At 32.5% G+C, this 72,089-nt stretch overlaps 2 protein-coding genes across 4 annotated transcripts in view; one reads left to right on the top strand and one right to left on the bottom strand.

Moving 5' to 3' along the window:
- Positions 1–12,510, top strand: part of LOC127704947 (neuronal acetylcholine receptor subunit alpha-10-like) — an 18,678-nt gene extending 6,168 nt beyond the window's left edge. The window contains exons 1-4 of one of the 3 annotated variants that reach the window (XM_052209186.1): positions 4,697–4,789; positions 9,042–9,178; positions 10,134–10,279; positions 11,753–12,510. In XM_052209186.1, the coding sequence (XP_052065146.1) occupies positions 4,741–4,789; positions 9,042–9,178; positions 10,134–10,279; positions 11,753–12,284 (864 nt within the window). In that variant the 5' untranslated portion in view covers positions 4,697–4,740 and the 3' untranslated portion in view covers positions 12,285–12,510. Of the gene's footprint in view, positions 1–4,696; positions 4,790–6,240; positions 6,443–9,041; positions 9,179–10,133; positions 10,280–11,752 lie in introns of those variants that run through there. The other 2 variants (XM_052209184.1, XM_052209185.1) reach the window with 2 other exon arrangements.
- An 11,262-nt stretch (positions 12,511–23,772) lies between these two features.
- On the bottom strand, positions 23,773–53,097 carry LOC127706014 (receptor-type tyrosine-protein phosphatase alpha-like). The gene is made up of 20 exons (XM_052210408.1): positions 52,808–53,097; positions 51,761–51,863; positions 50,182–50,264; positions 47,429–47,643; positions 46,512–46,599; positions 45,931–45,998; positions 44,803–44,839; positions 43,708–43,805; positions 42,676–42,804; positions 39,883–40,031; positions 39,167–39,302; positions 37,096–37,245; positions 35,980–36,024; positions 34,672–34,771; positions 30,779–30,852; positions 29,192–29,320; positions 28,478–28,600; positions 28,005–28,141; positions 27,382–27,517; positions 23,773–25,911 (listed from the first exon to the last, which is right to left on the bottom strand). The coding sequence occupies exons 1-20, from the start codon at positions 53,040–53,042 to the stop codon at positions 25,840–25,842; spliced, it is 2,307 nt and encodes a 768-aa protein (XP_052066368.1). The 5' UTR covers positions 53,043–53,097; the 3' UTR covers positions 23,773–25,839.
- Between the last annotated feature and the right edge of the window lie 18,992 nt (positions 53,098–72,089).

Genomic DNA, 72,089 nt, shown 5'->3' with positions numbered 1-72,089 from the left:
TACCACGGGTTTAGTATGCAGTATTTTTGTAGCAGAATTACTTCTATTTTAAAAGTATTGACTTTTTATGACGGTATAAAAATATAAATTAACAAAAAGTGTTCGTTGCATGATATATTTCAAAATTTAAACTTTAATTGTATTGTTTTAAATGTTTCGTTGAACAACGAGAAATGATAAGCAATTGTCATATTTAATGGAGATTTAGTTAAGGAAAATGAGTTTTAACTCGTACATTGATTAAAACGATGACAAAAAACAACAGCAACAGCTAAATAAACATCAGCAAAACTAAAGAAAGCCCCCCCCACCTAAAGTATCAGTAAACTATTTCAATAATTAAAGCTCCAATAATGACTAGTTTCTACATACCCAAAAGAAAAAAAAAAAAAATCCGAGGCGGAAGGTACACAAGGGAGAATCAAAACTCATAATTTATTCCTCATCTTCTTACACGAACTTCATCTGTAATTAAAGTTACTCGTCATTAATTAATCATAATTTCGAATTTTGCTAATGTAATTAGACAAAAAAACCTCAAACTGGTGTCAATGGACAAGTTATGCTCAAGATCCAGATAGTACATGATTTAGTATCAACGACTGAATTACTTCTTACTTCTATTAATGTCAAACGGAGAAGAAAAAAAAAATAACGTCATGAGGAGATATTCTTGTTAGAAGTAAACTTTTAGGTCTGATATTTAAAGTTTTGTTAGTTAAAAAAATCAGGAAAGAAGTTTTATTAGAAGAGAATAAAAGTACCAAAATATTGCTACAGATGGCGTTTGTTCGTTTTTCATATTATCTCACCCGCATTTTAACTGAGGATGTAAGATCTTATGTGTTAATCTTCAAAGGTCAATTATTTCTTGAGTATTGTAATTTCGTTTAATTAGGAATTGTATGACAGGTCGATACTAGATACAACTAGAAATGACTGATACTGTATTCGAAAATCTACTTGAACTTAAAAAACATTAGGTTAATAACATTTGGATTTTTATCAATGCTTTTATATCGCTTCTGATGAATAGTAACTCCCCGTCACTGGTTTGATATCTATTATGGTAAAAAGTAACTCCCTATCCCTAGTTTGGTGCCCCTTCCGGTGTAAAGTAACTCCCTATCCCTAGTTTGGTGTCCCTTCTGGTGTAAAGTAACTCCCTATCCCTAGTTTGGTGTCCCTTCCGGTGAAAAGTAACTCCCTATCCCTAGTTTGGTGTCCCTTCCGGTGAAAAGTATCTCCCTATCCCTAGTTTGGTGTCCCTTCCGGTGTAAAGTAACTCCCTATCCCTAGTTTGGTGTCCCTTCCGGTGAAAAGTAACTCCATATCTCTAGTTTGGTGTCCCTTCTGGTGTAAAGTAACTCCCTATCCCTAGTTTGGTGTCCCTTCTGGTGTAAAGTAACTCCCTATCCCTAGTTTGGTGTCCCTTCTGGTGAAAAGTAACTTTCTATCACTGGTTAGATATCCCGTCTGTTGAAAAGTAACTTCCCGTCAGTGGTTTGATATCTGTTTTGGTAAGTGATATCTTTTTATCACTGGTGTAATGTCTCTTCTGGTGAAAATCAATTCCCCGTCAGTGGTTTGATATCTCATTTGGCGAAAGATATATTTTTATCACTGGGTTGATATCCCATTTGGTGAAAAGTAATTCCCCGTCAGTGGTTTTATATTCTTTCTGTTGAAAAGTAACTCCACATCGCTGGTTTGATATCCATTATGTTAAAGAGTAACTTTCTCTCACCAGTCAGATATCTCTTCTGGTGAAAATTAATTCCCCGTCAGTGATTTTATATCCCTTCTGTTGAAAAGTAACTCGCCATTACTAGTTTCATATCCCTTCTGCTGAAAGTAACTCCCTATCACCGGTTTCGATCCCTTCTGATGAAAAGTAATCCCCATCACTGATTTCATATCCATTCTGGTAAAAAGTAACTCCACGTCACTGGTTTCATACCCCTCTGGTGAAAAGTTACTCACTATCACTTGTTTGAAATCATTTGCGTTGAAAAGTAACTCATCGTCAGTCGTTTGATATCCTTACTGGTGAAAGTAACTCCACATGATTGGTTTAATATAACTTCTGGTGAAAAGAAACTCCTTATTACTGGTTTGATATCACATTTGGTGAACATTTACTCCCTATCACTAATTTGAGATTCCTTTACTTGAAAAGTTACTCCTACTATCTGGTTTGATATCACTTCTTGTGAAAAGTAACTTCACTGACTGCTTTGAAATCACTTCTTGTGAAAAGTAACTTCGTTAAATGGTTTGATATCCATTACATTGAAAAGAAAAGACAAATGACTGATTTGATATACCGGCTGTTAAAAAGAAACTAACAGTCAGTGGTTTGATATTCATGCTGGTATAAAGTAATTCCCCTTTAGTAGTTTGATATCCTTTCTGGTGAAAAATAATTCCTCATCACTGGTTTGATATTCCTTCTGATGAAAAATAACTACCTTTCACTGATTTGATATCCTTTTTGGTGAAGGATAACTCATCATCACTGGTTTGATATTCTTTCTGATGAGAAGTAACTCCCCAACACTGATTTGGTATCCCTTCCGGTGAAAAGTAACTCCCTATCACGTGTTTTTTATACCTCTTGTAAAAAGTTACTCCTTTATACTAGTTTAATATCACTCCTGAATGAAAATTATTCCCCCAGGTGAGATCCACACAATTAATTACTGGTTTGATATCTCGCCTTAGGAAAAATTAATCCCCAAAGGTGTCCTTCACACACTTCATTATCGGTTTCATATCACTTCTGATGAAAAGAACTCCTAAAAGATGTAGTCTATATGTTCATAACTGGTTTGGTATCACTTCTTGTGAAATGATACTCCCCAAAGGTGTCATCGACACTGTTCATTACTGGTTTGATATATCTTCGGAAGAAACGGTACTATAGATTTCATTCACACAGTTCAGTACTAGTTTGATATCATTTCTCATGAAAAGGTGCCCTTCAAAATCTGTCATCCTCAAAGTTCATCACTAATTTGATATTACTTATATTACTTCTCGTGAAAATTTAATCACAAAAGGTGGCATCCACACAGTGTATTTCTGGTTTGAAATAACTTTTGATGAAAAGTTGTTCTTCAAAGATTTTAATCACATAGTACATTACTGGTTTGATATCGTTTCAGAAGAGCTACCCCAAAAGTGTCATCCACACAGTTCGTATCTGGTTTCATAACATTTCAGTTGGAAAGTGTTCCCCAAAGGTGTCATTACATTACTATTCACTACTGGTTTGATATCACCTCTGGTGAAAAGTTACCCAAAAAGTTGTCATTCTCACAATTCACTACCAGCTTAATACCACCTCTGATGAAAGTTACTTCCGAAATCTGTCAACCCCACAGTTTAGTACTGGTTACAAGATATTCCAAAAGGGGTCATTCCACACTGATTACTTGTTTGATATCACTTCTGATGGAGATTTACTCCCCTAAGGTGTCAATCATACAGTAATTATTGTTTCTCCAATGGCAATTGGATCTGTACCATGTGTTTGCGTTTTGGTTGTCGTTGATGCTATATCTATTTTCGGAGGATTTTGTAGATGGTGTTTGGTGTGGTCTATTATCTGTGCAACATATTTAGTAATTCCTGTTATCCTTTTTATCTATAACGTTCTAATGGCTAATTTGAAATTTACAGAGCCTAATATTAAAAAAAGTTCGTAAGGCAATGCGGCCCTCAGTATAAGCTATTCCTGTTTAATAGGTTCCAGTGATTTAAACTTGAAAAGTGTTAATACACCTTTGGGTTACAAGATCTGTTATTTCAAACGTTCCAGATGTAGTGATTCCGATATTCAAGATGTAGTGATTCCGATATTCAAGATGTAGTGATTCCGAACGTCCCAGATGTAGGGTAATACACCTTCGAGTGACAAGGTATTTGGTTCCGAAAGTTTCAGATGTAGGAAAATACCTCACAGAATATGAAGAAGTAAGAAAAACTTCAGATTGGAAGAAAAAAAATAGTACATACGTCAATAAGATAGCAAGTTCACAACAAAAAGAATATTTACAAAACATAAAAAAAACATAAATAATATCACTGAAAAAGCTTTGTACTAAGCTTTACCTGAATTGAATAAAATCTCAGCAGTGGAAGTGGCGAATAATCTGAATATATGAAGGTTATAGGTTAAAGGTTAAAATGACCATATAGAATGAATACAGGAAAACAAAATACATAAATTAAAGATACTCGTCCTGAACATTCATGAAATGTTTGTCACTGGACGTTAAGCAACCAATAATCAATCAATTATTGCAGGATAAAGCAAATCAGTGTAAGGCGCCAAACCGAACAAGCCAAACTAATTTTTCGACGCTATTAAATCCAGAGATGTGAAATGCAAATTAAACTTTAGACCTTTATCACACATTGAAATGCAAGCTACAATTTACCATGTTCCTTACAAAAAAAGAGACAAAACACGAAGGAGCTAAAACGATTTGATTAAAGGAATCATATACACATATACATTTTCATTGTATATATGCAAGTCAGTCATTTACTTCAATAACATGTACTTGAGGCTCAATTTCCTTTGATATTGTTTTTATTTGAAACCAGACTTAACTAGTTAAACCTTATAAGTTCTTCTAATTTGGGCCGGTATCACCTGATACATGCATGGTAAGATACTTCATTCCGTATAAAACATTGTTTTTGTGTGGGTTCTCAGAATATTGATAATCAATGATGATAGGTAACCACCTCTGGACCGCCGTTCTCTTCATCGGTTTTGGTATGTTGATTACTTAGAATTCTTAATAATTAAGCTTTTTCTAAATTCAAAATCAAAGTTGTATTTTCGTTTTCCCTATAAATTGATTTTGCTGAAGTAAACTGGAGATAACTATGGGCACTGTCATGCTGGATATGTTTACCTTTCAAAAACAAATGAAATCCGCGATATTTATTTGAATTCCAATCAATATTTTTATGTTTTTTGTTGTGTGGTTGTGTGTCGATGCAGAAGCATATCTCTTTTTAGCTCCATGTATTGCCTCGCTTTATTTCAATTATATATATATTTTTATGTCGATTTCTTAATTTCTGTTTTGAGTCCGTATCGTCTATTTGTTATTATGTAACGGTAATTTAGGTCAGTGTTTTTAACAACTAACACGTTGATGAATTTTTTTCTTATTTTTTACTTCGAACTATTTTGAAGATAAATAAAGTGTAATTGGTTATAAAATAAAGGTTACACACGGATGGACGTCACGGAAAGGCAAACGGATGAAATTGATTACTGCAAATATATTACACATTTTTTAACCAATCTTAAGTGTACAAATACGCATTTTCACAAGTTTGGAATGAGATTTTGATAGATTTGGTTTAAACAAACGCTACTGTAGTGTTAAGTTTTCAGTTTCTTAATTACAATCCAATAAATATCTGTGCAAAAATCATAGACCGTTTGACTAGAATCATTAATCATTTGGTTTATTTGCGTTCTATTGGCTAATTCTAATTTTATTGTCTTTTGTAAAAAAAAGTTTGGCATTGACGGCAATGAAATCTGCACGTTGTACTTACTACAAGTGGGTCGATACTAACACTAGTGAACTATTACTTTACTCATCCATCATCCGAACAATAGTTCTTTTTAGAAATGAAAGTTAAACGGAAAAAGACTTATTTTGATAAAAAAAAATATACTAGAACTGAGTCGATATCAATGTTTATTCATAAAACACTCCTCCCCAGTGGTAAATTTTTCGTCATCAACCAATTTTTATCGCTGATATTTTAATAAAGCCGTTACTTATAACTCTATAAAGGTTTACAACCATATGTTTTGTTGTTAACCCCACAGGTAAGTGAACTTTAAATGGACTTGCTAATTTTAAAGATTTTGTTTTACCAATTTTATATCTTTGGCAAATCTATATTTTTAAAGCAACCCAAATATTCTTGACAAATATAAATCAATAAAAATGCATCGAAAGCAATGTTTTGTTGATCAGTTTCGATCTATCAGTTCTACGTTGGTACGAACTCTCCTATCAGAGAACAGATGTGAACAGCTGCATGCCCTTGTGTATCTAGATACGTGCATTTGTGTTTGTATATAGTAATAAGTTCTATAAACGATTACATGTGTTTCAGTATTTGGTGTTTCACATTATAATTTCGGTCAGTTTGTTCGTAAATTAAATTAAAACAAACCAGAAATAACAAGTTATACGATGTACTTTAATTAAGTAGATTCTACATCACCTGATACATTTCAAGTGGCCTGATGATCCCGGGGTTATAAAATACGCTACTGATTACTATTCTCTGTAGTTCAATTTGTTCTTTTGCTCTGAAGTTTTAATGGCAGCTAAAAGTATGGATTTCCTTACAAAATTTATGTTTGGGATTTATTTATTTCTTGTTGTTCATGGTAAGTTTTGAGATTAATTTTAAATATTAGTAATTGTTGTGCATAAAATTATTAATCAAAATTTGATATCATACCATCTACTTTCCGACTTTGCGGATGTTAATAGTGGAGCAGGATCCGTTATGACTTCCAGGGCACATGAGTTTGACTTCGAATTTTGGTAGGGCTCGTTTCGCTCAATTTTAATTTTCTGTGCAATGTTTTTGGACAGTTTTTTTTTCTTGTAGGTTTTCATTTTGATCATGGTGGTTCCAGTGTTTATTCGACTTGTGGTTTTTGGTTACACATTTCTTCTTTTTTCTATTTTACTGAGTTATCCATGGTATGTGTTAAGATGCCTTCGTAAGATATTTTTTCAAAAGAAAGTGCACACTTTTTATTCCGCTGGCTTTGTATAAAGAGTACGCTTTTTCATCAATAAATGATATCTTGACAATATACCGTTCTCTTTAGAAAATTTTAAGAACTTAAATGCCTAAACCAAATCTTGCTTCATCAAATTAAGGTCAATCACCAGTTTCAAAGTTTCTCGTTTGAAGTAAAAAGAGTATTTACATTATGTTAAACTACAAATACTTTGTCGGGCTTGGTTTGTTTTGATTTAAACATTTTAGTTTTTCTGTTCAAAAACGACTAAATTGATCTTAAGCTATACTGAATCATGATAACGTACATACGGTTTTAATCATGCAAATTTTATATTTTTGATAAAAATGGCAATCCTCATAATATATTTATTTGTAGTCCATGTTTCTGTAAACTGGTTCGCTCCAAATATCCATGAAATATTTCCACGTGACTTTAAGTAAACATCAACCAAGCTATCAATCTTAAATGGTTCCTGTTAACTTTATAACTTTTTATGCATACATCGATGCATTAACTAACCAGTGTATAATCTCATGCTACTTTCTCTATATCTGACGATTTAAGCGTTTAGCTTTAGAACGAAGTTACAATGGATCGTTTTTTTTTTTATAAATTTGAAGATCACAAGTTTTATCGTCAGCTTTTAAGTTTATATATTGGCTATAAGGAATATGTTTTCTTTTAAATTGCATAACAGCATACATATCATATTAAGAGTTGAAGAGTTCATTTGTTCTCCTTAAGTGGATTTACGCCATTAAAGGGACACCTATGTATCAGATAGCACATTAACTTCTACTGACAAACTGTTATCTGACGTTGTGGGAAATGTAACAAACCTTATCAATATGGGCACTTTGAGAATTCCATGAAACAAGGTGAAACTCAATGTAAATGGTTATAGGTATTAATGAGAAACATTTCATGCTTTACGTCATTCCATTCAAATTAAAAAGTTATTCGATGTCAAGAGAGTATACTGTAACATATGGTAATCAGGATTCAACAGCCAATTTTGTACATGAAAAGAGCATAGGTTAATAGAACGAGTATTACGACATCACACCAACTAAGATGTTGTTGCTTTCAATAAGTAATTATGTGATAAACGAGTTTAGATAATACTTGTGTTCTTAATGCTTTAAAGTACTATATGTTCGAAATCTACTTAATGATTAACGCTCTCAAGTACTAATTTTGTGATAACTACAAACAATAAATATGAAAGTGATTATTGATTTTAATTGCTAGTTCTATGATGAATGAGTTCAACAATAAATTACATCGTCAATTATTATACTTCAAATAACTAATTATTATTGTGTTCAAGATTAGCGCTTTCAACCACTAGAGACTTATTTGAAGAACTAGTTATATGGACACTTATTTGAAGAACTAGTTACATGAACATTGCTTTCAAGAACTAGTTAAATGAACACTGCTTTCAAGAACTAGTTATATGAACATTGCTTACAAGAACTAGTTACATGAACATTGCTTTCAAGAAATAGTTAAATGCATCAGAAATATATTTTATGAAATAGAGAACCATTTTTACAGATTGTGTCCCATTCCCGACATTTTGACTAAGTTGAAGTTCGTATGGCGGGTGATGCATACAAAGCAGGAGACGCTTACCCTGTACACTCATTCTGTTGGACTTCATTGGCAGAGGTGTGCTCATTACACAAAAACTTCTCCAACAGAGTTACGAGATACAAAGACCAAAATCGACACGAATTGGTTGACCGATACGATGTGTTCGTGTCTCAACACACGAGCGACATGTTTTTGCGGTCTTAGATCTTTAGATACCAGTATAGTCATCTGATCTGTAAATTTACCGATTGTTTCCCATTCCCGATTGTGCCATTTTGTTTAAGTGGGAAATCGTATGGCCAGTAATGTATGCATGAGGAGATGCTTACCCTGTTGACTCATCCAGTTGGATTTCACGCAATTCCCCTAGTTTGTGTTTGTTGCCTTAATTTGTCTCTTCCATATTGATTTACGAGAAAAAAAATATATGTTTTATCTCGAAAACTAGTCCGCTCCAGAGAGTACTGTAAACACATAATTTGAAGAACTCACGACACAGCGACCCCACATAGTAGAGTTGATAATACATTACACAACTAAACATATTTAGTAATTCCTTTTATCCCTTTGTAGATAAACAACGTTGAAATCAAAAACAAATATTCATCTGGATTATTTTGTCTTTATACAGGTAGACCAGACATAATTGAAGAAGAAATATTAGATGAAATTTTATACAATTATAACAAGCTAGCCAGACCAGCAACGATTGAACATCCAACGGTTGAAGTAACACATGGAGTGAACTTGATTAAAATAGAGGAATGTGTAAGTGTGAATTTGTAGATAGGAATAAGGGCAACGACCCAACAGTGAAAGTACACATTGATAATTTTGATTATAATTGAAGAATATGGAAAAGTGTATCATGTCGACGCATTCGGTCTCGCTCCTTTTGTTTGTTACCTTTTAAAATTTTCTTATAGCATTATGAGATTTTAACATTGTTGAACTACTGTTGCCTACATCTATTCAGACGAATTAAGGATATTTTGTAAAATAAGACGCGCTAGTTAAAATATACTCTGAAGTTCGTTGCATAATTGCATGAGTTTATGATCTTAAAAGAAAGTCACTAAGATAGTTCCCCTTTTGTCGTTCTCATGTTTTCGTTAATATACGAAAAGTGTCAACTTATCCAACAAAATTCCTATTTCAAACAGAGTGTGAGAGTGTTAGATATTTTTCTGTTTGTATCGATCTGATAAGTTAAGCCCTTTTTAACTGATTTTGATAGTTTGTTCTTATGTTTTACTGTAACACCACTGTCCCAGGTTAAGGGGAGTGTTGGGGCCTTCAAACATGTTATACCCAGCCACATTCTATATGTGCCTATCACTGGTCTGGAGCTTTTAGTTCAGTGGTTTCGTTGATTCATGTCTGTCATATTTGTTTTTCGTAAATTGTTTTGTTATAAATGAGGCCGTTAGTTTTCTATAATTAAATTGTTTCATATTTTTAATGTTGGGGCCTTTTATAGCCGACTATACGGTATGTGTTGTTCTTATTGTTGAAGGTTGTTTGCTTACATCCACTTCATTTTCACTTTGGTGGATAGTTGTCCCATTGGCAATCATACCCCATCTCCTTATTTTTATATCTATAGAGACAAATTATCTATATTTTGGATTTTCAGTAACTTCAACATTCAACCACAGACAGATGTCTGAAAACTATAATATTTATAGAAATTATTAAGAATTTTATCATGTTTTTGGTGTAGGATGGTAAAACATTAAAAGCAATGACATGGCTTCCTATAGCCTGGACAGATCTTCGTCTGGCTTGGTCATTAGACTTCTATGACCTTGATGCACTTACTCTCCCGTCAGACTTATTGTGGACGCCAGATATCGTTCTTTACAACAGGTATGTTACCAATTAATTTCTACAGTTTTTATGTTTTTACTATCATATCATATTAAGCTCAACTTTTCAAAGGAAATGTGAGCTTTTACCATCACTTGGCGTCCGTCGTCGTCCGTCCGGTGTAAACTATTTCAAACATCTTCTCCTCTAAAACTACTAAACCAATTCCAACCAAACTTAAGCTGAATGATACTTATGGTATTTAGAATAAAGTTTGAGTTTTATTTTCTGTTTCGTCATAAAACATTGCTGCCATGGCTAAAAATAGAACATACGGGGTAAAATTCAGTTTTTGGCTTATATCTCAAAAACTAAAGCATTTAGAGCAAATCTTACATGGGTTAAAATGTTCATTAGGTCAAGTTCTATCAGCCCTGAAATTTTCAGATGAATCTAACAACCCATTGTTGGGTTGCTGCCACTAAATTTGCAATTTTAAGGAAATTTTGCCGTTTTTGGTTATTTTCTTGAATATTATTATAGATAAAGATAAACTTTAAACAGCAAAAATATTCAGCAAAGTAAGATCTACAAATACGTTTATATGACCAATTGACCTCTTAAGGAGGTTTTGCCCTTTAAAGACAATTTTTCACAATTTGTTCATCTAGTTTCTCCTTTGAAACTGCTGAATCAATTTCAGCCAAACTTGGGCTGAACGAGTTTCAGAGTATCTAGTATAAATTTTGAATTTTATTTCTTTGTACAAAAAACATAGCTACTATGGCTAAAATGGAACATAGGGGTAAATTGCATTTTTTTGCTTTTGAAGAAAATATGACAGATACAAAGAACATTTCAATGGCACTTTTAAGCCACTCATTAATATATATTGAAAAGCAAAAATAATTATTGATGAAAGATTTAAGCAAAAAATTACAGGTGAGCGATACAGGCTCTTGAGAGTCTCTTGTTGCTTTGTACGGACATATTTTCATATATAATAGAGGGGATTTCAATTTGTTACTTAAATAAGCTACGATTTCACTTTAAATAATTTTGTCAAATTCAAGGAAAACCAATATCAAAATGAGCCATGGTTAAAAAATCTTGTACAATCATTTAAGGATTATTTTATTTAGCCTCTGAACAATCCTACTTTAATTGTACATCCTTCCGGATTCGCTTACAGTGGACTTTATAATGTGGACACATTAGTCAAGGAATCTCCCCCTTCAACACATATTCGGAGAAATGTGCTCTTATACATTCAGTAGTGCACAACAAATATAAAATCGTTAATCGCAAATAGTCACCTTAGGAAATATACATTTCACATCTGGTATATGTTTGCTGCAATGAAAAACTAATCAACTGTCTTCTATAATTTCCAGTTTAACATTAGATGAATAGTTTTGGACCCGCAAACATCATAAACTGTACACACAAAAGAAAAAAAACCAACGACTATGGTAGACATTTGCTTTGTTTTGATAATACTGTAATATAAAAGTAAACCAATTATTGTTTCAGCCCTTCATCACACGCTGGTAATGCTTACAATCCGCGCGTTTACATCTTCAACAGTGGTTCCCTGTCCTGGTATCCTCCTACTACCATAACTACTAATTGTGAAGGGAGCGAAATCGATAACACTGTCATATTTTGCCTAATGCGATTTGGTTCTTGGTCATATCATGGTAAGGCACTGGACATTCAGCTATCCTCAGACTTTGTTGACATTGAAGATTATATTGAACATCCTGAATGGGAATATGTGAATTCCACAGCATATAAAGCCGTACAGCTGTACGCATGCTGTCCCGAACCGTATCCATATGTTATGTATAATATAACATTACGCAGGCGTGATAATTCGCAGTCATACAATGTAGAAAACAATCTTCCCCATTCTATCAATGGTGTCATTGAAAATAGGGATCCAAACAGCAATGTGAATTCCGATACATCAGTTCTGGATAAAGACAGTAGAATTTATCAAACAAATAATACTATAAGTGGAAAAGGAAGTGATACGGACAACACAGACTCGGGAGGAAAATGATGGGGCAACATAGACACTCGAGGAAAAAAAACCACAACATTAAATACAGCCTTAATACCGGTGTAATTTGTTTTCTGTTAATTAAGAATGCACTGAGTTTGTACATATGTTTACGCTCCAAAAATACCATAAGTGATTTCTTATTCGGGACCACGCTGTTTCCATTGTATGAAATTTTCGTGCTGTAGATAAATTAATTTATATTTAATATATATTTGTTGATTGACTTTTCTTGTGTATTGCATTGTGTTGTATTGCATTCCCGAGGTTTCTCCATCATTTTATCCCCGTCTATTTGAAGTGTTCAATACTCCAAACATAACAATATCGACAAATCCGAATAGCTGCAATAATGCAGAAGGGAAAATTTAATTGTCGTTCAAATTCATAGGAAATCACAAGACACCAACACAATGGATGTCATTTTAGAACAGTAACAGCTTGCCCTTTCGATATCTGCACCGGATAGTAATTTTTTAATTGATTCAAACACAAGGGGATTCCGAGAAGCCTTTGTCGAGGTTCATCTAAGTTATGGAAGAAAAACTTTTTTTTTGTAAATTAATGGTCCATCGCCTGCTGCTGTTTGTCGTCAGTGAACCCTTAAATATAAGAAGTCCATCCAAAAGATCATATCGAATTTTCCTTTTTACTCAAAATTTGACGTTTTGTTTTTAACCTAACAGTTAAATTATACAGTTTCCTTTCGTTCTTTGTGAAGTTTAAACATTTTCTATAGTGATGTTATTAAAATTATTGACAAAACTAGGATATTTCTTGTGAGCCTTTACAGACACATGTATATTTACAACAGAATCTGCTTACGCCTCCGGAGCACCTGAGATGACCCCAAGTGTTTCATTGTCTACACAATTTTTGATGCAAATTTTTAAAAAGTAGAATAACAAAAATACCGAACTCCAAGGAAAATTCAAAACGGAAAGTACCTTATCAAATGGCAAAGTCGAAAGGCCAAACACATGAAACAAATGAAAACCAACTGTTATATTCCTGACGTGGTACAGGCATTTCCTTATGTAGACAATGGAGGACGAAACCTGGTTTTATAGCTAGCTAAACCTCTCACTTGTATGACTGTCGCATATAATTTCATTATATTGACAACAATGGGTGAGCAAATTCAACAGACATAAAAGCTAAAAATATCAAAAATTGGGGTACAGCAGTAACCATTGTGTTATAATCTTAATCACTATAAATCAAACAACTATGTCAACCAAGAAAAACAAAATGGCATGTAGATACTCTATAGACAAATTACATAAGCAAAAATGAAAGACAAGAATACAAAACATGTCCATAGCACAACAACACAATGGTGGGATGTATTAATACCGAGTCACGTCAAAAGGATATTTCTAAACATGGACTAAACAGTAAAGGTTAAACATATATACAAATACAAAAAAAAAAAAGAACACGATCACACGTTATTAATATAATAAACAAAATCAGTACCCATAATCTATACTTTCAGACCATCATGTATTATTATGTATTGATACGGAATATTTATCAACTAGGTCTTGGTATATCTTCTGATGAACTTTGTTTAGAAAAAGAACGAGACGTTCTTTGATATAACCCAGGTTCATCATCTTTCTGCACACTGGTGACGTTTTATCAAGTCTGAGTAGCAGCTGCAAGCTCTTGAATACCGAATAAGTTTTGAAATGTATATCCCATATGCAGGTGAAGTTGGTATATTGCTGCTAAGGTGGGGGAAATTTATAATTTCAAAATTAAAATCGTCTTTTTTGTCATAGATTCTGGTACTGAGATGACCGCTCATGTCAAATTCGAGGTATAAGTCTAAAAATGAAGCGGACGAAGCCGTGTTTGTTGTCACTTTAATTTCTATTTCTTGAGGATATATCAATGGAACCCAATCAGATTCTTTGAATATTTAGTGAGAGGACATCATCTTTATATCGGAAAGTGAAATAAAGGATAAAGCTGTATATATATATATATATATATAGCTCCTGTATGAAGTCAGCCTCATATGAACAAAGGAACAAGTCGTCAAGAAGAGGAGAACGTTTGGTTTCCATTGGAATTCCGATTGTTTATCGAAAAACACATCCTCTAAACGTTAAAATATGTTGCCAATCAATCTTGAAGATGTAAAAATAAGGAGATGTGGTATGATTGCCAATGAGACAACTATCCACCAAAGTTCAAATGAAGTGGATGTTATCAATTATAGGCAACCGTACGGCCTTCAACAATGGAAAAACCCATACCGTATAGTCGGCTATAAAAGGCCCGACATGAAAGATATGAAACAATTCTATTGAGAAAACTAACGGCCTGATTCATAACAATCTTATTTTATGGAGGTAATCAGAATAGCCAAACTAATCTATGGTTAACGTTGACTAGTCATATATTCTATATGACTAGGAGGCATACAACCAATTATAACACTTTGAAAGTTAGATATTTGACTTTAAAAAATATTCTTGATAGTAAACGTGCAAAGAAATAATCAACCATGTCAGAAGACTTTGCTTGATTGCCATAATTTGACAATGTAAACGTTTGATTGTCCTTTTAATTCGGTTGACAGATTTGCTTTTACGGCTCACCAAAAAATGAAAACAACACGTTAAAATATATCATGCGTCCGAAGCACTTTTCTGGATTTACCTTCATCAGGAACGCTCAAAGCCGAATATTTGAAAACCGAGAATGTATAAGAACCGAAACAATTGAAGAGCTATATGACAAAAAAAAAAAAAAAACCCCTAAAAATAGCCAAACCACCATACTACAGTTCCACACAATTTTATCAAACAAAGTTTTTCCTGCTTTATGAAATGGTTGTTTGAAAAATCTGAGTGCACATTTATTTGCTACAACTCAAAAGAAGCCTTCTTTAATCTAATCACAGTTGACCTTAGATGAATTTGACTTTTCCATATCGCTCCAAATGTTGCAGCATATTTGCGCATCCCTGGCTTCCAAATGTTTGGTTTGAACGTTCATGATGATGGGGAAATCCAGAAAAAGCGTTTTGGAGGCACGGAGTATCACATCCTAATTTTTACTGTGATGTTGTTTATAGAGACTGTAGATCTAGATAGAATCCGTGTAAAGTTATTGATCCTTTGAATAAACTTATTCAAAAGGTTATCAATTGAACACTGTGATATGATTTGTGAATATTCTTTTTTATCGGTACAAACATTAATTTTGTTATTAATAAATTAATGCAGAACTCTTTTGATACTTATATATTGTCATTGGACGAGTGAATGTTTGTCTCTGGCTGTGTATGACGTCGTTGCACTAAATAACTGGATGTGTACTGATTGATATTTTAGTCTGGAACTGTGACTCTCTCAGATCGGTACTCTGTATCTCAAGTCTTTTTTTTAGTTGGATTTTTTGTGATTTGAGTCGATTAGATGAGTCAAGCCTTTTTCAACTGATTGTTATAGTTTGTTCTTTTGAGAAGAACACGTGTGCTCTGGTGGTGGCGTTGGTGGTGATGGTGGTGGTGATGGTGGTGGGGGTAGACTGTTTATTCTGAGAGCGATTTGAAACTCCTTTAAAATGTTCATGACATTAACATAAACTCACCATAGATACAAGGAGCTATCTAAACAATTTATATAACAAAGTCTTATTATCTCTGCATTACACTTGAAAACAAAACTATACTGTTGACTTCTATTCTGAAGATATTCCATTGATATTTAGAAAACGTCATAACAACATTGCAAACATAGCAAATGATAGAGTTTTGTAAGAAAAGGTAAAGATAAAGTCTTTTATAGCATCGAAATATCTATCGGAAAAGGTTTTATTGAAAAGAGGAAACTATTGCAATATGTTTTGCAGTAACAAGTTCATGGATAAATTGGAATCTATTTGTATATAAAAAAACTAGTAACTGCGAGGAAAGTAAAGGGTTTATCGTATCTAAAGACATATACCTTAGGTAAATAATAACTAGAACAAAAGGGTTGGCACTTTGATGCACTGAAAAAGATTTAGTACTAGTAACCGATCTTTATATTTTGTGTTACAGTTACTGAGATCAATGCTATGACAACACTGGTTTTCACTGAAAGTAACAAAGTTGTTTATTAGTATAACAAAGTACTGGACTTGATCAGTAGGCGTTCAACTCCTTAATGATTTCTCATTAATTCAGAATCTAATTTGTACCTCTTTAACACGCAAGCTAACAATCAACTAAACAAGGCTATGCGATTAAAAGAAACAAAACAATACATAAAATACCTCCTAAATATTTTATAGATTTAGGCAACAGTAGTATACCGATGTTCAAATCTCATAAATCTATGTAGAAGATACAAATTAAGGTAACAAGCAAACACCGAGGGGATCCAATAAACTCCAAAAAGGAGTGATACCTGGTGCGTCGACAGGATACGCTACATTATAAACTAGGCAAAGCTCAAATAAATAGATTCCAGAAATTGATATGAATTTCGTTTTCACCAGTGAAACATTACTGATCACTTTGTAAGAATTAAGAGAAGAGAAAATCCTTCAAACTATAAAAATGCTGAAATTGTTTTAATTCAGCTTATCGAGAGAGAATACAATACTATGATAAAAGAGAGGCGAAAGATACAAAAGGGACATTCAAACTCATAATATTTAAGATTAAAATAACTTCTATTTTAAAAGTTTGACTTTCCATTGACTTTCTATGACGGAATGACGGTATGACGGTTTGAAATTATGATTAAGAGTATTCGTTGCATATATTATAATTGAAGCTGTAATTATTGTGTTGTTATAATTTGTCGGTTTAACAACATGAAATTGAAAATAATTGTCATATTTATGGGAGATTTAATAAGGAAAAATAGGTTGTATTGGATACCTAAATAACATAAGTGTTCTTACAAACATGGTTATATTGATGGGTCTTCCAAGTGCTCCACGAAACCTCTTTCTGAATTATTGACATCAATTTTATCAGCAATCAAAGCCGGAAACTACCTATTCGAGAGGTGGCGTGAATCAGATATGGATACTAAAAAGTTCCACACTTTCTACAAGTATTTACACAAGTATTCCCCATTCCAAACTAAAAGACAAATTGAAAGAGTTGGTCCTGCTCTGTTTCTTGAAAAATAATGACCAACTAGGGTTGGATAAATCGTACTTTGTAAAAATTATCTCTGATTCAAACATAAAATGCTCTGAAACTGACATTATCAGGATGCTTGATTGACAACGTACTTTCTACGTTTGGAGGACGCAATTTTCAACAAACAATCAGCATTCCCATGGAAACCATCTGTGCTCCTCTTCATGCCGACTTGTTTCTTTATTCATATGAGACCGACGTCATACAGGAGCTTCTAAAGAAGAAAAAAAAGTTAGCAATATCCTTTAACTTCACTTTCCGCATATAAATGATGTTCTCTCAACTAATTATTCAAAGTTTGGTGACTATGTTAAGCGCACCTATCCCATCGAACTTGAAATAAAGAATAGAACAGATACAATCAAATCTGCCTCATATCCTGACTTACACCTAAAAATTGACAATGAGGTTCAAACTTTGCGACAAAAGAAATGATTTCAGCTTCCTAATTGTGAACTTTCCATTACTATGAGGTAACATTCCAGCAGCGCCTGCATATATCCCCCAGTTGATACAATATTCCAGGGCTTGTATTTCCTGTCATGATTTCCTTGATAGAGGGTTGCTGCTCAATAGGAAGTTATTAAACCAAGAATTCCAAGTGGTAAAGTTGAAATAGTCCCTTCGTAAATTTTACGAACGCCATCAAGAGCTTGTTGACCGTTATGAAATACCCGTTACACAGATGACGACGGATATGTTCCAAATGTCGTAACCAGAATCCCGTCCTCTTTTCCCTGAGTGTGACGTACCGAGTTAGACTTGTCATCGGGTTTGTACTTACATGAGCAACACGACGGGTGCACATATGGAGCTGGAGTTGCGTACCCTTTTCCGGAACACCTGAGATTGTGGGGTTTGTGTTGTTCAGTCTTTAGGTTTCAATTTGCGTTTTGTGTACAGTTCTTTGTCTTTTGGTCTTTTTATTTTTTGCCATGGCCTTGTCAGTTTATTTTCGATTTTGAGTTTGAATCTCACTTTGGTATCGTTTGTTATTCTAACATCGATTAAAACTATCAATAAACATAAGTTAAAAAAAAACACCCAACAATTAAACAAACAAACAATTACGACATGGAAGAAACTATTTCTAAACTTAACGGTGTGAGAAGAAAAATATGAATGCACATGCAATAAAAGATGCTGAAAAAACCAAAAGGTTTAAACTGCGGATATAAGTTCTTATGTGCTAATCTTAAAAGGTCGATGATTCCTTGAGTATTATAATTTCGTTTAATTGGGACTTGTTTGACAGCATATGTTGATACTGGATACAACTAGAATTAACTTGAGTCTATAAACATAATGATAAACACTCGGTGAATAACTTTTGGATTTTCATCAATGCTTTAAATTGCTTCTAATGAAAAGTAACTCTCCATGACTTGTTTGATATCACATTTGGTTAAAAGTAACTCCCCGTCACCGGTGTTATATCACTCCAGGTGAAAAGTAACTCCTGATCGCCGGTTTGATATCAATTCTGATGCAAAAATATTCCGGCAAAATGGCATTTATACACTTCATTAATGGTTCGAAATCACTTTTGATGAAAAATAATCAAAAAGGTGTCATCCACACAGTTTCTCACTGATTTGATATAACTTCTGGTGAAAACGTTCTCCCCAGAAGTGTCATTCGCTCAGTTCATTTCTCGTTTGATATTATTTCTGAAAGTTCCCAAAGAAGTCATCCACACACTTAATTACTGGCTTGACATCACTTTTCATTAAAAAGTGCTCCTTAAGACGTCATTCACACAGTTCAATTACTGGTTTGATATCATTACCGATTCGAAGTAAGTCATCAAAGATTTTACCCACACAGTTCAGTACTCGTTTTTTATCACTTCTGATGAAAAGTTACTCATGAAAAAAATTGAAAACAACACGTATAATAATTTCATGCGTCCGAAGTGTTTTTTCTGGATTTACCTTCATCAGTAACGCTCAAAGCCAAACATTTGAAATCCGAGGGATGTATAAGTACCGAAACAGTTGAAGAGCTATATGACAAAAATACATAAAAAAGGTGTCAATCACACAGTAAATATTGCTTCGACACCGGCGATTTAATCTAAACCATGTGTTTTTGTTTTTGTTTTTCTTTGAAAGTATGTCTTTTTTCAAAAGATCCAAGAAATGGTGGATCGTGTTTATTTTTGTTATCCTTTGTAAGTATACGTATTATATAACATACGATGGTGAATGTGAAATTTAAAAAGCTTAAGATTAAAACTTCTTCAGGCTACACAGCCCTATAACAGTTTTAGTTATTTGTGTGCTTATAGGTTCCAGATGTTTAAAATCCAAAAGTATAAATACATATTCAGGCAATAAGGCCTTTGATTCCGAACATTTCACGTTTAGGGTAAAAAAATGAAAATGACATATACATCAATAAGATCGAAAATTCATAAACAAGAATCTTAACAAAGAATAACTAGAGGCTCTCAAGAGCCTGTGTCGCTCACCTGATTCTACTTTGGTTTTGGAAATCATGTGAAAATAGATTAAAATCATAACAGATGCCCTAATAATGAGTGAGGCCAAATTTGGTTTAATATTGGTCCTGTAATTTAATAAAACATCCTGGTGGCCATCTTTAACAGTAAATCGGCAACAAAGAAGCAACACTTAATCAGCACCTCATAAGAAACATTAATGCCATGTTTTTGTTTCATTCCATTCAGTGCACCTCTAGAAGAAGCATTTGTATGTATTTCCAATAGGGTCTTATGTTAAAGGAAGCCCCCCCCCCCATTGGCGGCCATCATGGATGAAGGATCAGCTTCAAAGTAGCAAAACTTAGTCAGCACCTCATAAGGAACATTCATGCCATGTTTGGTTTCAATCCATTCAGTATGTGGTTCTCTAAAAGAAGACATTTGTATGTATTGTCCATAGGGTCCTTTGTTAAACATTGTACCCATCTGGCAGCCATCATGGATGAAGGATCATCTTAAAAGTAACAACACTTGGTCAGCACCTCAAAAGGAACATGCATGCTATGTTTGGTTTCATTCCATTCAATGGTTCTCTAAAAGAAAACATTTGTACGTATTTCTTATAGGGTCCTATGTTAAACTAAGTCCTCCGCTGGCGGCCATCTTAGATTATGGATCGGCTTCATAGTAACAACACTTGGTCAGCACCTCATAAGGAACATTCATGCCATGTTTGGTTTCATTGCATTCAGTGGTTCTCTAAAAGAAGACATTTGTGTGTATTTCCTATAGGGTCCTATGTTAAACTAAGTCCCCCGCTGGCTGCCATCTTGGATGATGGATCAGCTTCAAAGTAACAACACTTGGTCAGCACCTCATAAGGAACATTCATACCATGTTTGGTTTCATTCCATTCAGTGGTTCTCTAAAAGAAGACGTTTGTATGTATTTCCCATAGGGTCCCATGTTAAACAAAGTCCCCCGCTGGCGGCCATCTTGGATTATGGATCGGTTTCAAAGTGGCAACACTCGGTCAGCACCTCATAAGGAACATTCATGCCATGTTTGGTTTCATTCCATTCAGTGGTTCTCTAAAAGAAGACATTTGTATGTATTTCTCATAGGGTCCTATCTTAAACTAAGTCCCCTGCAGGCGGCCATCTTGGATTATGGATCGGCTTCAATGTAACAACACTCAGTCAGCACCTCATAAGAAACATTCATGCCATGTTTGGTTTCATTCCATTCAGTGGTTCTCTAAAAGAAGACATTTGTATGTATTTCCCTTAGGGTCCCATCTTAAACTAAGTCCCCCGCTGGCGGCCATCTTGGATTATGGATCGGATTCAAAGTAACAACACTCGGTCAGCACCTCATAAGGAACATTCATATAATGTTTGGTTTCATTCCATTCAGTGGTTCTCTAAAAGAAGACACTTGTATGTATTTCACATAGGGTCCCATGTTAAACTAAGTCCCCCGCTGGCGGCCATCTTGGATTATGGATCGGCTTCAAAGTAACAACACTCGGTCAGCACCTCATAAGGAACATTCATACCATGTTTGGTTTCATTCCATTCAGTGGTTCTCTAAAAGAAGACATTTGTATGTATTTCCCATAGGGTCCTATGTTAAACTAAGTCCCCCGCTGGCGGCCATCTTGGATGATGGATCCCCTACAAAGTAACAACACTTGGTCAGCACCTCATAAGGAACATTCATGCCATGTTTGGTTTCATTCCATTCAGTGGTTGTCTAGAAGAAGTTCAAAATGTAAAAAGTTAACGCCGACGACGGACGACGCCGGACGACGACGGACGACAGACGACGGACGCCAAGTGATGAGAAAAGCTCACTTGGCCCTTCGGGCCAGGTGAGCTAAAAAGCATAAATCATAACCATCATTAATGAAAAGACTTTGTACAAATCTTTAACTGAAAACACGCCCTAAGGTTGAGTTAGTGATCGATCTGAATATATCAACAATACTCATATCTAAAAAATAAAAAAATAACATTGGCATAACGAATCCTTACTAGGAATATCACAGCATGGAGTTCTTAAACAAGTATATAAGACCCCCAACCAAATACAAGATTAATTTCACCAAATTAATAGTAGAACAAACAAAATAACCGCAACATACTCTATAGCATAGGATCAGTGTCGAAAAGGCATTTATCAAAGATGAAGCAAGATAGTTTAAGAGCAGAAACCTACTGAACCACAGTAATTCCCAAACCTAATAAATCAAAGAGGTGTGAAATGTCAAATATATATACAAATAGACTTTTTATCAGAGAGGCAACTGCAACCTTAAATACATCTTGTCCTTCACTTGTTTTTAGGAAAATTAAACAAAAATCTAAATAAAAAAGACAAAACCCGGAATTGAGTCAAATGAATCAAATATACATTTCTTCCAATTATACGGTAAGTATATATGTCAAGTCAATCTTGATATGAAACCAATCATAACCAGTTGAAACTGTATAAGTTGTGCTTATTTCCCCTAGTGTCACCTGATATATTGTACGATACTTCACACCGTATAAAACATCTTTTTTGTGTTTGCTCTGAATCTTGATAATCAAGGATGATAGATAACCGCCTCTGGATCTCTGTTCTTATCATCGGTTCTGGTATGTTAATTTTTTAATCAAATGATAATAAAAACAAATAAAAATTATGGAATATATTTCATCAAAAGCACTAAAAGTTAAAAGATTTAATAAACAAAGATGAAATAACTGAATATTTGAAAAAGCTGTCTGATGAAGATTAATCCAAAGAAGAAATGTTCAATCACAACAATTAATATATGTGATATATAAAGAAACTAGAATGTGTCCATAGTACACGAATGCCCCACTCGCACTATCATTTTCAGTTGACTGTAAAATTGGGGTCAAAACTCTAATTTAGCATTAAAATTAGAAAGATCATATCATAGGGAACATGTGTACTAAGTTTCAAGTTGATTGGACTTCAACTTCATCAAAAACTACTATGACCAAAACTTTAACCTGCCCACTCGCACTATCATTTTCTATATTCAGTTTACTGTTAAATTGGGGTCAAAACTATAATTTGGCATTAAAATTAGAAAGATCATATCAAAGGCAACATGTGTACTAAGTTTCAAGTTGATTGGACTTCAACTTCATCAAAAATACTTGGACCAAAAACTTTAACCTGAAGCGGAACATGCGGACGAACGAACGGACGCACAGACTGAAATACATAATGCCCCTAGGTGGGGCATAAAAAAAGAATAGATATTCCTATTCTTGGAACTTGCTTTCAGTAACTGCGAGTACTCTCAGATCGGTACTTTTTTGTCTTTAGTGTTTTTGTAGTTGTTTGTTTTGCTTTGTTTCGATCTTATCTTTCAAGCCCTTTTCAAATAATCTTAACAGTTTGTTCTAATGTGGTGCTGTGACATCACAGTTCCACGTAAGGGGTGATGGTTGGCCACCGGAAAGCATGTTTAAGCAGCTCCATTATGTATATGACGGCCCCACGTCAGGAACCAGTAAGTTAGTGGTTGTCATTTGTCACTGTTTTTCGTTTGTTGTTGTGTACATGAATTATGAAGTTAGTTTTCTTATTTGAATTTTTTAACATTGTTTTATGTAGGAGACCTTTATACCATTCTATGTGGTATGAATTTTGCTCATTGTTGAAGGCTGTATGGAGAGCTATAATTGCAAACAGATACAACATTTGATCTCTAATAGATATTTGTTATTCTATAGAGGGAGAAAAATCAGGTGTTTTTCGTCATCGCCTACTCAATACAGTTTAAAAGATTATTCCATGCCAATGTTCATGAAACTCATATTTTGACAATAATGTTTAAATAGGGAAATAAATAATTGAAATAAGCGAAAGCAAATTTTATTAAAAGCTATCACAGTAAAAGAAAACGAAATAAAACCAATTATATACTGGATAAAACATGTTAAAAGCAAGGTTTACAATAAAATGCAGTTGTAGATAGTATATAGATAATATACACCATACATATAGAAGCATACGTATAATGAATGCTGTCATTCAGGAACTCTATTGAATATATAGTGGTTCTTTTATTTTGCGTTATATATACCTGTACATCGACACAGTATATAGAGTTAACTTTATCGTTGCACTAGCTCGGTATTCCAACAAACCAGTTCACAACTTACAACTAGGTCTTAGCTTCAATTATGATAAGTGGTGCTCTTACTTTTATATTACAAGTAGATAGTTTTCACCTTACCCTATGATCAATATGTCGATTACAATTCACGTAACTTGTGCTTTTAACTTCGTACTCAGATTCAAACATTACGGTAAGATAATTACGGCCCATTGGAATGACTCTGTAACTTATGATTAAGTCATTTCAAAGAAAAGTGACTATGATTTCATGTCTAATTATGAGTTGTCTTTCCATCGGAATATTACTGATTTGGAGCCAAAATAAAAAAAATTAATCGGATTCTGTCGTTATATAAATTATAGTTGAAATATTATCAAAAGTAAAAATGTAGTAACATAATCTTGCAAAAGATGCCAATGGAATAAAATATGATTTTATCGCAAGTGCAACAGTGTTTCATAAAAAAATTAATTAAAGTGTCACTCAGATGGTTTTTTTTTTAAGAAGTCAAGCAATATTTTTTAAAACGACCCATTAACATTTAGCGATAACCGATGCAAGTTTTCATGAATATTAGAATGTGTATCTGTGTATATGTGAACAAAACTATGCCTTTCATTAATGATCAAAATACTGAAAGATTGTAACAGTTGCTGAAATGCAAATACTTTCCACGTTACTTTAAATATGTTAAATTCTTAGATGTGTTGACTAAGATGACAAAATGACAGCTTCAATTTGAAATCGGATCCACTTAACCAAGTTCTCAGAAATATCGAAGCATTTAAAGTATATAAGAAAGAAATAGATGACTTGCATAATTGGATTCTATAGACAATTAGAATATGTTGAATGGACTCAGGATATAAATAAAGCCTAAATGGAATAGCTATGTTTTAAAGTAGAATGTGCTAAGCTAATACTATTGTCCTTCTATGTAATGTATACACGGTAATGTAGCTTTTCCATGCATCAAATGGTGATCTGGCGTATTTGATTAGAATAAATAATGTTCTGAGAAAAATTTTAGATAATTAGCCTCGCATTTTACAGTTTACTCTAAGCGAAATCAAACTTAATAAATGATAAAAATTAGATCTCTAATACATATTTACATAAACATTGAAATTATGTTTTGCGCATAAATCGTAACATTGACAATGGGAATAAAACTATTCAAACAAGGTCAAAATAAAGTAACAACGACTAATGATCTTTCTTAAGAACCTTGAAGAGTCGACGATCACCTTGAAGTGTCGACGATAAACTTGAAGTGTCTTCGACAACTTTTACGTGTCTACGATAACATTGAAGTGTCTACGATAACATTGAAGACGCTATGAAAACCTTGAAGAGTCTACTATAACCTTGAAGAGTCTACGATAACATTAAAGTGTCTACGATAAACTGAGGAGTCTACGATAACATTGCAGCGTCTAAGATAACCTTGAATAGTCTACGATAATCTAAAACCTTGAAGAGTCTATGATAACATTAGCTTACGACTTGACTTAAATTTGGTCAGTTAAACATTGTGATGGTGTATACAATACATTCAATTTTAGAGAATAAAATTACAGTTTATATGCATTATGATTAACAAAATTCCCATTACAACTGAAAGAAAAAATATATTGAGTATAAAATATTCAAATGAAAATAAACAGCTTCTTGATTTATAAAAAGTTGTGCTGTAGAAAAACAACATAAGCAGAATGTATGTAGCAATATTTACAAATAGATCATTGATAATGAAACAGTACAACAGGTTTCCTTCTCATTCTTTACATTCATTTGATTAAAACTAAAAATTTGCATAAACATTTGCAGATTCCAGGTGAACATGCAAAGCTTCATAACATCTTTTGTATTCCTCCTGCCAAAAAAAAAAATAATGATTTATTCATAATGACGGAAAAATTATAATGATGTAAAATAATGATTTTATAAACGTTGAATATATGTTTGACAGATGACTGCGACAAGACATGATCGACACAACGGTTTTCACTAATTGATCAGGTAGTTTTAGAGTATCTGAGTTCATCCCCAGTTTTCTATGTGCTTGTTTGTTTTTGCATAGTATTTAGTTTCTTGTCGACTGGAATTTTCCTCTTTTGATCAGTGTGTTGTTCACTTAACTTCAATTTATGGTTTTTGATTGCAAACTTTGTATCTTTTCCCTTTTTGGTCACGTTGTTGAATTTTCAAAAAAAAACAATGTATATGTACTTTTTCCAGTATATACCAATAGTCACATTATCAATAAACAAAAAACGTGAATTCAACGGACAGAGTACCTACTGGGGTGGTGTTTTATTTCAAGTCAAGTGTAACTGTAGAATGCTTATCAAAAAAGGGATATCAAATCCTAATATTTACGGTAATGTTGTTAATAAAGCCAATAGATTTAGATAGTATCAACGTAAACTCATTGATTGTTTGAATATACTTATTCTTAAAGGATAGCAATTCAACACAGTAACACCGTAGTACGATCTTTGAATATTGTTATTATTATTTTTTCCTATATTGAAAATGTATTTGAATATTTAAACATAACTAAAAATGTATTGCTATACATCTATGAAAACTTTTGGCCTTAAATCCAGTCGATATTATGTACTTATAGTTTGGTATTGCATAACGTCATGCTTTTCGTAGACTATTAATGACGCCATTCATCTAAATTCATTGTTATTGACTTAGAAATATCTTTTAGTATCTCCGTGTACGATTGAGCGGCACTATATGTCTTTTGTCTTTATGTTTGTTTATTTAAGCTTCTTGCCGATCAGATGAGTCAAGACATTTCAAACTAAATTGTACAGTTTGTTCTTCTGTTGTGCTGTTTCACCATTGTCCTAGGTTCGGGTGAGGGTTGAGAGCTAAACAAAACGCCACCACATTATATATGTGTCTGTCCCAAGTCAGGAGCCTGTAATTCAGTGGTTGTCGATAGGTGCTGTCTGTTGAATATATTTTTCGTTTATTGTTTTGTTATAAAACAGGCCGTTGGTTTTTCCATTCTAATGGTTTCCATTTGTTCATGTCGGGGACTTTTATAGCCTACTATACGGTATTGGTATTGCTCATCTGAAGGCAGTACGGTGACCTAGAGTTGCTTAAATTGACTTCATTTTGACTATGTTGGAATTATTAGTAATCATACTACATCTTCTTATTCTATATGTAAGCTCACAAAATAAAAAAAATAATAAATTGATCAAAATATGTCAAATTGTGATAGAAGGTTTAAAAAACAAAAATACAACTATGATACATTAATGAATCGTTAGTCAGTCACCGTCAGTAATTAAGTGTGTAACTCGTTGTTTGTACTTACAAAGTCTGTGAAGAACTCGGGACGTCTCAATTGTAGAAGTGTCACAAGTTGGAAGATATCTGCATTGTTATCAATCTGCATGCTTGACACGGCATTAGTGAAAGCACAGAACAGTCCACAATTCCTGGCACCGTCACTGCGTTAACAAAAAATCAATTACAAATGTAACATAAGTTAAGAAATATAGTAGTATATTTGCAGCTGTACTAATGATAGCTAAAGTTCAAAGGACAATAAAAACCGAGTTCTACTGCACTCTAAATTAACGGTAAACCATACCTTTTATTTTCAATGTCCTCATACAGCAATCTCTGTGATCGTTTTCAGTCCTATGCTTTTCATTTTATCATGATTAGTTTTGCATGTTTTTCGAGTATGGTATCGCCTCAATATGAATGAATAGGAGATTAATATTCGAATCTACAGCAAATTATTTCATCCAGTATTTTAACTTTCACCACTGAGCCAATATTAGCCTTTCCAATAGTGTTATCGTTTACCAGTAGTTCAATATCCTTTTCATATACTAGTTTCATGAATTAAACTATTAAAGAAGAAAATTTTCAAAATTGTTTTTTAAAGCTCCTTCACGTTAGAAACAAATGAGTAAATTCTTTTCATACCTGCTTACTACTGTTATCGGATCATTTGACATAGTTGCACGTGTTGAAATAAGGTCAGCAAGTTTACAGAGTACAGCGGGGTCAGGTATACTGCTACATATAGCTTGAAACAACACAACTTGTCTCGGTTTTTCATCCTATAACATAATTACATTTCTATAATATATTTCCGGTTGTGGTTCTTTTTTATATTTTTTTGGGTTCCTATTCCTTAACCTTGTTCCCCACTTTTGACCTCGAACATACTGATGAAGGTCATTCAAGAAACAAGACCTGCATACTATAATATATATCATACTTTTTTCAGATAATAAGACTATTCAGAGTACTTGTTGAAACAGTTTTGTATTGACAATTTGAAATATTTTAATTTGAAAGTAGTTACAATATGTAAGCAAACATCCTTTTTTTCCTAGATGCTATGGCAATTTGCATGTCTGATTATTAAAAAATCTATCGTAGTTATATCTTACTTTTTTAGAGAGAACAATGGTTGCCTCTGTGATGTCATTTTCTTCTAATTTTCGTGCCGATATCTTTATACTGAATTGACCAATGATTATTATATCATCCGACTGTGAGTACACTAGGTCAGCCTTGAATATTATAATTATGAACATGTAGTCAGTTTTTAAGGGAATAATACAAAGACAGTTTAAAAAAATAACGATAGAGATACGGACATGATGGAACAGACTTTAACGTAGAAAATGTGATGAGCAAACGCCTTTAACCCTCTTGTTGCCGCTCATTTTATATGGTTGCATTTCGTGTGCCAGAAAAAAACGACAACTGGACGTTTGTGACGTAACATGCCCAACAATGACGTCATTCGATATATAATGTCACGCCCTAATTACGTTACATTGGGGACGCATTGAAGAAAAATATTATACGGTTCCATCTTCGGAATTTTATTGGAAACTGCCGAAAGAGATACAGCAATGATTAGAAGTAAACATATGGACATATGTGTCCCTCCGGCAGCAAGAGGGTTTTAAGAAGTGTATATATATTAACCTCAACTAACTTTATAGAATAACAGAGGCAATTAATTTCATTATGTAACTCAAAGGAGGAGGAATTGCATACTCTAAATATATTAAATTCAAATACCAATGCCAATAACAAGTATACTACTACTCTTAATTTATGATTCAATGATTAGTATAAAATTGATGACGTACCTCTTTTTTGTGGTTAATAATCAGTACAATGGTCGAAGAGCTGTGGTCCCGTATCATTGTCCAGAAATCTACCTTAGTATCTGGTAATGGTAGTTGTGTGGTAATGTATCCAACAAACTTGGTGTAAGACTGGAATATATAATTGTAACATTTGACCATAGGCCATTACAAATGTAACCAAAATAAATAAAATAATATCAAATTAAAACAAAATGTATATTTTCCTTTCTATAAATTGGTTTACTGGTATCACTTGAGTTTCACGCTACATGTATATGTATCCGTGGTCTTTTTACACAATGTTATAAAAAGAAACCTTATATATGATGCTATGCCTTTTAAGTTCCACACGTCCTTCCTACCTCGGTCTAACGCAATCCTTACCATGTGTATTTGATAAAACCTTCATGCTTGTTGTTTCATATTCTAATATGACGTTCTCCAAACGCTTTTTAAAGTACACACCTGTGATAAAATACGAATATATTGTATGTCAGCTGATCGGCAAAGTCATGATTTGATTGGACTGTTCAAATCAAACACCAACGTCATATGCTTTTTATGAATGAGTAACCCGAGGGAAATCGGCGTAAACGACGTCATTGAACGATCACTCTAACTGTGATGTAAGAACATTAGCATTGTACGGGAAAATTATCGAATGTGAAAGTCATAAAAAAATTGAATCATAAACAATTGATATAATACGAATTTGTTGAAAGCCTATTTTCTGAAATTTTCGTAATCATTTAACTTCATCCTTACCTATCTAAGTATGTTATAGTATATATAATTTAAGCATGTCACTTATTTGGTTTTCTTCGTCCTTTACCTTTATACAAGTAGTGTGTTCAATTACGGGAACAGCAAATATTTGTCTTCACCTATTACGCTTCGACCCAAAGAATTGCCGACCTTGTTGTATTAGAATAGAAATAATTCATGGGGACTTGAATTTCTTGATTTTACCATGGGTTGGCCCTTTAAAATCAGTACAAATTCAAGCACCTATGAGTTATTTCTTCATTATTCCCGGTTTTTCTGCCAAAAACGTTTTTGAGGAATATAAGAGAAAAACACACAAGTGACATAATCATGTATATTATACGTAAGTGAATTAGGATATAATGCATACAGACGGACTTCTTATTTACATCTAATGCATATACATTACGTACATGAGATGAAAAAAATTATCTATTAGGACATAGTTTGAGTTTGCGAGACAGTTGAACGTATACTTGTACCGCATTGCGATACCTGAAGGTGATTTGGTATTTTCTACTTGTTTCAGCTTTTTATGTTTGATTTTGGTAATGTCGTGCAAGCCATTGTACAATGTATATATACCACCTAAATGAAAATTAGACTAAGTCTAATTGAGTTCCCCTCTTTAAATAAAGAATTTATTATTATAATTATTATTACCACCGTTAAAGTTGTTATGTTTAGCTTCAAACAAGAAAACAGATAGTTTAAAGAAAGCAGATACGACAGGATTTTAGACGGGTTCGGACTGAGATGTTTTAACGATATTATAAAGAAATAACCGAAATTACGGAAATTACAGAAGATTATAAAACTTACAGGCACTTGTACTGCATTTATATAATCTGATCTTCCTTTTCCATAGGATACAAGATAAACTCTCATATCACCCACTGAAAAATCCAAAAAATTGCTACTGATGGTATTTACGTTTACTTAAACAGTAATGCAATTGATGCTTGACTGCAATGATGTACGCTTTTTTAGTAATAGTAAAAGTTCAATGATAAGTTGATATTGATATTAAAAGACCTTCGAACAAAAAGGGATGTTGAGATCCCCGAGCCCGAAGGGCGAGGGGATTCGAACACCCCTTTTTGTGAGGAGGTCTGTTCAGTCCAATTAATTAATAAATCCTGTTTTGTCTGTTTTTTTAAATTAAAAAAAACTATGCCTGTAAACTTCAAAGAATAAAATCGTATTAAATAGCCTAAATGTCACATCTTTAGCAACAAGTTATGTAGGTTTGAGTGGCTCGATCAAAACGTGTATAGATGAGATATTTTCGCAAAGTTGATCATCCTTCTCAAATTGAAATACAATGTATTATATGAAAACAAACACTTTTATTTTCGTCGTCCGTCATTCCCTTTTCGCGTCTAAATGAAGCATAAACACCTTAAAAAACTTTTACCTTTCTTACTATTATAATTGCCTGACATAATCATATATTATAAATCATAATAAAACAGTAAATAAGAACCATAGTAAAAAAGCATTTAAATTTGTTTTTATAAGTGTTCAGTTATGTAGTAAAATGCAAAAATAATAAAAAAAAAAAAAAAAAAAAAAAAAAAAAAAAAATTGCGCTATTATTGAGTGATTTAAATGGAAATTATACGTTATAGCATTTTACAAATTCTTGTCTTCGGGTACTAAGTACATCGAATAATTTATGATGTTGATTGATTGTTGTTTGCTTTACGTCCAGCGGCAAATATTTCATGCATGTTCATGACGAGAACACATAAATTTTAAATACAAAAGGTAGTTCTTGGAATAGGAGGTCGACAGTGAGGTTGGACGTGAAACTTGGAATACCACTGGAAAATAAGGGTAAATTGAATAGGGACAGAAATTTAGCCGTGCACCAGCTGGCCACATCCGGACCCCTCAAATAATTGGTGCAAGAGTTTTTAATTTGCAGAGAGCGTTGATCCATGCAATCTACTCTGAAGTCGACCATCGATATTTACGTGTAGTTTACAATATCATTTAACGTTATATAGTGTTAGCTCGCTGTAGTTACTGTGAGCATTCTGTGAAACTGTATTGTTTATTGTACTTAAGTTTTTTGTATGATATTCTATACCACCGCTCTCCTGGTTGGTCCCGTTGGAGTGTGTTCGCCTCGATAGCGGGAGGTCGTTGTTTCGAATCCCGACCGGGTCAAACAAAGACGTTAACATTGGCATTTGCTGTTTCAACGCTAAACACGCGGCATTTAAGAGTACGAGCACAGACTGGTCTGCTCGGAGTCAGAAATGTGTCCGGGTAGGGTGCCTTTTCTTCCTGCAAACTGTTAGCTTGTGACCCTACACGTTAAAAATACGGCTCAGCCTGTCGGTCCAGCACAAAGCAGGGTTAATATTCCTATTATATTTACATTTTATCGTCCTGAATATGCATTTAATTTGCCGATGGACGGCATCCATTATCATCAATTATTATACCGTTACTATATAGTGAAGTGTTTTTCTTCTACTGGTTTATATTAAACCTTCTTTAATTTCCACCGATCGAAATTAAAAAAAAGGCAGGTGATATTTTTCAACCAAACACTTGTGTCTGTTGGGATATCTTTGACGGTAAATAATATTAAATCAAATGTGCCTGTTGGGATATCTTTGAACAAGATTATTAAATTAACTCTGTATTTTTTAGTCATAGGGCGATTTTGAGCTTATTATTCTGTATGGGCATTTTTCTATTAAAAAAGACTGTATGTTGACTCTTAATGTTTTGATTTATCTGTGTCGTTGGGTTGCTGTCGCATTAATGTATACCTTTAACCTTTATCTCCTTTTATTCAAACCCAAAAGATTGACTTGGGTATATAATTATTGACATCTCTAGACTTCTCCCGTCCGACAGTATACCCTTGCTAAAGGGGGGCGTCCGTTAGGCTGTTCGGATGTCCGATGCCTGGTGAAGTGAGAGTTTCACGCTATCTATACATTAAAAAACAATTTGAACAATTCTTTGAGGGGGAAATACGATCTACGCACAAGTTAAATGATTGAAGTCTCTAAACAACAACAAAGGTCAGCTAAATCTTCAAATAAGTCGCATGGTTGATTTTAACACATTGTTTGCGCCTTTTGCAAGGACAATTGTAAATGAAAAAAAAAATATTTAAATAACAAAACCGATCAATAAGACAATATTTAAAAAATAAACGAATCGGCCAAAATAAGTTGAATCCGTATATAAATTGTTGCCAACATTTTTTTTTTATCCACTTTTGTTTTTCTGACAACTATACCAGATATAAAAAAAACTTGAAACAGCAAATTTTGTCTCTTAAACGAGACTGCCGTCGATGTACGCTTCAATATATGAGTTATTGTCACTCAATGAAGATTTTTGTCTGGGTAGAATACAATGTAACCCCTGATGTGGACTACGTTATTTAATGTTGAAAAAAAATAAATGCAAAGAGAAAAATAGGAAAGAAATGCTAAAATTTACGCTTAAAAAATCAAATAAATAAAAATTGGAAAACTGTTTGAGCCAATTATCAACTGAAGACTACTGATTATACATCATTAAATGAAGCTGATTAATTGATTGCTCCCTTAATGTCCAGTGGCAAATATGTCATGCATATTCACGACGAGATGCAAAATGGATCGACCTGTAGCAAATGATAACAATTTTAGAGTGACACTTTAATAAGATAGAGCGTTGGCTAGAGGAAAAACGTATGCCGTACTAGAATAAAGTTGAACCATGATCAAAATCGTTAAGCTATTAACCCCTCCTCCCCCCTATTTTTTCTCACGGTAAACGAATGCCAAAAAACAAAACGACATGAATTTACAATCAATAACGGCCAATATAAGTAAATGAGATATGGACTTATTTTGTAAATAAATCCCTATTGCAGCCAACATTTCCCGGTTTCGGACAGGTTTACACTCAAAATACCGTCTGATTATTGACCGGAGATATTAAATCAACTACTAGTACTTTGATTCTCGGAAATTGTAAATTATGGTATTTCGCTTGCTGTTTTTTCCCGATCCTATTTTGGACCCCCTGATTCTAAGATGGTGTACCTAATTAGTCATGCCCGATATACTTTTAGTAAATTGAACCTCAACTTAAAGACCTACACTAGGTTAATAAGTTCGAGGTACAATAAGTAAACAAAAGAGATCCTTTATGAAATGAGATGTTCCAGGTATCTTAGATAATTATTTTGCGTTGAATAACAATGAAAAATGCACGAACAGGTTTGTAAATGGAAATATGATATTTGTTTATGCAAGATATATTGAAAAAATACTCTACTTTAATACGTATTTATTATGATTATCAACGTATTCTATATAAATTGAAATTATGTTGAAGGTGAAGTACGTATGTGTCATAAAGTTTTGTTGTGTCGTTTGGTAGCCCTTATATATACATTTAAAAAAAAAAATTAAACATATTTTATTAATTATCACCTGTTACATCAACCCTAATTTGTCCAGGGAATCAACTAAGGGGCCCCGCATTATTACAGTCTCATTTGTCGGGAAAAATGCAAATGAGAAAAAAAACCTCACTCTTGTCTTAAAATTAGTTTTTCTTCTTTATGAATCTCTTTTTGGAATTAACGGTCATATTTTCTGAAAGGCTTTCCTCTAAATTTCGATACCCAATTATTCTACCATTGAATATGCATTTAAAATACTTTGGAAAAAAAAGACATGACAACTTACTGGGTAGAACATCTTTGTTTCTGTTTTTCGCTAAGTTTGTTGTACTCATTGCAGCATTATATTGGTTTTGGTTCTGATCATCCTTCTTCGCATTTAGCATCTAAAGGAAAAATTATTTGAATGACTATTTTACAAACTATAAAAACGTATGATTGTTATTGGTGCACTCACGACCCGTGTTTCTAGAATAACAAAAAATTAGAAAAAACACACAAAAAACAGAAGGCCGGAATTGACAAACAGTTAGTGGTCAACGTCGCTCTGGGGATTAACAACCTTAATAGGTAATTCAGTAAATGAATATGAGATAGGATACACATTGTTGATGTAATCAACAAGAAACAGCAGCAAATATATTTGATTAAAGCGAATGATTTTCATTTGATATTGTTACATATTATGAAGCTGAAATTCACAATAACAGCAAATATTAAAGTGTTCAAAAGATTGGTTATCACTTTTATATTACTCAATGCACATAATGAAGTAGCGATGTTTACAATGCGGTATTATGTTTTGCAAAGAAAAGGAATTAAGTTGAGATTCTCCAATCAAAGAGCACATAAACTAAACGCATTACGTTTGTAGTCTGAGAATTATTCTCCTTAAAAGATGGTGAGTTTTAAAGGAGAATCTAAATGCTAATTATGTTCTGTGAATAATATTGTTTTTATAAAAACAAGACATATTTCAATCCGATAAAAAATTATTTCATCAATAATTGAAAAGCAAAGCAGAATATATGAAATTGAAGCCTTCCAAAACTATTTACTAATTACACATGTTTTTCATATCTATTTTGATTTGAACTTTATCATAACTTTATTTAAAATATGTACCATGCTTTACTGTTAAAGAAAACAAAGTAAACTAGCAAAGTTCATTCTGTTTCATGCAGTATCATCACATGGCAATGATGTATGTATAGACTTAGCATAACCAATAAAATCATTGTTCATTGAGGTAACGTAACTTTAGCCAAGTTACTTTAGCCAAACAGAGATTTCTTAACATTAAAATGAAACAATGAACTGAGTTAGAATGCAAATAAAATGATATGAAATAAAGTATGCATTTAATATAAAGATACATATGCATGCATGTAAGAAAGAAACAAAATACATTTATCTATTAATTCAATTACTAAATGCCTAAATTTCATAATTGTCAACCATTTTTCCTTTTCTGGTGGTCATTGAACTTTACTTAGAATCGGAGATTATTTATTATAAAAAATAAACATAAAAAACAGATGCACAGCCCATTTCACTAACACAAAATAATATTATAGGAGATGTTCTTACTTACTGAGGTTGATAGACCCTTTATTTCTCTTACATGTTGTTGCAGTTCCTGAATAACGTTTAATTTAAATAAATAACAACTTTCTGTCAGATGTCCATCATATTAAAAATAATGAGCCATAAGATGAACTATACGAGAAAAATGTGTTAAATAAGACGATTTCACTGTATAAAAATACGATTTTTTTATTACAAACTTTAATGATGTTGACAAGTCGTTCAAACCCAAATTGCAAATATTGTGACAGTTTTTTTACTTGTTGTTTTTTAAGAAACAGACAAAAGTTTCCATTTTGTGTTTATTTTGTAGATGTATCCTTATTTACTAAAAAGTTTCACAAATTTAATTTTGAATGCATACTGAACCATTAAAAATAGGTTTGAACCGACCTCAATACGACCAAAGATTCTGTAATGATGAGTACCTAAATTTCATACAGCTTAACTTTACATCAATAAAAATCGAAGAGATGATGTTTTTATTTATTTTTTCAATTTTCCAGAACAATTTGACATTATTCCGTACTAACTGTACATTTGGTATGAAATGAATGCCTGAGACATATATTAATTTCTCATTTTTAATAGTTTTCTGTAATTCTATTTCACTGGACACTTCATATGTTGATGTAAATGTGGCCGCTTTGTGTATATTTTATTTTATTAAGCTATGACGTGCATAATTGCAATCTATTAAAAAAAACGAATTGTTTACTCTCAAAAGAAACCTATAAGATTTCTACTACTGTTTTGGCAAAATGGGTGCAATTTGGGCCCTTCCTGGTAATTTGGTTACTTTGATATTATTATTTAAAACGTTTTATTAAATGTCAGTCTAAGAATGTATCCATTCTTTCAATAACTACTATACAAATCGGAAGTTTTGATAGGGCATGTTCAAATATAAAAATAAGAAGATGTGGTATGATTACCAAGTCTTGATAGTCTATTTCCTGTTAGGTTCATATAATTTTCGTCGTTGGGTTATAGTCTCATTTACATATATCCAATATTTTCTTTTAATTTACTTCATAAACCACAAACTGTAATTACTTACTTGATTGTGCGTCTAAATACATGTCAAATAAAATGTTGATTTCTTAAATTGTTATCTTTGTACCTTGAATTCTTTGTCCAGTCTTTGATGATTGACCGGTCTCTTATCTGTCAATATACTCGTCCACACTTCACTGAACACGTCTTTACGAATTTTTGTTTCTTTCATAGTGAAAGCTTGAAGAAGGGCATAGTGCAAACATACGTACTGATCCTGTTATGACAAAAAAGACAGCATGTTTTTATAAGCCTTTGTTAAACATACCTGGAACATTGTAAACCATCTCTCATTCGTTCAATCCGTTGATGTGTCAAATGTTGTCAAGTTTTTTGTCAGAAATATTGCATCTGCTGTAAGTCACAATCCTGTCCGACTTTGTTCGTGTTTGACATGTCATTCGAAGTGACTTAGTTTATATCGACATGTGTTTTACTGTCACGAGCAATACACAAATTTGGTATTGCATTCTAACCTTGTTTATGGTTGGTTTGGCATATATTTATTCATTTTCTTTGTGTAAAGCTGTGTGAACTTTGTGTTCAATACCATTTATTATATCCTTATGTTGTGAAAAATTCATACTGTTTTTAAGCTACATGTGTAAGTAAAGAAGTAATGTCAATAATCCCTGTATTTGTTTCACACACGGTTAAATCTATTCCAATCCTACTGGACTGGAAATAGAACTATTTTTTTAGTCTTTATCGTATATGTTCAATACATTTGTAACAATGTCACATTTTTTTCATTAAATCAAAATGTTATTCAGCACTTCATGTTGCTGTTTAAGGCGTATTGATGCAAAATTCCAAATTGTACATTATTTTGTCCCATTTTGCATCGAAGGACTACAATGTAATAATTTTTATCCTAAAGACAATAAATAACTTTTTATCAAACAGAATTTTGGTTTTGGTTTACGATTTCCGTCTTATATACTTGGGATAAAGACTCAAAATTTGCCAATTTCTGTCAACATTGTGATTTTATGGCTATCTTGTGGCTTTTATGAATAGGTGATTTGTTTAGAATTTTTAAAACAATCATTGTTAAAATCTTAAATATAAAAAAGGTGTGGTATGATTTCCAATGTGACAACTCTCCACCAGAGACCAAATGGCATATATAAAAGTTAGCAACTATACTTTACCGTACAGCCTTCAACAATATGAAAATCCCATACCGCATAGTCAGCTATAAAAGGCACCGAAATGACATAAGTTAAACAATGCAAACAATAAAAATAAAGACCTAATTTATGTACAAACAATGAACGTAATACAAATATGATATACAGCAACGGACGACAACCACTGAATTACAGGCTCTTGACTTAGAACAGGCACATACAGAATGTGGCGGGGTTAAAAATGTTAGCGTCCCCCACCCTGACTGGGATAGTGGCGTAACAGTGCAACAAATGAACAAACCTATAAAATTCAGTTAATAAGGACTAAACTCATCAGATCGATACAAAGTAGAAAAACAAGTAAGAAAAACACAGACACAAGGTCAACAAGTTTGGTTGTGTTACTTTGAGATTAAGTAAAGATAAATAGACATTTGGAAAATAGCTCTGATGTGACACAAAATCAGTTGAAATATGCACTACTCTTAGTAATTATATCTTATAGCACACGGTGCAATATAATCCCAGGAAATAGAACGCACAGCGTTGCCGTGGTTTTTGTGGAGAGTGTATGTAAATATAGCCATTCCAAACCTCTATAGAGTAAATTATTTTTGAAAGATTTTGAATGCTTTTAAACATATTGTTCGAAAAGTCATTATTATTGTTTTAGATCAGAAAAATTATCTACAACGAAATATATTCTATATGATTCTATATTTAAACTAACAACTCATGATAAGTAACAAGTTTCTATTTAAAATTAGTCAGAATCTAACAGTGGAAAGAAATAAATATTTTATCATTCGATCATTGTTTACAAGAATAATAATACAATGAAAGTTTGAATGAACTTAGGATTAAAACCTGGCTATCAAGGACACGCGTTTTCCCTGGTTGACTATGCACACCCCCTTCTTGTAAACCAAACTTTATATTGCCTTGCATGACATTTGATGTTAACGAAATTATGATCTACTTCTTTTAAATTTTATCAGTTTTTACCGGAGTTTGAATCATATTCATCCGGCTGTATCTCATTTTCTTCAGAAATTTGAAAATGTCAAGAAATTCTGTAGTACGACCTTCCTCAAACAGAGCATCAAGGGCAATATATGTCCCAGTTCTTCCAATACCAGCGCTGAAAAAAAATCAACAAAACAAACCATAAGAATGAAAGGAGACACGCATATTAGTATTTAGGCGTCTTCAACTGTTGACAGCTAGCTTTTCAAGAACGTTTTCTTCATTTTGTACCCGCTTCATTTGTATAATCAAACACTTCTTTATTGGCTATTCGAACAATAGCTATAATGTCTCATCGTGAAACAGTTTATTTCTCGAGGTACAATATACTTATAGCCAGTAAATTAGTGTATAATGATGTTAACCTCATGATCTTTTTTGTGTTTTGTGTTGTTGGGTTGTCAACGTATATTTGTTCCACCTAACAGAAGTTCCACTGGAAACTTTGTTATAAACAATGTCATAATATCTGTTCCTAATTGAACAAATATTCTATACCATGTATTCCGTTAGGAACATATACTGTAATATTTATTCCATTAGGAACTTATATTATGAAGGAAATTCTATTTCGTGACAGGGTAGCTGTCTTAATTACTTTACCCTATATTCATACATATTTTGAAGGTAATTATGTAAACACTTATTGATATATACTAGTATCAAATTACTGAAAAAAGTTTTGACAATTTTACCTGCAATGCACCAACAAAGGTCCTGAATGTCCAGCTTTCGTATCAGACATCACATGTCTGTGAAACAGTACAAGATACAATGGATCTGGAGTTCCATGATCTGGCCAAGCTGTGAAATGGTATTGCGTCACCTTACGCTTTTTGTTAGTCTGGAGAATGGAAATAAATTGTATTAAACGTTACGTATTGATATAAAACATGTTTGAAATACATGTACTTTTTATACTGTCCATTTTAAGCTAGAATTGCGGGTAGCCAAAACAAGGAAAATTTTTGACAACATAACAACACTATATTGCCTAAACATAACAAACTTCCTGAATAATAAAAAAATGCTTGCGGAAGTAACAACCTTTGCCCAAATTCAAGTCTTTGAATCACCAAGGGTTGGCATGGTTGAGGTGTATGGTCACATAGACTCCTCCTATGCAGCAGCAACAAGAGAGGCGTCAGTTTGGCTGTGCAGGATATATTCATATTTAGGCTCCTGCTTTCAAAATAGAGACGTTTACATTATAGACTTATTGCAACAACATTTTGATTGGAATAGTTGGCCTGTTGCTCGGCTCAATTTATGCATCTTTCCCTATAACCGTATTTCCAGTGGCAATATCTAAACTTATTATACATTATTTACTGTAAAATAAAGACATAATTTTGTCATATTGAGTTCAGTGTATGTTTTATATTAGTCCATTATCTGTTTGATGGCTAGTATTTATATTTCTGTTGGTTTTGTGAAGGTAACAACGAATTTCTTGTTTCCCAGTGGAGAAAAATATACAGGCGACATACGTATATAGATCATATAGATCATGCTAAAACCTTGCTTTAGGATTAAAATTTAAAGAAATGGAATGAAATTTATCGTTCTTCCTACAGAAAATCGGGTAATTGAGTCTTGATATTAGCTATAGGCTGCTGTTTCCTCGTTTGTATTGTTTCACATTTTCATGTCGGCGCCTTTTATATCTTACTATACGGTTTGGTTTTTTTTGTCGTTTCTGAAGGTTGTAGGGCGACCTTTATTTGCATATCCACGTCATTTAAACTCTGGTTGATACTTATCGCATTTGCAATTATACGACATCTCTAGGCCTTCTCTTTATAATGTTTTTTTTTACTTTACGTCCAGTATCACATATCTCACTCATATTCAGGAGGAAGAGAAAAATATAATTTGATTAGCTAACGCTCACATTAACAGTAATAACAGGACAATGCTGATTTGTTCCACCAGGCATACAAGCAAATCTAATTATATTTATCTTTAAATAGCTTCTTTCAAATGTTCATAAGACTTTAGTATGTCAGATATAATTTTTTCTTATTTTTCAAAATGTTTCTTTTATATTTGTCATTGTTGAAGGTCGTATGATTTTCATTTATTCACTTCATTTGAACTTTGGTGGATAGTTGTTCTAATGGCAATCATGCCACATCTCCTTATTTTTTCATATTGATAATGTTTTAGAACAGTTTATTTCAAACCAAAAGTATTACAACTTATAGCTATTTTAGAAATACATACATGTACTGCATAACATAACATTTTGAAAAAAATAAGAGGCAAGACTACAAAGTATAAATAATACGATGGATTGTCATGATTTTGTTTTTTGATTATTGGACAATTTCTTAAGATTTTGGGTTGAAATTAACTTAAGTATTTAAAACAGATGCATTTGTTAACTTTTTAATTTACAATTTTCTTATGTTGTCATTTTCTGGACCTTTTAAAACAAAAACGAAATTACTATCCATTAACACCATAATTACATAGAATACATATACATAGATATTTCACTTCTTGCTCTTTGAATGAATCTACCGTATTCAATATTCAGCTTGTGTGAATGAAGTCTATACTTAGTTTAACACATTGTAGAGATAAGCTTTTTGTCAAAAGAACTGTAATTGAAAATCATCCACAAGATGTTTATAAATAGAACATTTTGATTTTAAATAAGGACATAGACTAGATACATGCTTTTCTTTAATGGTCGTGGCCTGTTATCTATTTCTTGCATGAATAGATAGTTATCGTATCACACTGCACGGAGCGTGATACGAAAAAGTGATACAAAAATCTGCGTTAATCTGATTGGGTTATCCAGCATCATAAGACGATATTACAGCATTTCCATTGGCTATTCGTTAGGTCATTGATGAATTTCAAAGGCAACGGACATATGTGATTTCTTCAATAATATACAAAACACTCATATTTTTCACCGGACAATCTTCTTTTTGTCAAATTCTATTACATTCTGAAGCGTACAAAAAGTCTTAAAATGTCTGATGTTAAAGTTTGACACCGAAAAAGGACATATGACGTCATACTGGAATGTGCAAAAGACTAGATCAACGATTCGTGGAATTTTTAATAAAACACAATGAGAGTGTTGACCATAAGAGAAATAGGTTAAACAACTTGTGAGAATGGGATATCGCCTGATATCAACTCTCGTTTTTTAATTTAAATAGTAATAATAAACTCGCCGAAGGCTCGTTTATTATTATATTGAAATTAAATAACTCGAGTTGATATCAAGCGATGTTCCATTCTCACTCGTTATGAAACCTATAATAATCAAACTCTCTGTTGGAACTTGGTCATTTTCTGCATTTGCTTTTGGGTTCAGTACATCAATTATGTAGACAAGTTTCTAACGTACTCTGGAAAGCTTACAACAAACATAAAAACAGCAGGAGGAATTGACCAAGAAAGTCTAACCATCTGCAACATTTTATTGTTAATTGACGTCCAATAAATAATGTACTATAAAGTACCTTTTTGTCTTCAATTGTTATTTCTCTTGTGACATATGCTGTTCTTTCTTTTTCATCATTTAGACGGAGACTCAAATTTCCATGTACCATTTGTTTACCACCACTAGGCCAGTATTGTTCACACTTATTCTATTCATGAAGAAATTAACAGATGTATTTTCTTTTAGTAAAATGTAACATTCATCATATACAAATTGGACATGATGGATATATGCCAGTAATTGTCTTTTGAAAATACCGTTTTATTTCATATCTATAAAGCATTGGAAAGTAATTTTTTTTTTCAAGCTAACCTTACCAATTAAGTTGAGATAGTTCTGCCTCATATTTTGACTTACATATAGAAGTTGACATTGAGTGTCGAGAGAGACACAAGTGTTGATTCACAACTTCTTAATTGTGAATTTCCATTTCTGTGTAGCAACATTCCAGCAGCGCCTGCCTACGGATTATATATCTCCTAGTTGACATAATATTCCAGAGATTTTATAGCGATCGTGATTTCCATGATAGAGGGTTGCTACTTACGAGGGAACTATTAAACCAAATTAAGCTATTAAGTTTCAAATGGTGATGTTTGAATTATCGCTTAGAAAGGTTAACGGACTCCGTCACGAGTTGTTTGACCGTTATGGAATATTTGTGATATATGTGACGACGGATATGATCCAATTATCGTAGTCACGATCCTGTCCTCTTTCTCGATCGTGTGCTTCCGAATACAACTTATCACCGGGTCTGTACACATATAAGGAACGCAACGGGTGCCACATGTGGTGCAGGATCTCATTTCAATTCACATGAGCAGTCCCCCTACCTGGTTTTTAGTGGGGTTCGCGTTGCTCAGTGTTCAGGTTTCTAAGTCGCGTAATGTATACTGTTGTTTGTCTTTCGATCGTTTTTTATGCCATAGCATTGTCAGTTTGTTTTCGACTTATGGGTTTGAAAATTCTTTTGTAACTTTCGTCTATCATGTAATGATTGTGTATTATTTTTTCAGCTTGTTTATTTGTTTACATTAGTTTTTTTTACCTTAATACCTTCCACCAAGTTTGTCAACATTACAATTTGATAAATATTTTCCTGCCATATCATTTTCCAGTGATCTGCCACTGTAGTTTTGATTGGACCTGAAAATCAAAAGAAATCATAATGATGTCCTATCGCGTCAGCCGATAGGTCTGAGACAATTGTTTTGATTACTTAGATTATGATGTTTGAATAATTGTTTTGGTCAAGATAAACGATTTGTGATTCTAGCTGTAGTAAGCAGTATCCGTTTGTGTGCCAACCCCTACAGTGAAATCTAAGATAGACGTCATAAAGTTTTTTTAATAAACATGCAGATAATTGTTTTGTCTTTTTCCCCTTAAATGGTTCTAATTCTTTTGAGTTATTTCTTTTTTATCTGTAAATAATTGTCTCTCGTTGTTCTGTGTGAATGGCTTGTATATATTTGAAATTGTTTTAATCAATGTGATGTGTATTTGTTTGTACAAGGGGAGACGTTATAACTAAGTAAAATTGTTTGATTTCTTCTAAACATTTAGACGGACAATTATCGGTTAAATGAGGATAAATTTGATAGATATGAAGATAAACTTTGCCTTGCAACATGCCACATACTGACCCCTTAAAGAGTACAGTTTAACGTACAGAGAGCACGGCACTCTCTCTATTCGAGGCATTGGATTTAATGTCCCAATTCTGACCGGACATGGCTGCATACGTGTACATCCCACACATCCGAGCGGACGCCGAATTTTGACAAGGGTTTTACTGCCGGTCGGAAGAAGACCTGTTGTGACCATATTTCTATCTTTTGTTCAATCCACCATTTCAACATAAGGAAATGCATGTACCATGACAGGAATATGACAGTTGTTTTCCATTCGTTTGATGTGTTTGAGCTTTTGATTTTGCCATTTGAAAAGGGACTATCCGTTTAAAATTTTCCTTGGAGTTCGGTATTTTAGTTGTTTTACTTTTTGTTATTCAATATGAATTTAACTGTGTACCACTCAGACGTAGATGAGTTGTTGTATTTGTTTGTTTCATAATCAAGTATTATTGGAATTGTGAATATATATCATCTTTCTTGAATTTGAATTTATCAACATTGTTTACCTTGACACGCAATATAGCATTTTTCCTTTTCAAAACCCTGAAAGAAAGTCAAACATATTTTTATATAGTAGTAATTAATCAAATTCATTTTTATGTTTTTCTAATTATCAATCGAAAATCGAAAATACTGTGAAACAGGTAAAGGAAAAAAAACGATCGACCGATTTTTCTTTAAAAAGGAATATTATATTAACAAGACCCTGTTTTTTTTTAACTTAAAAATCATACTATTAAAGCTTCACATTTGTTACAAAAGTAAAGGATACATTTTATTAATCTTTTAAAAAGAGTCTAATCTAAAGTATCATACTTGTAACGAAAATAAATGGATATATTTAATTACTCTTTTAAAAAGAGTCTAACCTAAGGTGTCATACTTGTAAGAAAGGAAACGAATAACCTAAAGCTTAATACTTGTTCCAAAGTAAAGGATACATTTAATTTCCCTTTCAAAAAGAGTCTAACCTAAAGCTTAATACTTGTTCCAAAGTAAAGGATATATTTAATTTCACTTTCAAAAAGAGTCTAACCTAAAGTGTTATACTTGTAACAAAAGAAATGGATATATTTAATTACTCTTTTAAAAAGAGTCTTACCTAAAGCTTAATACTTGTTACAAAAGTAGAGGATACATTTAATTTCACTTTCAAAAAGAGTCTAACCTAAAGTGTCATACTTGTAACAAAAGAAATGGATAAATTTAATTTCCCTTTCAAAAAGAGTCTAAACTAAGGTGTCATTCTTGTAAGAAAAGAAATAGATAAATTTAATTTCACTTTCAAAAAGAGTCTAATCTAAAGTGTTATACTTGTAACAAAAGAAAAGGATATATATAATTACTCTTTTAAAAAGAGTCTAACCTAAAGCTTAATACTTGTTACAAAAGTAAAGGATACATTTAATTTACCTTTCAAAAAGAGTCTAACCTTAAGCTTAATACTTATTACAAAAGTAAAGGATACATTTAATTGCCCCTTTGAAAAGAGTCCAACTAAAGCTTCATTATTGTAACAAAAGTAAAGGATACATGTAATTTCCCTTTTAAAAAGAGTCTAACTAAAGCTTCATTCTTTTTACAAAAGTAAAGGATACATTTAATTTCCCCTTCAAGTGTCGAACGCTACTTACATCGACGTAGTTGGCATTAATATAATCAGATCCTCCATTGGAGTTCAGTATGACTCGAGTGTGATCATCTACAATGTGCATTTTTAACATGAATAAGTCATTCTTTATGCAATATCTTTTTTCACAACAATATTTTTCTTCTATGATGTAGTATAGACAAGAGTCCGAAAGTTCGATTTACTTGAGTGTATTAAATTTTGACATAGCTAATAAAACATTCATAAACAGAAACAGGCTACAGGTAGATATTCACTCGGACAATTGTTGTCCGCTGGAACGGAAAAGAAGTAAACAGTGATCATGTTATGCACGATTATATTAATTCTCGATATCAAACCATTTCGGCTGTTTTTTTTGGCGGAAAACATTTAAATACATTAAAAATTGTAAAACAAAAATCCCTGACATTAACAAAAGTATTCAGTATTCAATTCTGATCCCTATTTGCTCTCGAGCAAGGTAGCTTATATTCCATTTCCAGATTTTTCAAATAAATCATGCGAATCTTTAAATAAATATGTAAAGATGTAAAGTAAAACTGTGTCGACCCCACTTTACCTTACTAAAATAATTTTACATACATGGAAATGTTGTTTTAAATCTGTTCTTTGGCATATTTTCCTTTGTTTGGGCATGCGTTGTCGGATGTACCGCTACATTTGGTATGCTCTTATGAAATAAAGAAGAGAAAATATAAGCATTGTCTATTTAATTTATAATCAAAAAGGAAACTCAACCTAATGACCAATTGGCATGGGTATTACGATACCACTTAGTTTACCACTACGAAAAAATATATTTGTGTTTTAAAAACAAGGAAATATAGTGTAATTAACTTTTTTACAGAATTTTTGTAGAATAATTTTATCACTAATTGTTGGAGGAAAACATTTACTAAATATTGATAAACCTGTGTCATCAACTCCAACAAAAGACGTTAATTATAATGGTTCTATATATTCTGTTTAGTCCTGTATATTGTATTGCATTTGTTATTCATTTGATTGTATAACAATTGTTCACTACATATATAAGTAAAAAAGTTTAAAGGTACCAGGCCTACAATTTTTTCGGTATATAAGATGCGCTTTTCGTCTATATAAGACTCATCAATGGCGGTCGAATCAAAGGCAGTGAGTAGGAAGAATGGCTATACCTATACAAAAGTATTAACAAAAATACCGAACCCCACGATAAATTCGAAAAGGGGGAAGTGTATTAAACCTACAAAAAATCAAACGTCAGACTATATCAACCAACGGAACCAATGGGTCTTGATACATTTATCGATATATGTTTGTGTAATCGTCATGTTATATTAGTAGTTATCATCATGGAGTTAACTGTCATGCTAAATAAACTCATCATAGATACCAGGCTTAAATTTCTGTACGCTAGACGAGCTTTTCGTCTACAAAAGACTCATTAGTGACGCTCGAATCACAAAGTTAAAAAGGCCTGATAAAGATCGAATTTGAAAAGTATTGATGCTAATTACCTTATATTCATTTTTAAGTTCCTCGTTTCTTTGTCTTTTCTCAATATACTGTTTTAAGCCTTCCACCCTGATACACGAACTTGGTACATCTGATAAGTTATAATATTCATTATCTCCTGTTAATATTTGAACTGTGGATGGCTTTATGTTCTCTGCAGGAGAAGTAGACACTCTGGCAACATTTAAATACAATCCATTGTCCCTGTTACCACGCCCTACAAATGGGTTATCGTGTCTGTAGTTTACATAACGCGTTTCATTATTGTAAGACATTATTTTTCAACATTTTTTTTTGTCTGCACAAGTAAAAACTGTATATTTCTCGTATGATTTGCATACCAATATTTTTTTTTTCAGGTAAAGGCAATATATGCAAATTAGATTTGGAAATATAGCGAAATAAAAACTGAATATATAGAACTGGATGTGATTATAGCTATTATATATTGGTATACATAATGCCTTTATCCAAGGATGACTCATGGAATCAAAAAAGCTTATATCCATTGGAGTCCTTATATTGTATATAGTAAAATAAATCATTTATCATTCAGTTATATAACAAAAAATAGTATATATGAATCACAGCTCAAAACTTTCATATGGAAAAATAATCTAATAAAATTTAAAATCTGCATCTGACTTTGACCTCATATTACACGTTAGCTTTTTTCTTCTTACTTAAAATTTAAATTTTGATTTCGAATTGACATTAAAAAGTAAAATAACAAAAATACCGAACTCCGAGGAAAATTCAAAACGGAAAGTTCCTTATCAAATTGCAAAATCAAAAGCTCAAACACATCAAACGAATGAATAACAACTGTCATATTCCTGACTTGGTACAGGCATTTTCTGATGTAGAAAATGGTGGATTGAACCTGGTTTTATAGCTAGCTTAACCTCTTACTTGTATGACAGTCGCATAAAATTTCATTATATTGACAACAATGTGTGAACAATACAAACAGACATTCTACCTGATCTGGGAAAGCATTCCAGTTTTTAATTCCATAAAAAACGAAAGTAGATTTTTCAAAACCCGTATTACTTGGAACACTTACAAATACTTGAACGTGATTCGTCCGTTAGAATTCCATTGGTAAACACTTTGATAGACCATGTTGCCGAAACTAATTTCGTAACCTGTTTACATTCTATGTCGATTTTGACGTGATATATTCATGCGCGATACACATGAATGGAAATCCTAAGTCTCAAGAAAGATAAAAATGAAGAACAAAAGATACCGAATGTTTAGGTTGAAAATTAGTATGCTTAAACACATTTTGTCTCAGGATAGTTTTTATGTAAACGGGGTTGCTTACTCACAATAGGTTCATAAATGCGCTCTGAAAATTAGTCAGTTTGTGTGAGTTTGTCGGCCGACTTTACAAATCAATTGCCCATAGAAAAAAAATGTTAATTCCTGCGATAAATACATTTTAGTTCCATATATCTGAACATATTCATTTGCATATACCATAGTTTAACATGTAAAACATATTTGGTTTATTACATACAAATTGAAAGACCAAGCTCGAATATAAAATATTTACAGCGATTTAAATGAGAGTCAATTTTTTTTATTATAATGAGCTGCGATGGACTCGAATAGTCTTGTCTTGATTTTGTACAAAATATCTAGTGTTGAGTTGGCATTCCTCAGTCTAAGTTTATATTGATTGATTTAATAGGATTTAAAATCAACGGAATTACACTAGGTACAATACATAAATAAACAATGACAAAGAAAAAATTCAAAATCAGATACAATTAGAAAATTTCGCCAAAATATTACCATATGAAAAGTCAATGAACATGCGCAAAGATGCTGACAATGTACCTATGATAACCAATGAAGGTCAGTGTGTTCTTATTTGTGATGGAGTCCTTGGTAATTTGTTTTTGATACAGTTTGATGCTGTTCTAGTCTCGCCTTAAAATTTTAGTTTTTATAAATAAGGTTATTCAATTTGTTTACTTTTAAGATTATGTCGTACTAAAATAAATATAAGGACCATCTTTATGTAGAAAAGATGGAAATACAGGACAATTTCTGTGCATTTATACTATTATAAGAATAAATACTATCATATAACTCCAAAGCAGAATAATTGTCACTTTAATGTCAGTCAGATATAGTTTTTACAACATTTCATATTATTTTGTAACAATTTTTTTCATAATCTCCTATTTTAACCCCCTTATTGCCTCATAGACAAAATATAGACATTAGGGAAATACCATTTGCCATAACGGAGATTGGCGAAAACAGATAGAGTAGCACTATTAATTTATTTCCTATTGTCAACATTCATAAGAACCATTTGCAATAATTAAGTATGATATTTACCTCAGGACATAGCATTTACAGCATAAGAAAGAAAGCTGTACGTTGCCAGGGAAAGCGTCCTCTGCAATGCCGCCAGGCGAACCCCCAAAAAAATACGATAGGAAATATAACTTAATGGTTTAATATCATATCTACTAATCCTGTGTCCGAAGGACTAAGGTTGCAAAAACATTTCTTTTGATCTGAAGTGCATGTTAAAAATAAGAAATGGGAAAATAACATTTGGGAAAATGGTAATCGTCAGATTTGTGATAGATCATGGTTTGAATTCATCTTCGTTACTTAAAGGATTCAGTTTTGAAGTAGATCTTCTAATAATGTAGTATCTTTAATGGCATCATCTTTTTTTTTCTTACATTAAACCAGTACCTGAAATTTGTAGAAAGAATAAACTCACCGTCGGTGAACAATTCAACATTTTCTGCATTACTTATTGTTTCTTGTCGTAACGGTTTTCCGTTGTTCACATTGTTGGAACGTCTGTAGAAAAAAAAATCCATTCATTGATAATATATTTAACTTATTGGAACAAAATGAGGAATCTAAAACATTGAACATAATTGAAAACGACTTGATTTATAAACAACTTTTTTTAAATTAATTTATAATAGTTTACTTTTTTATATTTTTTGCTGCAATAACAGCATTGATTGTTGATTTTAAATGTATGTTTTTTAAAATGAAATAAAGACTGAAATGCATGCAATTTATAAATATATATGTATCGTCAATGCTCAAAATAAATCATCAGCCCCTCCTGCAAAATCGTTTTTTAAAGACAGTGTGTCTTATTGATGGTTTGTAAAAGAAAATGAGATAGATATGTTCCAATGAGCTAAAACACTAATAAATACAAATTATCCTGCAAGTTTCATTTACGCTTGCTTTTTACTGACTCTGATCTTCCTGAGTGGTGATCAAATTCTTGCAAGAAGAAAGTTCTAAGTGCTGAAGTTGAAATCAAAATTTTACAGACGCCATCACAAGTACGTTGACCGCTATTGTATATCTGTTTCATAGATGACGACGGAAATATTCCAATTGTCGTCACTACAATCCTGTCCTTTTTCCCCGAATGTGACCTACCGAATTAGACTCACCACCGGGTTTGTACTTACATGAGCAACACAACGTGTCTGACATGTGTATCAGAATTTGCTTACCCTTCCGGAGCACCTGGAGTCATCCAGGGTTTTTGTGGGAGTTCGTGTTGAGCAGTCTTTGGTTTTCTATGTTATGTTTTGTAAAGTGTTGGTTGTCTTTTGATCATTTTACGTTTTAGCCATGACATTGTTAGTTTGTTTTCGACCAATGCGTTTGAATGTCCATTTTCTATCTTTCGCCTCTACTTTTTTTCGCTTATACTAAACTACACAAGGAGTATATTCTGGCTATTAAGATCAAATCACTAAAATATCGTCATGCTTAAACTTGATCACTCAGTAAGATCAGAGTCAGGGTTACTAAAACTCGATAATGAGACCAGCAGGATAAGTTGTATTTAATAGTGTTTTTGCTCATTGGAAAATATTTCTATCATATACCTCTTTTAACCATCAATATCACGTTGAAATTTCGTTGAAAAACAGTTTTGCAAGATTATTTCAAACAATCAACATTATTATATTGCACCAAAAAATAAAAAAATGTAAACTTTTATATAGTATTGTTTTAGAGTCCCACCTCTGGGTGCAGGATTTTCTCGATGCGTTGTTGGCCTTGGGTTTTTTTTCCGCTTTTTGATTAGGATGTTGTCTCTTGGAGACACTTTCTCCGTTTTCATTCTCTATTCTATTATATATACTCATGGAAATATTCTAGATTTCAAATTAAAAATAGGCCCTGTGAGATGTACATATATGTTTCACACTACATCATGACTGTAACATGTAACACATAGCGGTTAGTATTTAAAACAAAAAACGATAATATATAGGATTATCAATAAAATACAGTTAATAATAGAAATAACATACCTCCGAAACAAGACAACCAAACCAATTAGAACCAATATAGCAATTAAAGTTGCGAATACACCACCAACTATCGCTCCTGCTGTTGATACATTCTTTTCTGGTTCTGAATAAACAATAATTAGTTATATAACTTATAGAAAAAAAAGCATTATATTGCAGTTGAAAAAATGATTTAATGATTGATTTTTGCTTAATGTCTAGTGGCAACTATTTTATGCATATTAAAGCCAACATACATAGAAACGAACTATTTGATAACAACTGCCATATTCCTGACTTGGTACAGGACATTTTAAGAAAAAATGATGGGTTGAACCTGGTTTAATGGCATGCCAAACCTCCCGCTTTATGACAATGTTAAAAAAAATTAAAACGCTAAAATGACAACACTACGTGAAAGAAATACAACACAAAGACACGCAAGAACATTCATCACAGAAAAACGCACAAACAAATAATATAATAGTAAAATTACTCAAATGCCAAAAGAATAAAGACTAAAATTTTTCGTTCAGATTGAATACTTTTCAGAAAAATGAGGGTTAATCAATTTTAACGAACAATTTCAGTGTGTTTGATTTCGATATCTTTGAAACTTATTGTTAAACACACAATATTGCAACTGTGTCTTATGTACATGACTGATGTCTGCTTATGTCTGAACGATGTCTACAGCACATATGACAACGGATATTTCCTTCCATTGCAAGGTAAATTCTGTCATACCTGATATTTTCATTACGCACAATCTATCCTCTTTTCATCAACAAAGATATTTTTGACAATTATCTTATTTGATGGAACAAGAAAATGTCAGTCATGTTCATCCTGTAAGGCAATTTTCAGACGTTAAATCCTTTTTGAATCAAATTCAGATAAGCTTATAATCTGAGTTGTCAGTAGCTATTAATCTCTTTGGTAAAAACAAAAATTGATCATCAAGAGCTACTGATGGATTATTATTGAGCACAAGTTAACATTAACGAGCAATGCTAACTGAACCTTTGTTGGAATTATTTTCAATACGACAATATATAATGCATATACCTCTAATTATAAGTTGAAGTGTTTTGCTGTGTCCAGTACCGACAGAATTTTCCACAACACAGATATAATTTCCAGAATCACTTTGTGTTGTACCATATATGACTAGCACAGGTATTTCCACTGAACTGCCATTATATTTCGTTCTGAAGGTGTCTGATGATTGAATGATGTTGTCATCCTTCTTCCAATAAACCTTCGTTGGTTCTGGGTATGAATCATAAGAACAATCTAGCATTGTATCACTGCCTTTAATAACCTTCTTTATTTGATTAGACAAAAAAACAAGTGGAATATCTAAAAAAAAAAAAAAAAAAAAATTTAGCATACTGATTATGATACTGATTACGCCAGGCAGGACGAATAGTAATAATAATAATAATGTCAAATATTTATAATGACGGTTCTTAACGGTTTAATCATGTTTTTGATATGGTAACCTTTAAGAAAAGTTTTATACTCCGATCAAAATGCAAACCAATCCTAATTTGTGTCCCTTTTTGATTTTTTTTTATATTTGTCTGCGACGGATTCTTCAACGGATTCTTCATTAAAAATCTTGTATATGTCTAACAAAATAACTTGAACACATTGTAATCATTGCATCGGAAATCGTCCTCAGTTTTGGTGTTGTTTGTGTTGCTCAGTCTTCAGTTTTCTATGGTGTGCTTTGAAAAGTGTTGTTTTCTTTTTGATCTTTTTTGTTGTTTTGTGCCATGGTTTTGTCAGTTTGTTTTCGACTGATGAGTTTGCATATGACTTTGATATCTTTCGCCTCAATTATACACAAGTTTAATTATATTGATTTTGAACTCATTTTCATGAGAGTAATAAACCTGGTCAAACACTATTGAAAAACTGCGTGACAAAAACAAAATATGTACCAAGGTGAAACTCGGTTTATTTGATTTTTGAAATCAAATTCCTGAAGCGGCCTCATCCCGGGTAAACAAGTTTGAATAATTTCTCAGTAAAATATATTTCTTGAAAAAAGTTCTACAACATTTCTTCTTCCATTCATAAATAAGAGATAAGATCGAACTAAAGCGATTAAAGTGCGAAATAAGTTATCTTCAACAACAAAGATCCGGTCAAGTTAAAAAATGTAAAAAAAAACAACATATGTTCAATAATTTTCCTATTCATATTAATTGATGATGAAAAAATCATAAACACCTTATTGTTGGGTAAAATCATAAAAATTTATTAACAATTACATAAGAAAAAGATAAAATGACTGGAAATTGTCTTATGTAGCAAGGTGAAATCCAAACCCTTCCACCTTGAACTAAATTGTCTGATAACGAATGTCTGAGAACATGTCAGTATCTAACAATCGTACAGGAATTCCTCAACCTGCTTTTGAAGTGCGATGCGATGTGTCTAAACTCCGACAGTAACATTGAGAAACTTAAAGTTATCTAGTTGAATCAAATTAAAGGCAATAGCAGTTTACCAATGTTGAAATCTTATAAATTCATTTAGAAGATACAAATCAAGGTAAAACTGATGGAATCGCGCGAACATTGAAACAATTTATCTGTCAATATTATTGTATAATATTTTATATATAGTTTCATTCTTTTTTGGGGGGTTTAGTTTGTATTGAACGTTGTATGACTATACACATGTCATTTACAGAATGTTTTGCTCTTTTACTTCGAATTCATTTGTAGATTTCTTTGTTTGGGTTGATCCGCTCTTCAACATGTGTATTAGATTTATATTATTTCAAAACGTAAAGCTGTGTTTCTGTTAAAGAACATGATTGCTTGATGATTTTCGATTTGTATTACGTTAAGCAATAACAATGGTAACTACTACACCTTCAGTAATGACGTTGTATACTGAAAAATTAAGAAATTTAAGTGTTTTCTGCAAAATTGATTTTTGGGCGCTACTAATGTTGATAAATACACAAACATTCTTTTCAATCTTCACCGACTTATATATGAACATCTTTTAAAAAGATACGAAATTCTAATTCAAGCCGAATGTTGAGGGGAAATATATTGAACAACTAATCTTTGTGCAGCTAGCATACATGGAATAAATATTATTAACGATAATATTTTTTATAATTTTTGCAACGGCATGCGTGCTAAGTGTGCAAAATACTAGATTAAATGGCACTGTCTGTTCCACTTCGAAATATTAGTTTTGAATGTTCCTTTGGCATGTTCCGCCTTATTTTTAATCATGTTTTGACATAGTTTGTATTTACACCAAATCATGATATTAGAATGCTTATTATATAACTACCTTTGACGTAAAGCTGTATTGTTGTACTTTTCGCGGTCACACTTCTGTAAGATGTTTCACATGTGAAATTTCCCCGGTCTAAATGACTGATTTTTTTAATTTCGAGTGATGGATCATTTACATTCCCCCCGGCATATATTTGATGATTGTCTAACTTCAGTTTTTTATCATTCTTTCGCCAAATTACTCGATCTCCACCAGACACATCACAACGTATGGTATACGAGGCATTTGCAGTTACTTCATGAGACTGTCCTTTAATTGAAGCAGCTGTAAATAATTAAAAGATTCAGTAAAATCATGACATATTATAAACGAAAAATTAATATGAAACAAATATATCATGACCGATTAATAAATACATATACACTCACAGAGCCCGATAATATGCTTAAAAGCTTTTACCAAATCAGGAACGTCTTCACAATGTTTGTTTTGATTTAACAAGGACTTTTAAATATTGTATCATTCCTTAATTGTGACATCACCGAATGAGACTTAACCGAAGTTCTACTTATCATAAACAATACGACGAATGCAAATTGTGAGCAGGATGTGCTTATCCTACGGGAACACCTGATCTTAATACGGTTGAGTGTGGGTTTCGTGTTGCTCAGTCTTTATGTTAATATGTAGCGTTTTGTAGACTGTTTCTTGTCTTTTCGTCGTTTTCGGTTTTGGCTTGATTTTGTTGTTCTCTATTCGACTTATAAGTTTTGATTATCCGATTAAGGAATTAGGTATGAATGGTAGAATGGACACTTTAAATGGTGTTAAGAAAAAAGCAATCAGACATTCATATACAATTGTCAAGATACCAAAAGCACACAACAGAAACCAATTTGTTTGATAGATTTAAATGTATGACTCTACAACAAAACATGCTATTCTGTTTGAAAAATAATTCGACCTGTTTTTAAATATTATATGCGCATTTATTGATCAAATGAAATAGTGAGCATTTTCATAAGGATACAAAGATCGATAAAAGATTGTGTATGATATTTGTTTTATTACTTTTACAGTGGACAATAATACATCTGCATTTAACTTATTTAAGTCAAAGTATATGATTCAAATTAGATTCCCACCAATTATACAGTAGTTTGGTTTGTAATAGCTACATTTTGCATGCTCCACGGTTTAACTGACTGTACAACATATTTATGCATTTTGTGTTGGACTATTTATAATTTCTTGAATGAGATGGAGTGGTTATTTAACAGTTTAACGTCTGTCTATAAAATTTCCAAAAAATCGTATACACATGATCGACAGATGAAATGTGTGTATCTTAAAATGAAGAATTTATGCGAGTGCTGTTCATAAGAAAAAATACCTATCAATGAGATATTGTTGTCATAACCAATAGATAAATATGATAATGACTGGAACCATTTTTCATACATACATAATGATAGTAGTATCGCTCAAGTATATACAATTATTTAATGATAGTGAAGAGTAAAAAGTCAATCGAATTTGTACTTACAGAGAACTTTCAATTCTGTGGAGTCATTTGCTGAACCATAATCATTTCGAACATGGCACGAATAGATTCCTGCATCACCAAGTTTAACATTCTTCTTAGTAAGAATCGGATTATATTTGTGGTAATAATCATTGATATAATTTGATCCTTTTTTCCAAAACATGGATTCTTTAGATCTTTCTGGTACATTTTTTATAACACAACTTATATTAACATTATTCCCAGTCTCGATTATATAAAAATCCCGGTTTATGTTAGCAAGTGGAGGACCTGTAAAATAGAAATGAGGCTATTTTATTATCGATGTTAAATAGATCGTTTTTCACATCTGCTTCATGAATATTTAACTGAAACAACCGTAGAAAATGATATTTTCCAAATCAAGTCCAAATAAGGGATAGATTATTTCCCCTTCAGTTGTTTCATTTATAAGATCAGCACCAAACTTACTTGAATTTGAAAATAAAAGAGTCTTAACAACATACGTCATAAATAAATTCAAAATATTATTGACACACTGTAGAAGACAAATCTGATACAATATTACAAATTGTTTATCTTTTTGTAAAATTGTGCATCAAAGGATTGCTTTCACTAAATGAAGTAATTTTTGTAATAAAAATAATACAAAGTTTTTTAAGCTTTCTGATCACAATGTCAGCCTTGCATATATTTTTTTTAATACCAATAACTTGTCAAACAATATGAAATTGAATCTTAAAACCATCATAATTTGATCAAAATTGTCTTTTATATGCTTATTCTTCCAAGTACACATATTAACCTTTGCTAATGTGTAACGATTGAAAGACCTTATAGAAATGGCCCCGGTTTGAAATAAGTAATTTCAAAAAGAAAAAATTGACACTACCTCTTAAAACAAAACAAAGCTTGCCCATCATATTAACATAAAAAACATTCACTTGTATTTAGGATAAACAGAATCTAATTATAGGCTAACATTTTAGATATATTTCCAAAACTCTATTTATGAAAACAACAGAACAAAACACTATACTCCAAACAGAGTTGATTAAAATCACAAGAACAAAAGTTGATCATAGTTTTCTATGTTGTGTTTTGTAAACTGTTGTTTGTCCGTTTGTCTTTTTCTTTTTTAGCCTTGACGTTGTCAGTTTATTTGCGACTTATGAGTTTGAATGTCCCTTTGGTATCTTTCGCCTCCTTTTGATCAACATGTGGTTTATTAAAAGTATCAACATAACCAGATATATTGGTTTAAAGACAATATACAAAAAAACTTTAAGAAAGCTAATTTACACAAATTATGAACGATAAATTATGGCGAAAGTTGTTTACCAATTTTCAAATCTCGTTTATCGATTAAGAAGTAACAATTCAAAACAACAAACAAAACGGAAGAAATAGCATCAACGTTAGGATGAACTGGACCGGATACGCCGACAGGGTAATCGTCTCCTGCTATGCTTGCATTACCCGATATGCGAATCCAAACTCTGTCTTAAAGAGGGACGAAAGATACCAGAGGGACAGTCAAACTCATAGATTGAAAACAAACTGACAACGCCATGGCCAAAAATAAAAGGACAAAAAGACAAATAATAGGACAGATGACACAACATAGAAAACTAAAGACTAAGCAACACGAACCCCACCAAAAACTGGGGTGATCTCAAGTGCTCCGGAAGGATAAGCAGATCCTGCTCCACATGTGGCACCGTCGTGTTGCTTATGTTAGTAAATAGTCTAATTCGGTAGGTCACATTCGTGAAAAATGTCACAATCGGAAATTTAACACAATCACTTACATCAAACTAAAGACTGAGTGAGCTGCATCAACCCCATCAAAAACTGGGAGTGATATCAGGTGCTCCGGAAGGTTATCCGAACTTGCTTGATCGTCATGTTGTTCATGGTAAGTACATATTTGGTGATGAGTCTCGTTCAGTGATGTCACAATCGTGGAATAGAGGACGGAACTGTTTAATGCCTGTTTCCTATTGTAGGATTTGCACAATTGATCAGGTATTTAATGAAAGGTCAATACGTAAAAAATCGTGGCTAATGCCCAAATATTAAATACTAGGTAGATGATACTCTAAAAAGCTAACAATTCATAACTACTGATTAAGACCCAGTTGTAAATAATCGAGTTAAACACTGTCATATATTTTAATTCCAAACATTTATTCTACCAATGTTATAAGTGTTGTTATGTACTAAGCTTTGTCACTTACTAATGTATGTGAAGTTTGAAAGCATGGGAATACAAAGTTTTGCTTCGTTTAGAGTTCATGTGATTCCAACTATGTTTACTCACATGTTTGTCTGTTTTATATTTAGACCTCTGTCATATCTAATGAACATATGTATACATTTTTGTTTTATGTTCTGTAACCTTCAATACAGAATTCTATCTCACCTTCATAAAAAAAGCACAAAACACTAGGTAGGGCATCACTATCTGACATTTAGATATCTTAACGATATCAATTAAATTATTTTCGAATACTAGTAGATATAAGAAAACAAAATGAATAAAAAATAAAAATAAACTCTTTTAAAAAAGTTTGAAAGATGACATTCTTAAATTTATTTCAATCGACATTTACTTTAACTGCTTTAGCATTGAGCTATATTTCATTTGCATAAATGGGAAATGTATGTGAAAAGAGTGCAGAATTGGACATTTCATTTTGTTGTTTCGACTATATACTTACTTCCAACAGACAGGCTAAAAGAGCCAATCCCTTCAGAATATATATTGATAGCAACACACGTATAGATGTCTGCGTCTTTGATTGTCACTGATTTTACTTGCAATGTTGTACTCGAAACAGCTTTCTGAATGACATATTTGCCACTATCTACTAGAGCTGTTTGTTCTGATTTTGCTCCAGCACCTTTCCGCCATAGGATACTTTCTATGGGAGGATGCGAGTCACTGAAATAACATTTGAATGTAGCATCTGAATCTGTTATAATTTCACTTTTCCCTTGCACCACAACTTTAGGCCGTCCTGGAAAGTACGATTGTATTAGGTACATTATTAAAAATGTCCACTGAATGTTTAGGAATATGGAATGCACAAGAAAACATATTAGAAAAAAAAACCTAAATATTACACATGCAGAGTATAGCTTATGAATACATATACTTGTTATTTATATTATGTGACATGCTCAAATACTACATAATATCAAATCGTTTTTGTAGGTCATTAAATTCTTTATTTTGCATTACTTATCGTCTTAATCATTTGGTTTCGGATACTTGATAATCAACTTGTACGTATCATTTATCAATACAGTGCCTTAATTTTTACACAGCTTGTCATCCAATCAGACCTTATCTTCTTGTAACAAGTCGTTGCTAGAAAAATACTTTACCATGTTTAATCGAGAACACCTCTTTGGAACGCTTAAAGCAAAGCAATATAACGTATGACATCATAAACACAATGGGCCTAAAGAGAATAGCGAACATCATTTAAGTTCAATTTGCCGGACGGAGATTAAACCTTAGATAAAGTACACATAATACTAATTATAGGAACTGAAAATTTAATAAATACTTGTATTATTTTAATAATTGCAATACCGAAACACTTAGTACTGACCCGTGTTAAGTTCCCACTTGCTCAATTCCCTACTTAACCATACACCTTTCCATTACATCATACGCCTTTCCCTATTACAACATGTACTATTCACTTTTCTTATTTAATCATACACGATCTTGTACCATTTAAAATTACCAATACAACAGTTTACTCTATTCAAGGACAGTATACCAAAAAATAAGACGGGAGAGAAGAAACCAAAAAAAAAACCGCAAGCATGGGAATCAAAGCTTAGCCTCAAAAAAATAATCCTATTTTTAAATGAACTTCTTAGTTTAATGAATGAAATATCTTTATGTTTTTAATTCCCCTTTTTGTTTTATTGCATCCACAATGCATTGAGATTATTTTATATGCAAAAATTAAGACAATCATCATTCCAAAAACAATTGAAAAATATAATTTTACATTATCAAGAGCCCAAACAAAAAAAAAAAAAAAAACAAAATCGGGATTGAGGTGCTTCGGAAGGATAAGCATTTCCATTTCACTTGATACACGCGTCGAACAAACGAAAAGATAATTTGCATTTGACGATAGTCTTGAACATGGGAAAGAGGATATTTGTATGGCTTTGACAAATCAATTGTCATCTGTGACAGAGATATGTCATAATATAAAAAAAGAAGATGTGGTATGCTTGCCAATGAGTCAACTCTCCAACAGTGACCAAATGACATAGAAGTTAACAGCTATATGTCATCGTATGGTCTTCAACAATGGGCAAAACCCATACCGCATAGTCAGCTATAAAAGGTCCCGCAATGACAAATGTAAAACAATTCCAACGAGAAAACTAACGGCCTGCTTTTGTTCAAAACAAAGAACGAAAAACAAACATGTTATACAGCAACAAACGACAACCACTGAATTACAGGCACCTGATTTTCGACAGGCACATACAGTAGTGTTGAGGTTAAACTAGTTTGATGCACCAACCCTCCCCTATCCTGGGACAGTGGTGTAACAGTACAACATAAGAACAAACTATAAAAATCAGTTGAAAAGGTCTTAACTCAGCAGATCGACACAAAGCAGAAATACATTTAACAAAAACACAAACCGGACATGGCAGGGAACTTATACATCCCCACAACAAAAAGACACTAAGTACAGATCTAAGAGTACTCGCAGTTAGTGACAGCTAGTTCAAAGCTAATAACAACTTATAAAAAAATCAGGCATCTAAGACCAAAATATCAATCAGTACACATCCAACATCCAATGGATTTAGTGTAAAGACGTCATACGCAGTAAGAGAATAACCTGACCTTGTACAATGTCAAGATACAGGTATCGACAGATTGTAGAGCCGTGGATGTGCATATGCATATAAAAGACAATATTTAGTTTTATTTTAATTTACTGATAACAAAATCAATATTAATACCAATGAAAACAATATTCAAAGATCTAAATACAGTGTTGAATTGGCCACCTTTTAGAACAAGTTTATTTAAAGGATCAATAAGTAAATGGATCGTACCTAAATTTCCGGGCTCGGTAAACAACATCTCCTTAAAAATTAGGATGTGCTATCCCGTTAAAAAAAGTGTTTTACAGGTACAACCAAGCTTTCAAACCAAATATTTGTATCTATGGAAAATTTTTATAAAGGTTTTAAGTAGTTTGTGGTAATGAAATCCCTGACTTAATGATTTACAAGTAATACATAGATAACGTTCATTGAAATCCAAAACGTCACAACAGACACGGGCATATATAGTGAACGAGTTGTGATATATAAACACCATAAGATGGCGCCAAAGAAACATCACCGTCCAAATAAGGAAAATTAACAATAGGGAACGAAAAATAGGCCCTTTTGTCGTAAGTTTTAGTGTAGAGTTTCCCGTGTAAAACTGAAAAATCTATATCTAGGAAAGGACAGTTATTACCGTTTATATTTGATTTATTTAAAGTAAGTTTCTTTTGGTAAATTTTGGCAGTATATTTAAAAATTCTTGATTATGCCTAGGTCACACATTCACGGATTTGACACCAGATTAGCTACGGATACGATCCGGCATCATGCGTGGCAATCTGTATTGGTTCGAAGATTTTTGTATTGTAGCCGTAGTTAGACGTAGTTGTACTTGTATATCCGTGACAATTTTTGAACATGCGTAAAATTTAACCACGGATCAAATAACCGTAGCATATCCTTACTAAACCTTATTAGAACGTACTGATCCGTTTTCGTCCCTATTAAAACCGTATTAATCCCTACTTATTCGTAGGCCCGAAAGATTTCTACGGTTTTTTCAGGAGAACTACGTACTAGTACGGTTACACCACGTATTTGTTAAGAATACAAAACGATTTGTTACGAATTTGTCACGGAACAGCACGATTTCATTACGTTGTAATACGGATAGCTAGGGATCAGCCAGGGTTCTCAAAGTCTTTTACGGTTCTCTACGTTACAACACGACAAAATACGGAATATTACGGTCTTCTACAAACTGACATCAGGCTTCTGTATAAATACTCCCTACTTATAGGGACAAACGTAGTCTGTGTCCTGTTGTAGAGGTATACATAACATTATCCAACATGAACAATCAACAACTGATGCTTGCAATTAATTGGCTGTGAATGGATATTGATATGGCACAAAATGTCGGGGCAGTGGTCGAGCTACTTGATGCCACACGTAGAGGTGCTTGGAGACAGAGCAGATGGTGGACTAGGGACTGGCTTCTCCGAATACCTATCCATTGCCAGTGTGAGGCCCTCATGGTTGAACTTTGTGCGGAAAATCCAGCTGCATTTAAGAACTTTGTAAGAATAGACCCAAATATGTTTCAAAAACTGCTACATGTCGTTGGTCCGAGGATTACGAAGAACACGACCTGGTACAGACAGACCGATAAATGATATAATAATAAAAAATGACAAAACAATCATCGATTCACTGACATAAAGAATTGATAAATCACAAGCTTAATTAGAAATCATTAACGGCTTAGAAAATCTGGCGGTTCGTACTATTCGGTATCAGACCGTTCTCATTCGTACTAACCATTACTTATACATACATACATAGCAAACCGCTGTTTATCCGCAGTACATACGCCCTGACACGTGTCGTTGCGTATTAAACCGTGTCGTACCGTAAGAATCCGTATCATTCATGTCACCAAATGACCCCTTTCCTATATTAACCGTGGTAAATACGTCAAAACCCGTAGTCACACCGTTGCATTTCCAGGATCATGCGTGAGATTTAATCCGTAGTGGAACCGGCGAGGTGATCCGTGAATGTGTGACCTAGGCATTATTTAACGCAAAAATATCATCAAGATAACGGTAAGTGTTATTGAATTTATCATTAAATGCAATTTAGACGGGTATTTATCAAGTTTGGTCATAAACTGTGATTCATAACAGTACAATAACAAGTTTGCTATTAAAGGGGCGCAATGTGTGCCCATATGCATATTTACAACCTGTCGATATACTGTATTGCCGAAACGTACATAAATATTATCAAGGAGAAAATTAACAGCTTCAATCAACTCATCACACCTCCAGAAAGTATATCTAGCATATTAACCTTACTCATTAGAGAAGAAGGCTTTAAAGGAGTTGCGGCAAATATATTTGCATTCAGATATCCCAAACAACCATTTAGGAAAACTTTTGTTTGGTAAGATTATGTGGAAGTATAGTGTAAAGAGTTGGAAAGTCAAAACTGTCAACAGAATCAAAAGGACCAGCACGTAATTTATCTAAAACATCCAAAGAATTGTTTACACTCCAAAAATAGTTTATTCCTCTATTTTCATATGTTTTATTACTAAAGTTAATGATAACTTCTCTGATAGTAGATAATGAACTAGTTAAAGCACTGAAAAAATTAGTTTTAGAACATTTTATAAAGTAGTGATCGATCTGTTAGTAAGGAAATAAGAATAAGTTTTCGATTTCAATTTAGATTGGTTTATTTTTGTTCAATGAGATGATTTTAAAACACACTTTACCAAATGGATCAAAAGTAGCGAACTACAAATAGTTCTGTTCTTCAGACTAGAACTTATAAACTGCGACGGAATTTATTAAATATTGTGTTGAAGTTTAAAGTAATTGCAATAATTATTTAATTATAACAAATTCTTTTTTGAAGTTTTTAATAAGCTGATTTCCTTGGAGGGTCAGGAATACCCCGTTTATAGTTATTATTTGTTTATTGGTACATTACACAACCAAACAATCTTACCTAACAAAGATGATCCCTTTTTGATAAAATCGTTTACGCTAAATCATGTTGGAAGAATATCTGTTTTCGTTCCTATTTTCTAAAGACTGGCGATAATCCAAAAACAAAGACAGAGGTACTTACTATGAGAATATTTGGTAATTCAAAAATTTCATTCCAAAATAAGCCATTGTTTTTTTCTTCCTTTCTTAAAAGTAACATGAAATATATCAAAGATATATGGAATGAAGAAACCAACAAATTTTACAGTTGAAATTCTATATTTAAAAAACTTGCGGATAAAAAAAACTGTATGTCCGAATTTTCACGAGTTAAAAGTTCGATACCAATCGATTTCAAACAAATTTTAGAAACTGGTAGAAATTTTAATGAAAAAACAAACATAGAATTGAAACTCTCTGGTGAAATGTTCATATAAGATAGAAACGACAAAAAAATCAAACTAAAGAATTGAAACTCAAATATATTCGAGACATAATTAATAAAGATATAGTTCCAAAATGTCAAAGTATATGGCAAGAAATTTGTGGGCACGATTTTAGTTGGAAAATAGTATGGGACAATCTGAAAAAAACTAACATTGGCAATAAAATAAAAGAATTCCAATGGAAATGCATTCACAATATTATAAATACTGAAAGTAGGCTTAAAAAATTGAGATTGTCAAACGGAAAATGTCATATTTGCCATACGGTAAATAATACTGAAAATTTTGAACATATATTTTTGTTATTGCAGTACAACCAAAATAATCATTAGTAAAATCAAAGATATTTTCATATTATGGAATGTTCAATTAAATTATGAAAATCTAGAACACTTTATGCTTTTGGGAGATAACAGTGGTCAATCGAACCAAAACTTACTTGTAAATCTGTTTTTTATTTTGAAAATAAAATTAAATATGATGGGACAAAAATGTCATCTACAGATATTTTGAATCTTTGGAAATCATACATGATAACCAATCTGAAATCTGTACCCAGCTATTTATCTCATAATACAATAGACAAAGAAAAACTAAATACATTAATTAATTATATATGATAATAACAAACCACAAAGGAGAGAACAGTCACGATGTTATGTAGTCTGCCTTTTATGTCTCTTTAATTTGTATTAGGTAATTCATTGTTCAGAGGTGCACTCGATTATGTTATAATGTTATATTATTTAGTAATACATTCTAGAAAGATGTTCTTTTTCATTTATTGTCATATAAAAGAATATTTATCATTTTTATTATTACACTATTTTTTCTGGTAATAAATACTGAAATTGTTATATCTTTTTTTTTTAAATAAACAAGTACCTATTTAAAGAAATTAAAACAAAAAAAACGTGATGTATGAAATCTTATTCTAACAATAAACTTTTCTGTTAAAATATTTATGATTTCATGCCGATGTGTAGCAATAAATACACTTCAAACAAAAAAATGTATGTTTGCCACCAAGTACAATGTTATTTTTTTCTTGCTATTAAAGTTGCAGCAGAAGGATATTAATTTTAAAAATCGACGGACAGGTTCGAGAGTTTACCAACTAGCTGTTCAGTAAATTTAGTGTCCGTTGAGTATTCAAACAAATTAGACATACATTTGAGCATTCATTCGAAGTTGTTTGAAAGTACTTACTCCATATCACCAGTGAGATCGTAACGTTAGAGTATCCTATACCATTACCAACTCTGCAGACATATATTCCACTATCCTCAAATCTGAGTTGACTTATTGTAAGATTAGGGTTTGACACCGAATATCGATGTTTTCTTGTTAAATATTTATTTTTGTGATACCAATAAATAATATTAACATTCGGATATATGTCTTGCACGGATACAGGCAACATGATTTGTTCACCATATTCTCCAGTGTAAGCATTGGATAATGTAGAAATAATTGGAATGTCTGAAAATGTAATTAGAAAAAATCTGTTAACATCGAGTGATCTTAACAGGACAACTAATTACGAACTGTGAAAAAAGTAAAAAAAAAAAAAAAACAGCTTTCCAAAGCAAATTCAAAAAGGGGAAGTACATAAAAACTGACGAAATCAAACGGATCAAGTGAACAAACATCTGCCATATTTCTGACTTGGTACAGGCATTTTCCGAAGAAAATGGTGAATTTAACCTGGTTTTATAGCTAGCTAAACCTCCGACATGTATGACAATTGTTTATATTTCCGTTATATTGACAAAATTGGGTAAGCAATCCAAACAGACATAATAGGTTTATTTGACAATAATTGGGATCCAGCAGCCAAAAGTGTGTAAACATACATCACAGACATACAACATAACTGACTATTTAAGCATTCAAACAAACATACACATATATCTTACAAAGACGCCAACAAAATATGGTGTAGTAGATAGTAATAAACTCATCATAGATGCCAGGATTAAAAGTTTGTACGTCAGACGTGCGTTTCTTTTAAACAAGCCTCATCGGTGATGTATATTTGAGAATGGGGTCACAAAAAAAAAAGGTTTTTGTCGTTGATAGTACATACCGTATATAGTATAGTGTGTACTTTCCCGATAAATTACAATAAGTAAATATAAATACAAGGGTAAACAAAACACAGACAATACTGTATAAACCCTTTGTGTCCGAATCGCATCTCATGACCCTCCTGCACCAGGAATGTCTCATAATTACCGAGTCACGTAAAAAGTAATACGACAAAAAAAAACATAATAGCACAAAGACAAATAACAAGGAAACTAAAGTGAAATAAAAAAATACACAACTTCAGCACCTAGAATCTATAACTCAAGACCATCTTGTATCTTTTGTAAAGGAGACACTGAATACTTACAAATTAGCAAATGAGATCTAGCTTAAAATACCATTTAATATCATGAAAAAAAATATAATTCTTAAAATTCATAAAAAAAAAAAAAAACAGATTCGAAGGTTATGAATCATGTCACTAAATTAATTAACGTCATGAAAACTGTCGTTCAAATAATGCACTTAATAACCAAATTGTCCCTCAGTTCTTAACGGCTCTCCCTTTTTACTTACATCCAGATGAAATTGTAATGTTATCATAATTACTACCAAACTCATTCTCGCCATAACATCTATAATCTCCATCATCTACTGCTTGTATGTTCTGTATTGTCAAAGAAGCTGATGATTTATAACTATATATATCAATCTCTTTTCTTCGGTTGAGTCGTTTCCACCACATCCTTGTTCCATCATTGATATTACAAGTAAGAGTTACTGTTCGTCCTCTAATCGGTCGATATTCTTTGGCTGCAGCGCTTACAGTCGGAGGTTCTGACACAAGTAAAAAACATAGAATTAGTCAAAATTATAATGAAAGCCCAGTATTTAACCTTAAAATAAGCAAACATTTTGATGAATTGATACAGTATAAAAAGGCATGAAAAATCGAATATTAATTTGCATCAACGACTAATATAAAATCACATGACAATATACACAAACGGCCGAAAAGACCAGACAAGACGAATACAATTACAAGTAAAATTAAAATGGTGCAACTATTGCTTTTATAGAAAAAAACAACCCACGGAGCTCCTAACAACCGGACTGAGATATCAAAATTGAAGAGAGGGAATATTCGCATGTGACGACTGTCGTATTGCCAGGTTGTGACAAAATCTATCTATAAAACTCATTAGGTGATGGCCTCAGTTAAAGTGAGGTAAATGAATAAAATTGAGAATGGAAATGGAGAATATGTCAAAGAGACAACTACCCGACCAAAAAGCAGATAACAGCCGAAGGCCACCTATGGGTCTTCAACGCAGCGAGAAAAATCCCGCACCCGGAGGTGGGCCTCAGCTGGCCCCTAAATAAAAATGTGTACTAGTTCAGTGAAAATGGACGTCATACTAAACTCCAAAATAAATAAATGAAGTAAAATTAAAAAAACATACAAGACTAACAAAGGCCAGAGGCTCCTGACTTGGGACAGGCGCAAAAATGCGGCGGGGTTAAACATGTTTTGTGAGATCTCAACCTTCCCCTATACCTCTAGCCAATGTAGAATAAAGAAACACACAGCAATACGCACAGTAAAACCCAGTTTAACAGAAGTCCGAGTCAGATGTCAGAATAGGTAACAAAATAAACTAAGCAAAATGACAATGATACATAAATTAACAAAGGACTACTAGCAGTTACTGACATGCAAGCTCCAGACCTCAATTAAACTGATTGAAAGATTATGTCTTCATCATATGAAAATCAAGCACAATCCCTCCCGCTAGGTGTTTAGTATCATACCATCATAAAATATATGAGAAAAACATAACCCGTATCATGCCAACAACTGGTTTTAGAATACATGTGTTTATTCCGACGCAAAGACCCTATGAGTGAATCAATATTAATACCAAAATATGCAATCCTTAATGACCTGACAACAGTATCGTATCTATATCCCTTCTGAATAAGTCTGTTTAAAGGTTTGGTTTGCTTTTGAGGTGAATACCGACATTTTTATGCTTTGTAAAGAATATTACCATAAACGATTGGATGTGAAATACCTGAACGTATAAGATGTCTGCATGTTGATTTATATTTACGAATGATGTCCTTGTACCGATGATAAAATTTAGTAAATGTTTTGACTAGTTTGTGATATCGAAAACCCTGGTGTAATAATTTTTCAGTAATACAAAGATTTCTTTCGTTAAAATCAAATACGCTGTTACATGCACGAGCGAATCGAACAAGTTGAGATATATAAACACCATAAGATGGTGACAAGGGAACGTCACCATCTAAAAATAGGTAATTAACAATAGGAAATGAAAAAAACATCTCTTTTATCATAAATTTTGGTATTAAGCTTCCTGTTAAAGATATTGATATCAAGATCCAGGAATGGACAGTGTTCATTGTTAGTATAAGCTTTATTCAAAGTCAGTTCGGCAGGATAAATCTCTTTAGTGTACAAATTGAAGTGGTCATTATTGAGAGCCAATATATCATCAAAATATCTAAAAGTGTTATTAAATTTTTGAATTAGATGTTGTTTCGATGGGTCTTTGCTGATTTTAGTCATAAATTGTAACTCATAACAATACAGAAACAGGTCCGCAATAAGTGGTGCACAGTTATTCCCCATGGGAATTCCGATAAATTTACGATATACGGAATCTCCATAGCGAACGAATGCTAGCACCTGGTTTAGATTTCAAAATGTGTGATCCCAAAACAATCTTTACAAATTCAGTGTATCTAAAGGTACTGTCAATTTGAACTTTGACATACTGACCCAAAATCCAATAAGAGTCTTTGTGTTTTTCCAAAGAACATTACCAAGCTTATGTGACAAATGCTTCAGTAGATTTCATTCGAACCTAGACTTAGTGACCTCAAAATAAAAAAAATCTTTATCATCTCACCAAACAATATCAAATAAAGTCTAGTAAAATTTGGACTTATGGTTTAAAAGATAACGTATAAAACAAATTTATCCATTTTAAGACTATCAACAGCTGCAATGACCTTGACCTTAGAACAATTTACTCCAAAATCACTAGGTATATTCTCAATCCCATTGTGTTCTCCAAGCAAAGCATGACATATGATTCAAAATAATCCCACATTTCAATTCATATCAAGACAAAAGCTGATATGATCTTGACCTTTGATCGAACTAGATAGGATTCTTTTATAGCTAATGTGATAGTATGTAACGAAGAAGTTTATGAAAGACATTCCTTATTGTGGACGCATGGATAGCATTAAACATTTTTAAGACGACTTCAACTTCTTTTCCACTCGGATAAATGTATGAATTAAGACGACATACAATGTACAGATTTCCGTTGCACTTTATACCTTTTTTACAACTAAAAAATATGATATAGATTGCCCGTATAGCCATAAGAATTTTTAGGATTTTGAATGACATTATCACCAGTCTCTTCATAATTATTTTGATCCTCCTTCATTCAGGATAACATTTATCTTATTTTGTTATATATCTTTTTTTTTAAAGATGTTGAATCCTTTGACAAATGCACAACCATAATAAACCAAAAAGGGCATTTCTTAAAATAATTGTAAAAACAAACTGTTGTATGTTTATGATAACGATTGTTGGTATTACTAAGATAAAGGTTAATCCAGAAAATAGCTTCAAAACTAGAAATTAATAAGGTGTTATTTCTTTTGGAAGTGTTAAATTTAAGTGACGTTCGGGACATTGTGATCATGTTATAAGGTTTCAGTTCATCGTATAGCTCAATGATCAAATTAAAAACATCATTTAAATCTAGCTCTCTTGGTTTGTCAGTCATTTTCGAGTGTTTTTGGGTATGGTTTCCTATGTGTATCTTCGTTCTCATGTTTATACATTGAAGAGTGTAAGTTTACTCATTCATTTTTGCATGGCTTAGTATCATAAATAATATTATATATATATTGAAAAAACATTGATAAAACAGTAATATACAAAACCGTACTTCCTAATTGTACTTCCATTCCGACTTGAGAAGTTCCAAAGGTATTAGCTACATTACAGGTATACTCCGTTGCGTCTGAAGATCTAACATCTTTAACATGTAAGTTAGGTGCTGTAACGGTACCATCGGAATATTTCAAAAAATTTGTTAAATTATGAAGATGACCAAACTTGCGCTTCTGCCACCAAAGCTCTGTAATTGGCGGTATCGATGTTTGAGGATCACACTGCAGACTAACTGTTGTCCCTTCTTTAACTGTATATATATCCTTAGCAGCTATAGGTGACTGTGGAATATCTAATCAAATAAGAGTAAACATTTATATATTTTATGTTGATATACCGACATAAATAAAGAGTACTGCTCAAATTTATATTTTACCCTTTCACAAACTGTTACTATTGTTGTAACATATTTATGATGCGTTCTAATTTGTTTGCTGGTCAAATTATTTTTTTTATAAGACACTTTATATGAAATGCCATATCTGCATTAAATGCCAAATCAATTGATTAAATATATGTAGGACTCGGAGGTGCGATGGAGACGCTGAAGTGTGATGTGCTATGGTCTATATAACGCGTGATGGCTTTTTTAAAATATACAGGTCAGAGTCCTACATATTATATTAAAACTCAACTACAAAAGTTCCATAGAAACAATTCACAAAGTCTGGAACTTGTCGTGCGTATCACCGCCTAGACCCATCTAAATAACTATAGACATGACCAAAGAAAATTACTGTTTGGAATATGACCCCATTATACTTATAACTATAAGCAGAAGGGTAAACAAAAAAGCATATAGACATGTAAATACGTGGAACAGTAAACGGTCTGCTACAGAGATTGAATGAGAAGTCGCATGAATACGGATGTCGTTAAATTATTGACATGCAAGCCAATAATACATCAGAGATTTTTTTGAGATTATTTTGATAAAATTTTATTTCAACATCCCGATTTCATAAATTTTTGAAGCATATCATATTTTATATTTTGATTCTAAATCATAGGTAATATCCCAAAATGAGACTTATGCAGGTCATATTATATTTATCATAAATTGCACTTCTAAAAATATAGATAATGGAAGTTAACATAGGAACTCCTTTTACGACTTGATATATTCCAATTTTATAATGAAGTTTCGTATAAAAATATATCCTGGAAGGGAAAGTGCACATGCACTACTATTGTTTGCAGCGGTCAAAACACAGGGCTGTGCGGCATATTTTTTGCA

Source organism: Mytilus californianus, unplaced genomic scaffold (genome assembly GCF_021869535.1).
Source record: "Mytilus californianus isolate M0D057914Y unplaced genomic scaffold, xbMytCali1.0.p SCAF_6, whole genome shotgun sequence".
Taxonomy (NCBI): domain Eukaryota; kingdom Metazoa; phylum Mollusca; class Bivalvia; order Mytilida; family Mytilidae; genus Mytilus; species Mytilus californianus.
The sequence above is the reverse complement of the archived record's forward strand: the minus strand, read 5'-3'. Positions and strand labels throughout refer to the sequence as shown.

What these genes read in the sequence shown, in the direction of transcription:
- LOC127706014 (XM_052210408.1), bottom strand. Translation starts at nt 53,042, where the DNA reads ATGCTAGATTGTTCTTATGATTCATACCCAGAACCAACGAAGGTTTAT. An exon ending in ATGCTATATTGCGTGTCAAG is followed by an intron (nt 43,806 to 44,802) that starts GTAAACAATGTT and finishes TTTGATTTTCAG; the next exon opens with GTCCAATCAAAACTACAGTG. An exon ending in TGAATATGATTCAAACTCCG is followed by an intron (nt 37,246 to 39,166) that starts GTAAAAACTGAT and finishes TTGTCATAACAG; the next exon opens with GATCAGTACGTATGTTTGCA.